The sequence below is a fragment of the Mustela erminea genome, chromosome 17 (genome assembly GCF_009829155.1).
Source record: "Mustela erminea isolate mMusErm1 chromosome 17, mMusErm1.Pri, whole genome shotgun sequence".
Lineage (NCBI taxonomy): Eukaryota > Metazoa > Chordata > Mammalia > Carnivora > Mustelidae > Mustela > Mustela erminea.
The window spans coordinates 57,890,849-57,962,937 of NC_045630.1; the positions used below are offsets into that span (position 1 = coordinate 57,890,849).

The 72,089-nt window shown below is 37.5% G+C and overlaps 1 long non-coding RNA gene across 1 annotated transcript; it reads right to left on the minus strand.

The window, feature by feature from the left end:
* Positions 1-15,957: 15,957 nt before the first annotated feature.
* Positions 15,958-58,462, minus strand: LOC116576107. Its single transcript, XR_004280048.1, has 4 exons — positions 58,424-58,462; positions 35,647-35,741; positions 34,390-34,508; positions 15,958-16,032 (listed from the first exon to the last, which is right to left on the minus strand). It is a non-coding gene; the product is annotated as an uncharacterized LOC116576107 (long non-coding RNA).
* Between the last annotated feature and the right edge of the window lie 13,627 nt (positions 58,463-72,089).

The window sequence follows — 72,089 nt, forward strand, 5'->3', positions numbered from 1 at the left end:
TGAATATCTCATATAGATAGATGTAAAATACCAGGACACTTTACAAATCAAGTTTAATAGGATGAATGCGGTACCAGAAATGGGACAACGTAAAATGAAATATTCTGTTTACTATTCTTGTGGCAACTACTTAAATAAGCATCTGGTGTGTGTATGTGTGTGTTTTTCAGCAAATTTCAGATCACAGTCTCATGCCTCTTTCGTTTGACCAACAGCAACCATGTGAGGTGAGCAGGAAAGTTGATGTAGTCACCACCTTGTATGCGAAAATACCATGGTTCTGAGGGTCTGCGTGATGTAGCTGAGCACAGTAATACCAGGGCTATAGTTAGAGTATTAAAAGTGCCATGGGGAAAGCTATGTCAAGAACAGATATTTATCCTGAGGAATATTCTTGAAGAATCTACCTGGCATTTCACTCTCAGGTGTGGATCTGAAAGGCAGCCAGAGCAAAGAGTCTCATTTTAGAATGGCTCCTGGTTCCTTGCAGTGCTTATCAGATTGTACATGTCTGCAAACATGGATTATATAAGGGCATTGACTGAAAAAGTACTGCAGCAACATAAATTAAAAAGCTAAGGTTAATGTTTTATGTAAATCATCAAGACACTAAGTGTTTCCTCTAGCAGAGTTGAGATAAGGGGACAATGAACACAGAAAGTTAAGGAGAAATATTTTCCCATTGAAGGCATTATTTTTCCTTGGCCTTGGTCTCTCCACTCCAATATTTTACTTTGAAATAATTTTCCAATGTATAGAGAAGTTGAAAGATGAGCATTATGATTGTCACTACTCATTCATTGAACTATTTGTAAGTTTGTGCAGATAATTACAAGGTTTTACTTTGAAACATGTCAGCTTGTCTCTCCAAAAGAGAAGACACTTTGCTATGCAACTGCCATACCCTTTTCACACCCCTAAGAAAATTAACCATATTTCCTTGATATCATCCAATGTTTACTTCATATTCAAAATTCTCAAATTGTCAACACAATATTATTTGTAGTTTTCTTTTCCTTTTCTGAAACATAATCCAGTCAAACCTCACACACTGGATTTGGATATTATGCTTCTTTAGCCCTTTTTTTTAAAAATAAAGATTTTATTTATTTATTAGGGAGTGAAAGAGATAGCGCATGTGTGCACACAAGTGGGGGGACAGGCAAAGGGAGAGGGAGAGAGAGAATCTCAAGCACACTCCATGCTGAGCATAGAGCCCCATGCAGTGCTCAGACTCATGAGCCTGAGATCAAGACTGGAGCCAAACTCAGGAGTTCAACACTAAACCAACTGGGACCCCTGCAGGTGCCCCTTTTTATCTCTTTTATATTAGAACAGTTCCCCTACCTTTTCTTCCCCTTCACTTCAACTTTTTGAAGAGACAACATTAGTGTTCTTGTAGACTGTCCCACATTCTAGATTTTTCTGCTTATTCCCTGTGGGGAGGTTTAACTTGTGACTATCCCATTTCCATTACCTGGATGGTAGGCACACTGACGTATTAAAGCTTTTGGCAAAAATACTCCACACATGCTGCTGTGTATTTTAGAGCATATAATGCCAAGGGGTCCTGCTATTAATGATGCTAAATTTGATCACATGATCTAACAGGACCATGAGATATTCCTTTAATAAGGACATACTTTTCCTTTTGGATTGGCAAGTCACGTGTGGGATGACATTGGGACCCATGGGGATGCTTTGCTCCCCAGTAATACTCAGTGAAATACTTTTTGTAGCCTCACCCTTGCACAGTGGTGATTTTCTAATTCTATCGTTCCACTCGCATTTATAAGCTCACATTCTTCTTTTTTCCCATATTATTCTTTATAAAGAAACACTTTCTTCCATCCACTGTAAATAAACTTCATGTTATAAAAACAGAACAGAACAAATGCTTAATTCTTTCCTTTAATTGTTGATTTTCAGGAAGTGGTATACAGCATAATAACAAAATGTTGGAAGTTAAAAAACACCCTTTTAAAGTGTTCATAAATCCTGAGTTTTTTAGTAATCTGCAATTAGGTCAAGCCAGCAGTATCACTAGAAGCATAATCTGCTCTGTTGCAAATTTATAAGAGCTACGGAGAGGATGCTAGTAACTATTATCTACTTGCTTTAGAGTCTGTTTGGATATAGATGATCAAACAGTTTATCTTCTTGTCAGGAAGATATGAAGGCAAGGGGAGGTCCAAGATTATGGTTAAGAATCGTGAGGATAAGACTGTTTAGATGTTGTAGGGAAGTTTGGCCAAAAGTCACTGAGAGGAGTTTAACTGTATCAAATGGCCCGGAAGCTTACTATGCATCTGGTTATTGGGGAAGGGACTGGAGAAATATTACTCTGATGGGAGAAGAAGGAAAGTGACTTGAGAACCTTTTGACTCTGTCCACTAGACTCAGTCCTCACCATCTCCTCTGTACTATTTAAGTCATTTGGACTCATGAGAACAAAAGTCCCAGAAGTTCCATTCAAGTTCCTGAAGAAGGAAATAATTACAGACTTATTCTCCCTCCTTTCCATTTATTTATTTTGCCATAGAACATAAAAGGCATTTATTCCGATGCAGACCATAATCCAGTGATTCCCATGCCAAGACAAAGTCCCTGAGAGTTCTGAGATGCCGTAGAAGATGATCAGGGCTTTCCTTGTCCTTCTCTGCCCATCCCATTCCCTGCGACCTCCTCCCCCTCAAGAAGTGTACTAAAAGCACTGAGAACTCATAAAACCTATTGAACATTCTGTCTTCCTTTTTGAGGTTCCAGGCATTGATATTGTTCAAAACACCATAGGTGGTGGCTACTCATTCCAAGCTCTTTGCCAGTCATTGGAATGGAAAATAGTGTGAGAAGTGGAGAACCCAGGAGACTACAGTGGAGGGAAGAAGGGGGGAGGGAGGGACAGAGGAGGTGGGAGTCGGTTCTTTGACTAGAATCTCATCTGCTCCATTACAAAAAAAGGCAGCCAGAACAGTGGTTTCCAAATTAACTGTTAGAAAACAAACACAAACACAAACAAACAAACAAAGCATACTATGGAGAGAGTGCCCTAACGTTCTCTCCCTGTCTTGTTTATTTTGCTTTGTCTCCCTAAAGAAATATCATACTTGAAAATGTCAGTTGAAAATATCACACTATGTTGGCCCAAAGGGTCAGACCAAACCCAGGTCCCATGTATGGGGGGATGAGGCAAGGAAGGGGCAGTCTAGGACAAGCTGAAGGGGGACAGTCTGACCAAGAAGAGACCACCTCCAAGTCTCACTGTGGCAACCCCACTCTGGAGAGCAAGCAGAAAATGAATGCCAGCGCAAATGTTAATGTAACAGGATAAGTGGGGGGAAGCTGCCCTTGGCAAGAGAAGTAAGCCTGTTCATTTTTAGAATATAAGAGGGAGTGTGAGACGGAGACTATGTACGTGCTCACCAGGTGCATTTTGCAAGCCTTCCAGTTTCATTTTCATTAGTTCCTCTAATATTATTGCAAGAAGCTTCAAAGCCATATATAAAGAGGCTTGCCATCTTGTTGAATTCATTTTGACTTCTGTTTGCATTTCATGGTTTGCCTACTAAAAAATACATATATATATTTTTTTAGGTCAGTGGAAAATAAAAAGCATCTTAGAAATTAGTGAGTTTCAGTCTGCGGGGGTTAGAGCCATAAGCAAAGTTCTGGTGACAGGTTTTTAAAACCTCTTGGTCATGAACTTGCCCAACTTATGATCAAGAGCAACATATTGAATTTGTGGCATTTCTGTGATGTCATAGCTTTTATTTGCTATTGTTCTAAGAATTAAATAAGTTTCTTGGCAGAAGGCTTAGGAAGACATCGTAAGTTCTTTTCATTTCGTAGTAGTGAGATAATACTTTTCTGTCTTATAATTTTATTTTTTTGTCTTTTTCCTAAAGAATGTGATTTTCCTCCAGTATTTTCTAACACCTCTCCCTCACTCCATTTACTGGCTGGCCCCTGCCCCACTCTCAACTCCATCCCAAGTCAGGCAAATAATCATCCTGCTTTTGGTTTTCTCAGGGAAGACAGGACATGAAACAATGCAGAAAGAAAGTCCCATGACTTTTCAGTTTCAAAATAAAAATTTCAAACTCATGGCAAATGTAGAGTTTGAAAGTTCTTAAAGTTTGGGCTTGGGAGGAGGAGTATCTTAAGCATTTGCCCAAAGAGTCAGTATGTAGAATGACCAGATTTAAAAGATAAGCTTTTTTTCTGGCTCTTGACGTATATAAAGATTCCATGTACTACGAACAGAAAGGAAGAAATCAGAGGGTCTATCATAAAGTTGGAAGTTGAGCTGGGTCCCTGAGAAGTAGCTTGTTCCCTGCTTTTCCCTCTTCTCCAGCAGTTTCCACTTTGAGAGAAATGAGGATAGAGGTGTGGTTTTGCCCCATCTTGAGGTAAACATACATCCAGACTCTAGGATCCTCCCACACAATGGTTCAGGAGGCGTGAATATCTGTGGTAGGTCTGAGAGGACTCAGACAGTATTAGTCTCTTCAAAAGAGTGTGGCCTAGAGACAAATATTTTCTACACACTCATATGAACATACAATCCACTAAGATAGTTAAGACCAAGAACCCAGTACTGAACTCTGTAGACCCATGACTAGATTTAGACAAAGCCTGATTATATCAGCAACCTTTGAAGATTGATGATATGTAGAAATGTTATGGATCTCATTAAGAATTTCATCTATGAGATTTAAAAATCAGATGAATCACAAAGAAAAAAACCTAAAATACTCTCAAATTTCAAAAGCTCTAAAAGTGCTTTATTTGGATAAACATGCATTTGCACAAATTGGTATGAGGAGCTAATAAAAAGGTAAACATGATAAGAAATTTTTATCCAGACTTTCATTACTTTTATCTACCCTGTTTTCATTTTTAAGACAAGTGGCTTTTGTGGCCAGCAATTGTACAACTGATATTTACATGTACTTGGAGTACCTAGTTCAGTACTTTTTTCAAGGTAGACTTCATTGCTTCTAAACCAAGAAACAAAGACTCATGTCTGGGGTTCACAGAAGCAGGCCAACAAGAGAGCAATGAAAACATTTCTTCTGGAAGAAGAAAATTTTGTGGGAGGACAGTTTAGGAGAAGACATAGTCAACCTTCTAGTGAAGGCATCCAGGCATTGATTTTCATGCTGCATTTTCATTCAAAATTCAACAAGTTATCTATCTATCTATCTATCTATCCATCTACTGTCTCTCTATCACTTATTTAATAGAGCATTAAATCAGATTACATTCCCTTGTCAATCTGTAAAACTTGGAGCTGGCTTTCTCCACTGTTAGTTGGTGAACACACAGGAAAACTTGTTTCCCATTAACCCAACAAATTTGGAATATAAAACCACCACCAAAGGAGGGGGGAAACATTCAAAGCACTCCAAGAAAAAGTAGAGTTTTTTGTTTTTTAAAATCATCCCCTCTATCAGATTATCTGGATGACCACTTCATTTTAATAGAGAACAGGATGTCAACTTATAATCATGTTTATATTACTTCAACCCCGAGTGTACAGGGTGATATAATGTGAGCGACAAAATGTTATTTTTCCAACTGCGCTGTGAACCAGGAATATGGGAATGAGATTAGATGATAGCAGGATGGTTTTAGGATAAACTCTAGGACAATCTGTAAAAACCTGGAATGCATTTTCAAACAAGGTCATGGGAATTACCAAGAAGGTAAATCTTTGAGGTGGTAATGCAGATACTAAAATTTAAACAATACTGAGAAAATGTTAGATATACAACCTTTGGGGTGATTGGAAAGCCATTATTCCTGGAATAAGAGAATTGAACAAATAATACCTCAAGGCTCAAAGACTTTGGAATTTCCCAGAACTAAGATCTAGTCTCTGATGTGCTAGACCAGCCTTAGTGGACAGAAGCCAATGACCGGCTGAACCTGCAAAATCTTTTCTGTCTTCAACATCTGTGATTTATAGAACAATGCCAAATATTCTCAAAATGTTTGCAATATTTGGCTATTTTTCCATCAGTGAAACTTAAGTGTCGATCTTTTCACTAAATGAATGTCAAATAAGTTTAAGATAATTGAGAAGTTCATGTTTTTACTCACTACCATCATAAAACTATGAATCTGAGTTCTAAAACTTCCTTATTCTTTGATTATAGAAAAATAGGATAGAGTGAAAATTTGGAAAGGTAATATTCATTTCCCTGAGAGAGTGAAATGCTTGTCCAAAGAACATTTCCTTTGTTTTTTTTCTTTTCTTTTTTTTCTTTTTTTCTTTGTTTGTTTGTTTTTTGTTTCTGCAAATATTGCTAAAAATGAGGAGGTTCTAAGGGGTTGGAATTTATCACCAGACACAAATGTCAAATCTTGGTATTTCTAACTTCTGTATAAGAATCACCTGAAAATCTTTTTAAAAAATTTAGGTTCCTGGGCATCAGTAAAGACCTTCAATCAGAATCTCTAGAAGGCTCAAGGCTCCAGCATCTGCATTTTTAAACAGATTGCCAGACGGGTCTTCATATACTAAATTTATGAATGAAATGTCTAATTAAAAATCAGGTTGGAAAATTTTTAATCAGTTTCAGATTACATTTTAAATAAAACAGAGAGGTGATAAAATTTAGTGTTTAATGTTTCAAAGCACCTCAAAAATACTGGGTTGATTATATATCGTGGCTATTATAAATAAAACTGGAAAGAACATAGAAGTGCATATATCTTTTCAAATTAGTGTTTTTGTTTTCTTTGGATAAATACCCAGTAGTGGAACTGCTGGATCAAATGATGTTTCTATTTTTAAATTTTTGAGGAAATGCCATACAGTTTTCCACAGTGGTTGCACCAATTTACACACCCACCAACCATGCACAAGGATTCCTTTTCTTCACATCTTCACCAAAAATTGCTATTTCTTGTCTTTTTTATACTAGTCATTCTGACTGGTGTGAGGTGTTAGCTCATTGTGGATTTAATGTGCATATTCCTGATGATTAGTGATGTTAACTAGCTTTTCATTTTTCTGTTGGTTTGAAAGTCTTCTTTGGAAAAATGTTTGTTCAGGTATATATATATATATATATATATATATATATAGTCTTCTGTATCTATTTATATATATATATATATATAATGAAATATTATCAATCATAAAAAAGAATGACTTCTTGCCATTTGCAACAACATGGATGGACCTAGAGGCATTATGCTAAGTGAAATAAGTCAGGCAGAAACACCATATGACTTCATTTATATGTGGAAGCTAATAAAGAAAGCAAACAAATAAACAACAACAACAAATAAGCAAAACAAAAAAGAAACAAACTCAAACACAGAAAACAAACTGATGGTAGCCAGAGGGGTGGGGATGGAGGGATAGGCCAAACAGGTGAAGGGAATTAAGAGGTACAAGCTTCCAGTTATAAAATAAGTAAGTCATGAGGAGGAAAAGCAGAGCATAGGGAGTAGAGTCAATGATAATGTAATAATATTATATGGTGACATATGGTAGCTACACTTGGCATGGTGAGCATTGTGTAATGTATAGAATTGTTGAATCACTACATTGTGCAACTGAAAGTAATATAACAATGCATGTCAACTCTAGTTCAATAATAAAAATTAAGAATAATATTAAGAAATGGTATCATAGGTATTTGTATAAATGCAAAGTTGTTTCCAAACTATGTCTATTGTGTAAGAGTTTTATATTTGATGCCCCAATCTTTATAATTACTATGCCCACATTTAATCTGACAGATTTCTCTTCTTTTTTTTTCACTCTGTTTTTCTTACTGACTCACCTTAATGAAGCCAAAGTATTTGATTTAAATTTTAAAAATGTACAATCCTTACTTGTACTTATATTTTACTGGTTTATGTAATATTTAAAGTACATAAATACCTTAAAAACACACTGGCTTAGGGGTACCTGGCTTTCCAACAATAGAGGAGAGGTTGTTAGAAGATAAACCAAGGCACAGTAAAGATTTTACGAGTTAACTTGGGTAAATATCAATTCCGATCAGGTAGCACCAAACCAGAAGTCATTAGGAACATTCCTTGACAGGAACCAAGGCAAAGACTTAGATAGGAAAGGTGTGGAAACAAAGAAAGGATATTATTTTTTTTTAAAGGATATTATTGGTTGGCCTTAGCTTAAAATCTAGTTGGCTGTTTGTGACTGTTTGCCTTAGTGTTTTGATTTCGTAACCTTGAGGCATTCACAGGCTTAGATTTTGGTCTGCTAAGGTACGCCATCATTGTCATCTCAGTCTAATGGAGCCACCTCAATCTAATGGCCTCCTTTTTTAATTAATTTAACAGAGTACATAAACGATGATTCACCTATGCAATTAGAAACCAGGCAGTCATAAAGTAATGTGGTGAAAGTGTTGTTCTTGACATGGAAAGACAAAAGCAAGTTTCAAAGTCATAGGACAATATGCATCAATCTTTTTAAAAAGGACACATACAATTGTGTAAAATATATATTTAAGTGAAAATATGGAGGTAGAACCAATGTATAAATACTATCTAGGAGGACATATATAAAAATGTTAACAGCAATTATATGTGGATGATAGGAAAATGGGTGCTTTTTTTTTCCTTTTGGTTTAAATGTTATTTCCCATTTTTACTGTATTAATCACAAAGTGTTCAAAAAGTTATATAAGCTAAAAATAAAGAAGAGTCTCTAAAAATAAGTGGTTTTATATTAAAAATGGAGTTCTTTTGTGTTCTGGTGACAGAAAATTTATATTCCAGACTTGCAATCTAGCAACCATACGGAAAAATACGCTTTGGATGCCCATGGGAAAGCCTAGAGAAAGGCCCAGGAGTTGGGTGATATCCCTAGTTACAACTGAATTTCACAGACTTGCTGGGCCCTGGTATCACATTGAGGCATTCACTTTCCTAGACATCATATCTTATAAGAGATGGAAACAATCGTTCTAAATTTAACTGATTGGAAAACAGGAAGAAACTTAGACAAGTCCATTGTATAAAGAACTGTAATCTATGAAAGGCACAAAAGCCCATTTCTTACAGAATGCCCACAATGGTATTTTTTTTCAGGGCACAAAAAGTATCCTTGTCACTGACCCTTTACAATACTCTGGAAAAAGTTTTTAATTTTCTCAACCTTAAAAGAATACAATCAGCGCTTTTTATCTCGGTATTTAAAGAGGGAAAAGAAACTAATTAAGAAACATGAAAGAGATCTTCAATGATTAAAAAAAAATAAAGAAGCATGGAAGAGAAAAGACATTCATGTTTGTTGTATATGAAGAGACTGTGGTTCCTTGGTTATGGTCATGATGTGGTTGGTCTTTGCCTTCATGAAAAAAACGTGGTCATCCATAAAGTAAAGAAATCCTCACCTGAGAGAAGAACAATGAGTAAAGCATCTCAACCGAGTTTGACTCTAATCCCAGTTCTATTTATAAAACCTTCCTTGGAAATGCTCGTCCCCTTTGGTTTTCCAGACAGGGCCCCATCCTGGCCATCCGTTCTTTGCTGTTTTACTTTCTTTTTTGCCTCATCCTGGGTGGCATTTCCCAAGACCGTCTCCTCAGAACCTCTTTATTCCTTTACTACTCTTTTACCTTCCTAACTGCTCAAGTAATTGTCAAGTTAATGTTCTTAGTCCTGGGACAGTCAGGGGAGGCTTCATGGAGGAGGCAAAAGTTTTAGAGCTAGGATAGATTTCAGTTGGGAAGATGTATACAGGAGAAAGGGTATGAACTAAAGTACAGAAGGAAAGAAGTCACAGATGTGTGAGGGAGACTGCTATGTTGATAAGAAACTCTTTGAGCCATTAAGACAAATCTTGATCTTTCTCTGCTGATTACTCAGACAAGAGCTTATTTCATCCTCTCCTTGTTCTTTATTAGCTATTACAGTTTATTCTGATGCTCAGTGTTCTGAGTGGGTTGCTCATATAACTTGTTTTATTTATAAAATGGTCTTTTACCCACAATTGAAAAAACCTAAAGGTAGCAATGCGCCAGTGATGTGTCCTAGATGGCTTCACACTCTACTTATCTTATTTTAGTCCATACTTGAACCAGCAAGATGCGAACATATCTATTCTACTGTGTCGTTGTAGAATATAATAGTCAAAGACTGAGTCAACTTTATTTGTTTGGAATGGTATTCTGTACGACACACTGCAAAGTAGATACTTCATAGCTGCTTTTTGACAGTTTTTATAATGCATGATACAATCTTCATAAAGAACATTCAATTCCATGGTGAACATTTTTTATTTGACCTAGGAATCTCACACTCGGGACACACGACACACAGCAAGAGCGAGAAAGAGAGAGAGAGAGAGAGAGAGAGAGAGAGAGAAGTTTCCTGAATGAAGATGTTCACTAAAGAAGTTTTAAATATCCAATAAAAACAGTTTTTAAAAACTAATACATAATGAGTTCTTCTTAAGTGCCAGACACTGTATTAAATGCTATATACACATTAGCTCATTTAGTCTTTCACAATAACCCCATGATGTAAGTGGTATTACTACCATTTTACAGATGACGTAACTGGGCATGTAAAGTTAATGTCACATGCTCAAGGTCATACAGCTGGGAAATGTTCAACAATAGCTAAGTGAATTTTGCTACATCAGCTCAATGGAAATACTTTCAAGATCATTATAAAGACTAAAGAAAGATTTAAAAATTCTTGCAAGTTTAGTGGAAAATACAGTATTATATGTACACACACACACACACACACACACACAATTAGCAATGTTTTAAAATTGTAGACCTAAACAATGTTAGTCTAGGAAGGAGAAAAAAAGTGTTTGGTATATGGATAATGTATTTGGTGTTTTTAGTTCTTTTAGTCCAGATTATCTTTCATGTAATTTTATGTGCTTTTAAGAAAAGTAATTATCATGCTTAGCGAAATAAGTCAAGCAGAGAAAGACAACTATCATATGATCTCCCTGATATGAGGAAGTGGTGATGCAACATGGGGGCTTAAGTGGGTAGGAGAAGAATCAATGAAACAAGATGGGATTGGGAGGGAGACAAACCATAAGTGACTCTTAATCTCACAAAACAAACTGAGGGTTGCTGGGGGGGGGGGATGGGAGAAGGGGGGTGGGGTTATGGACATTGGGGAGGGTATGTGCTTTGGTGAGTGCTGTGAAGTGTGTAAACCTGGCGATTCACAGACCTGTACCCCTGGGGATAAAAATATATGTTTATAAAAAATCAAAAAAAAAAAAAGAAAGAAAAAAAAAAGAAAAGTAATTATATAAAATAGGATAAATATAAATGGCCATTAACATATTCTTGTGCTTCTGTAAGAGTTCTTGAGAATGATATGGTAGCATTCTAGATCTTTCTCTTCTTAATCACTATTTATCCACTACCAATCTTCTAGGTACCCATGCTGTCTTGGAAATTGGAAAAAGCAACCAAGAGGGCAAAGGTTAGATCCTAAATTTATATTTAATTTTTCTAATGTCTCTCAAAGCTGCTTTGTTTACATAGGCTAAGAGAGTAGGGACATTGAGATATATTACCCAAGAGGCCAGGATGAGGTTGATGCCCATAGGTCTCTATCTGAAATGGACAGAAATGCTGCTTTAATCAGCATTTTCATTTTGCTCTGTAGATATATTGTTTGTTGTAATCAAGCAGAGAGAAACAACTTAGCTGTTAGAGCTCTGTTGTATGCTTGTTGGCAAGTGCTATGTAATATATTTGACATTCTTTGGGGTAGAGATAATTATGGCTTTAGTTCCCCGGTCCACCCCCTACACACACACACACACACACACACACACACAGCTTGAAGGGAAATATACCAACAAACAACAGTATGGAAATCAATTTTATGTGGTCTCTGAAGTAAAGTCTTCACTTATTTGTATCAGGTTGAGGCAAAATCCGAAATAGCAGAAAAGCAACACCGAGAAACTAAAAAAACTCTTGAAAAGATAACAGCCAGTATATTAACCTTTAAAATAATTTAGAGGAACTGCTGTGCAAATGCAAACCCTACACCCACAGCAGCAAATCTCTGGTTCTGCAGGAGAGGCAGGCACATCTGTTTCTGCACACATCTGGGCCTCGACTACCTGGCCCTCCATCCTAAGACTGACAGTCACAAAACCCATGGGAATAACCTACCCATCTAATAGGGTGCTTTCGTACTTGCATGTAATATGAAATCATAAATCCTACATCATTTCAGATGAGCAATGAAAACGGAAAACTTTAAAAGTTTGTACTTTCCACAGGAAGTCTCAGTCCCCCCTGAACAGATGATTTTGATTTTGGAGTACACAGTGGGCCTTTAAGTTCTTCAGGTTTGGGGAGATGTTAAATTCCAAGACTCCTTCACTATCCTAAAGAAACAGCAATAAAACGTGTTTCAGGATTCAATTCTTTCAGCTTCAGAAGCTGAGACGGATGAACTAGTTTGGGGGAAATGAGACATGACCAAACCCCTCACCTAAACAAAAATGACTCCAAACTGAACTTTTCCCAAAGTTCACTGTACTCAGTAATAGAAATTTTCTTAAAAGGAAATCCTGATTCTATGTTACGTATTATCCTCTTCCAATTGTGTCTTGAAGTAGGAGGCCTGAATCGAAGTCGAAGGAACAGGTAGATCCCTTTTCTCCTTCCAGGGCCAGTGCACAGCCCTGAAGACCAGCAAGGTGTCAGAGCGGATGTTTTCCTTCTGAGCCATTGCTGAAGCCATGACCTCCAGAAACTTTAATCAGCATTAATGTGGTTAAAAGCAAATCTTTTAAAGAAGTTTATGAGCCCTTGTCTCAATGGATCAAAGATATGCTCTGAATCAAACTATCCTAACATCAATTCATCCTAAAATTTCTTTTAATCAATAAAATAAGGGGCACCTGGATGGCTCAGTCAGTTGAGCATCTACCTTCTGCTCAGGTCATGAACCCAGGGTTCTGGGATCGAGCCCCACATGAGGCTCTCTGCTCTGTGCGGAGTCTGTTTCTCCCTCTTCCTCTTCACCCCTGACCCTACTCATGCTCCCTCTCTCTCTCTCAAATAAATAAATAAAATCTTTAAAACAATAAAATAAAATACTTTACCAAGCCTTTGAAATTGACCATCTACAAATTTTAATTGACAATGTATGATCATACAGGAATTGCCGCTGTCACAAGAAAGAAATTAAACATTACATAGATTATGTCCCACAAGCTTTTCAAAGAGCGAGTGATCATTTTTATCATCTGTGCAGTCTGGCCAGTGAAATAAAAGACAACTGGTGTGTGTGGTATTATCTTGTGGCTGTGGAAGAGGGAATAGGTTACTGGCTCTTACCAGGAGAGAAGCTATATATTCAATCCTTTCATTGAAACAAGACCACAGGACTGCCAGCTCTTTAGGAGTGAATGTCCCACAGCAGAAAGAACACTCAGAGGCAGCTAGAATGGCTACATCTATGGGAATCTGAACAAACTCATTAATTTTTTTTTTAAGATTTTATTTATTTATTTGACAGAGATCACAAGTAGGAAGAGAGGCAGGCAGAGAGAGAGGAGGAAACAGGCTCCCTGCTAAGGAGAGAGCCTGATGTGGGGCTCGATCCCAGGACCCTGGAATCATGACCTGAGCCGAAGGCAGAGGCTTTAACTCACTGAGCCACCCAGGTGCCCCAAACTCATTAATTTTTGACACCTGCTCTACCATTGACAGAATCAGGCAACCATTCCTGAACAGTAGTGTGCGTTTTGAAGAGGATACTCGAGCTTAATTTTAAAAGGCCTTCCTTCCCTTTGTTGTTTTGAAAGATTTTTCTTGTATGTTCTTTGGCAACAAAGAATTCAAGTATGCTTAGAAATATCAGAGATGAGAAGAAAAATGGGACCAGGGAGTGGAAGGAGACACTCTTCAGGAAAAGGTGGGTTCGCTGACAACAAGAATCTGTCTGTGGGTGACAGTCTGAAGGAGGAGAGGAGGATTGAGGGCCTGTAATGGGGACACAGCAAGGGATAGCTAGAGAGGCCAGGCTTAGGGAGGCGGCAGAATGGGTGGGGATGTATTACAACTCTTAGTAGTCTGAGCGGTGACTATCTCATTACGGTGGGAGGAGGGTGTGGGAGAAGATGAGTGACTCATTTTAAGTAAAAGGAGATAGCGTTTGATGTAGGGAGGACCAAGGAGACTAAAGATGTAGTACTAAGTATCGAATTAAAAAAAAAAAAAAAAACCATTATACAGAAATCCCCAGTAAAGCTATCCTTCCTTTCCATTTAGAAAACAGAATGAACAGAATAAACTCACATTGACTGCTTTGGAAAGAGGAAATCACAGAGAGGGCAAAAGCAGGACTGAAATATATATACAAAAAGGCACCTTTTCAGGGTCTGGCACCAATCAGACACCTTCAGCAAGTCTTATGTTAGATGATCTGATTATGAATTTGACCAAAAGAAAGTAATTTTTAATAAAGCTGCATAGTAATTACAATGCGGTTCAATAAATTATTCTCTGCACTTTTCTAAAAGTTTGAACTATTTCAGATGTTCTTAAATAAAAAGAAGAAAGAAATTGTAAGTATAAAAGACACACATGGTCTTGCAAATTCAGATAATCCCACTGGGGAAGTGTTTAAGTAATTGATTTTGAGTAACTTTGGCCTGAAAGTGAAGTCTTACTGCTTTCCCAAGTAATCTGGGGACTGAATGGGAATGCAGATGGTGTGATGGAAAATTTTAAAGACTTGACCCAAAATGCTCTATTCTTTTATTTCACCTTGTTGACTTGAACAAAATAAATCTCCATGTCCATAGTTTCAAGAAGCATCTGTTTCTTGTGGATATACAAGGTCTAAAAATGAATAGCATATGTGTAAGTTGCACCAAGAAATATGGCCACAATGAACTCAGGTAAACCTCAGACATATCTACCTCAAAGGGCTTGTGCCTACAGGTTTGTGTGAAATGGGTTTGGGAAAGACCACACCAGGTACCTGGTTCACACCAGGTATCATTAGTGCCATCATTTCTACTCAATTTGATTTCTGTTCTATTGTATTCTCTAGCTTTTACAAGAAACTTAGGGAAGAGGAACTCAAAGCCTGCACTCAGTCAAGGTTCCTTACCCACATGCCTCCCTTCAGCTTCAACCAAGAGTTTCAATGGTTTCAAGTAGTTGTTTTGCTACTTTGCTGACAATATATAGTAACTTGTTTACAGTAACTCATACCTTCTTTTCCCTAACAAGTGACTTTTTGGTTCACCCATTTCTGCACCTCATAAGAGATGACTCATATTCTCCACTAGCCACATCATCAAAAAGTCTTAATCAAAACCATGTTATTGCAATGTGAGTTTTCTGGGTTAGTTAACTTTCTCAGATTTATATATTCCCATTGGATGTAATTCTTACATAAGTCACCTACTGTTTGCTTATGTAGGGTTAACTATTCCTTTGCCCTAATGTCTATATTCAACTTCCTTTAACCACAATTATATTTTACCTTTCCAGAAAACATATTTCCTTTCACTATCCAAATGATGAAAATATCTCTGTATTATTTTTTTCAGAGGAAATTCTTATCTCCCCAAAGTGTTGGATGACCCATTTGAAGAAAGGATTGGAAATGTATTCTAGTAGAATCTTCATTGACATCAGATAAGTTCAGGCTTACAATTCAACTGAAAGACAGTTTGCATATTTTAGGTCTCAAGTCATTATTTAAATCTTTAACAATAGTCATCCTTCATAATGTAGAACCAAACGAATAACATTATTTATTTCATCAGTCCTAGTGTTATTTAACAATTTCAAAGCAGGTTTTTAGGAATTCTTTTTTCTTCTTATGTATTGATGCTTGTGCTATCCTTAATGAGCAATCCTTGCTTGAGAGAGTTTTGAGTGAGAGGTGGACGCACGTAGCATGCCTTTTCTCCTTCTTCTCTCCACTTCTCACTTCTAAAAGAAGATTTGCCGAGATTTCAGTTCCCAAAAGAACTGAATTTTCCAAAGGCACAAGCGTTTGATCACTTTATTTGTGCCACTTTCTGGAAAGAAGAAAGTGTCTAATAAACATATTAATCTAATGCTTCGATCACGAATTATCATAATTTCACAACTTAAAACAATACAAATTTAGTGTTTCATAGTTTTATGGGTCAGAAGTCTGAGTGGTCTTGACTGGATTCCCTGCTCAAAATCTCACAAGCCCAGAGTCAAAATGTCACCTGGCTGGGCTCTGATGAGGAAGTTCTGGGAAGAATCCCACTTGCAAGATCATTCATGTAACTGGCAGATTTAAGTGCTTTGTGGTTGTTGGACTGAGGTCCCTAACTCCTTGTGGACTGTCAGGCAGCAATCTTTCTAGAGAGCAACCATATTCCTTGGTTTATGGGAGATCTTCCATTTTCAAACTCAGCAGCTGTGGATGAAGACCTCCTCACGTTGTGAACCTCTGTGACCGCCTCTCTGCCTCATCTTCCCTGCATCCCTCTGACTCTAGCAGCTTTGAAGAGCTCATGTGATTGTTTAGGCCTGCCTGGAGAATCCAGTGTAATCTCCCTATTTTAAGGTCCACAGTCCTAATGACACTGGCAAGTTTCCTTTAGACATTAAACACAACACAGGGAGGGCGTATTTCGAAAGGGGGTGTTATTGTGCTCAACACATTGAGAGATGTTATGTGTTTTGTTTTGTTTTGCTTTCACTGCTTTTGTTTTGTTATTGTTTTCTTTCTGTGAACAGAATGGGCATCAGGAGATGAGAACTTGAGAAAAACAGAGTATTTTCTTCTGCTAGTTTAGCTGCCAAGAAAACAAACAAACAAATAAAAGAAACAAAAAAAACCCCAAACTCTAAAACAACCAAAAACATCAGGTAAATTTGTAAATTAGTAAATTTGAGGAGCCCTGTCTCCTTATGACATTTTAAGAGACAGAAGTTCACTTAGCATGTGCATTCCTGAAATCCAGATCATTTTGGTAGTGCTTTCTCTTAATGATACATCTTTGTATAATACTGCGTTAAGACCTATCAGCGTTATTTTCCAACTTTTTAGGAGAGATTTGAAGCAATAGAAGTATGTGAGACTATAGTAAAAAACTCATTCTTTTTGGTTGAGGGGGTATTTTTGATTGAAGAAAAGTCATTTTTACGTGCCATATGTGGTACTGTATAGGTGTGCACACTGTATATGTGTGCTGTAAGCTAATGTCTGGGAAAGTTCAGACTGGCTTTGAAGATGGTAGAAAGGAAGTTTGTGCATATTGAGCATTCCTACCTCAGCTCTTGTCAAGCGTCCAAGGATCTGAGTGTGGCTTAGGGGAAAGAGGAAACTGAGTAAATCCTTGCCTACTGTCCCTCATGGGGATGTGTCCATGGTGGAGAGATTGGTCAGAAGCCCCGAGGGGCAGGAATTTGCTAGGTTAGGGAAGGAGTCTGGAACTAGGAGCTCCCTGGCATTTAACTTCCCCTCACCCTCCTCCCTGTTGGGTATACCCACGCAGCATGGGCTCAGGTTCAGCCTCCAGATCCTGTGAACAGAATGGGCATCAGGAGATGAGAACTTGAGAAAAACAGAGTATTTTCTTCTGCTAGTTTAGCTGCCAAGAAAACAAACAAACAAATAAAAGAAACAAAAAAACCCCCAGATTGTTCATACTATGGAACTCCCCTTTATCTGCAGCACCTCCAACTCTTCTATTTATGTTCGTGGGCTTCCCATGGCATGGCTTACTATAAGTACTATTAGGAAATGGAACTAGCAATTATGTGGAACCTACTAGATGCCATGTACTGTTAACATACATTACAGAACTACATTCAGTCTTTAAAACCATCTCATAAGGCTACGAGAAAGGTATTTTTAATTTCCTCACAATGAAATTGAGATTCAGAGGATCAGCAATCTGTTCAAGTCACATAAATGTCAAATAGAATTAGTATGATTTGAACCCAGAAATATAAATGGTATGAGATTGCCTGGCATCTTAGACATCCGTGATACTAGGATAAACTGTAAGCTTTAGGTAAAAGAAGCCATTAAAAACATTCCTTATCTCACGCATTACAGTCATTCTTGTCAAATGGGCAGCTTACAGCAGATCTCTTCTACTTAACTGGTTCCTCAGACTTTGGTTTTTGAGGCATTTCTGAGATTTTGAACTTATATTTTCCTCATGAATTTTAAAACATTGACTATTTGCAATAATGGGGACTTCCACTACTGTAGTTGAGTTTTTTTTCTGGGCAACTTTGGAACACAAGGGGTTAATCTGCTCCTCAATTTGCCTATAGGCTGCCTTTCTGCACAGCAGGGAGTCTGCACCCCCTTCCCCACAGGAGACAGGCTCAGCAGCATTGAGATTAACTGGGAGCTAGATGCAGGCAAGTAGCCACACCAGACTGATAAGCATCCTGGTTCTGACGGAACACTTAGAAATCATTTTAACTTTTCCAGACCTAATGCAGTTAAAGATGTGGGGGTGGGAGGTCTTCTCGTGGGTTATACAAATAGCTTCACTCCAGGAACTCCTCTTCATCTAAGATTAGAAACAGTCGCACTAACTGGGGAGAGGGGTCCCGGTCATATCAAACTGACTATCACATGATCTGCATTTACTCTTAAACACGGGGTTTTTTATTTGTTTGTTTTGATGACTGCATGGCTTGGCTTATGGTTGTCAGTCTGTTAGAAAATACTGTCTCTAACAGAAAGGCTCTGTAGGTACGGTCTGCCCTGCGGACTGCACAGTCTTTGGCTACTTAGTTAGGAACCATCTAGCATCGGTCTATCTGTTTACATGGGGCCATGATAAGAAGTGAGGCTGACAGACTCCAGTCCATTTCTGCAGATGAGGATGCTGAGCACATTTTAGAGACCTTTATGACAGTCTGTGGTATTCCCAAGCCTCGAGAGTGCCCAGCAGTACAGGTATTTCTAAGAGAATGCGTAAAGCAGGGAGGAAGGTAGAAATGATGTTTAGCTGCTACATACTAGGACAGCCACAGGCTTGTTAAAACACCAAAATGCTCTTGTAACAGCTGGAACATAGTTTCCAGGATGGATCCTCCAACTACCTTCCCTGGGCACCCTGGTTCCTCTGCGGCTCAGCCATTAGCCAGCTCTGGTGTTAACTATTTTAAATATTGTCACTGGAGAAGGGGAAAGCCTTTTAAGGTTTTCCCTGGTTGTGGGCAGGAATTTGGGAAGCAGAGCCTCAACCTATTTCATCCAAAGGAAAAAGCCTGGGTCTGGGCCCTGCAGAAAACCACCACAGGGTGCCTTTCCAATCGTCCACTGAGCCACTCCCATGATAATTCCTGAATGTGTATTCACTGTGTTAGAAAGAATTTAAGGGGAACCGGGCATCTCCATGAAGTGTTTTAAACCTCTGCGACTTCTCATCACCCAGAGGTGGTTGCAGAATTCTGAGTCCTTTTATTTTATCAGCAGTTGGGAAGGCCCTAGTAGGTGGATAAAGCAGGTTTCAAGGAAAATTCCATTATGAAATTCAACCAGGTGGCCCAATATTAGGCCAACAATTCACACGTGGGCTTCTGAAGTCACATGCCTGGTTCAAATGTCCAGGTGACTGCATAGGGTTGTTCTCTTGAGTTTAACAAGAATATGCTTCAGAATCAGGCATACTTCAGAAGAAATTTTGTTCTCTCCATCACTAGCTCTGTGATCTCTGTCAAATTATGTAATTTGTCTGAGTCTCAGCCTTAGAATATGGACAATGAGAATAATATATCACTCTTAGGGTTGTTCTGAAAATGCTGGTTTTTCCTTCTGTTCATAAGTTAAGAATCCCCTGAAAATTGGGCCGTGCAGCACTCTGGTACTTTATCATTGTACAGGACAAGTGACAGTACCCAAAGGTAAGGTAACTGGTCTGTCTAACTCTCCTGCATCTTAGAGCCTTGCTCATTTTAGACCAGTCCTACCTGGATCATGTCACTCTCTCACCCCTACTTTCTTCTTGGCACATATATGTTTAGACTTACAGTGAGCTGGTGGCTATACTTGATTACATGTCTATTTAGGGCTTCTTTAATCTTTCATGTGTTTGAGCTTTCTTGCCTTTTATGTCAGAAACTACTTAAGGCTAGGAGCACGAGGCTTCTAGAGAAGACCAAGAGCCCTTGGCCATCAGTGTTGGTGACTAATAGAACGACCCATGTGCTATGGTATGATCATTTGTGTCCTCCTCCGAATTCATATGTTTAAATCCTAACCTCTCACAGGATGGTATGAGGGGTGAAAGCGTGGGAGAGTCCTAGGTGCTTTGAGGCCTCTGCCTTTATAAAGAGTTTCTAGAGAGCTCCCTTGCCTCTTCCGCCACATGAGAACAAAGCAAGAGGTCAGGAGTCTGTAACCCAGAAGGTGGTCTTCACCAGACTCAACCGTGCTGGTTCCCTGATCTCCAGAACTGTGTGAAATAAATTTCTGCTGTTTATAAATTATCCAATCTATGGTATTTCTATTAGAGCAGTCCAAATGGATTAAAGGTTCTGTCCAGCCTAGATGTAGCTCACCATTCTCTTCCCAGAGATCACTGGATTGAGAACTACAATTGATCAGAGCCCACGGCACTTATGGATCCCTCCCAGGGCTAGATCTCTGCTGCCTCATTTACTCCCACGCCACACTTGGAAATGGAGGGTGCCATTATCTTCACTTTGCTGTTGAAGAAATGCCACTCATCCAAGGTCAGATGGCAGAGACTTGGACCTAGTTTAGCTTGTCTCTAGACACCAGACTTATTTAAGTTTTTATCTTGCCATCTCTATAACCCCCGACATGCCCTTCTTCTAAAGCTGTTCAAATGGCAGCTTGTTACTGGGGTGAAACTCTGATGGGTGAAATGATATCAATTATGAGGGCAGCTCATGGTTTGAGAGGCTAATCCTGGTCATCCAGAGTATTGCAAAAGAGACGTTTGAGAAGGTCATGACTAATGCACAAGGAGTATCAGTCTAATGACACTCAGCAGGAATGGTTGGGAAATGAAAGTGACATCCAGGAAACCTTCAAATCACACTATATGTTACCATATGATGGCCTTACAGGTGGAATCTGATTGAGACCTGAGAGTAACAGATTTTTGTGAACTGATCTTTAAACTCCCTGCTGAGTGTCCTGTGTGTACAATGCACAAGTTGAATACAGACACACAGGGTTCAGAGAAGTGAGAGAAGCAGACAAAGAAAAGCCATGCTTTTTTCTTTGTAAGTGTCTATGAAATCCCTGGATCTGAAGCAACATAGTCTGAGGGAGGAGGCAACCTGGCACCGAATCCCAACCAGGTCATTCTTTAGATGTCGGACCTTGACAGAATCACTTAAACCATCTGGGCCTCAGGCTTACTCATCTGTAAAATGAGACTAATAATAGCCAGCACCTCCCTGAGCTACTGTGTATACCAAAGGAGGTACTATTTCTAGAATGAGCAATGTCCATGCTCTGTACTCGGCAGGTGGTTCCCCTCTCTTACTCCCCATTCACATGTGGAAATAGAAGTAGACTGACCAGATCCTATATGGGAGATGAATGGGAACCAAACTCAAGACGACTGGTATCATTTTCTTAAACGTGCATACGGACAAATACACATAAGGAGTGTGTGACAGGATAGGAAGCTAAGAATTGCATCCAAGGACAACAAGCCCTGGGGTGGTTTCAATAAAAAAAAAAAAGAAAAGAAAAGAAAAGAAAAAAAAACCTACATTGTTTATTTTGGAAAGTCACTTAGGGCTAAAGTGTTACCCCTATGGTCATAATTTTGCGTTGGGTCACGGAGATCTATGCATGCATCTGAGGGATCGAATTTTCCCTAGCAGTGTTGAAAAAAGATGCACAAATAAACTTGTGTCTCTATCGCAGGCTGTTGCCTTCCGTATTCATCAAAGCAAGAATGGTGAGTGTTAAATCTCTATGTGTTTGACAGCTATTTCTCAGGAACAACTGGTGAGGAGTTTGGGCCCAGAGCTGGCCTGCCTTCCAGACTTAGATACCGCTCCCATTATAGGATTTCGCTGGAGCTAATCATTTACATAAAAGAAGAGGAAAACTAAGGCTTGGCCAAAAACAGCCCCCAAGTCCACCCCCACCCCTGCTGCCATAAAGCTGATATAGCAACTGGGATTAACATGTAACCTGAACCAAGGGAGTTTTTGCAAATAAGATGAAAGCTGCCATTTAAGGTTTTTCAATGGCACCAACTGGATTAGATTTGCTCCTGAGCCAGGCGTCTTTTGACAATCCCTGGGAACTGTGTCTACTTACTGGAAGGCAGAGTTGATGCATGCAAAGTCAATTAAAAAGCTAAATGCATAAAAGACAGTGGCTCGACACGTTTCATGGTAAGCATTTTCCAAACAACCCTGGCTTTATTGATTGGAACTTTTTATGCAGAGAAGTGGCAGCGTGAGCAGTGATTTAAAACTGAAATCTGCAAATCAAGGACTAAAAACAACTGAATGTAGAGGATCAGAGAAATCCTACACCAGCAGAAATGTTTCTGTGAATCATACCTCAATCTTATGCAGGACTTTTGTATTTTTAATGAGATCCTTTATATTGATATTTGAGTATGAGTGTAGTGTGTGATGTTTAAATCTTAGCTTCCCATACTTTGTGTCATTTCTTGCCAACTGTATCCCCTTTTCGCAAGTGCCGCATGAGTAATACCTTTGTTGTCAGGGGAAACGCTGGTTGAGCTGCGGTTTCTATCCACGATGCTGGTTATTTTTGTCTTGGAGGATCTGTTGCCTGCCGGTAGTATCCTCATGGACTAAGCCCTTGGACCATATGTCCCTCTGTATTCTATACATTAGAGATTCCTAATAGGTAAAGTTTGTTCGGTGGGAGCTGTAACAAATGCCCTTGAAAAGATTCCATTAGGTTTCAGGAGAAAAGAAGGTCTGAAAGGAGTAAATGATTTACTGAGTGCCTTTTAAATATCACAGACATAGGCATACTGCTAGGTCTTCTTCACGGATATTTCATAAAGGTCCTAAGAATAAAACATCAACTCTGTGTGTCTAGGAACTTATAATGATCTCAATTCGTCATGTTGCTTTCAAAATACGACTTGGCGATATTTTAGTTAACACATTTCTTTCTTTGAATTTATAATCTTCTACCTTTTATAATGTTGCATATCCATCTTAAGTAAATGATAAAATGTGTTTCTTATAAAGTCAGACTGTTAATACCAAATTCAAATTATGTTCATTGCAACATTGTATGAAAAACTCTGATAAATCCTTGGACTGGTGTTTTAGGCTACTCCTGGTCAGCCCTGATTTTCTGTAAATTAGTTCTCTTATCTCAAAGCCTGTGGCTTACCTTTGTATCTCTAAACCTGGAACAATATAGAGTCCTGGAGAAAGATGATATTTCACTCAGTTCCTTTTTCTCTCAGTTCGAGTAAGTTCAGACTTTCTGGTCCTTTTCCTATCACTCAACACGGTTAGCAAATCTGAGATTACAGAGCAATGTAGAACTAAATTATTCTGAAAGCTTTTAAGAACTCCTGCAGCAGACTCAACTTCATATATCCTTTGTCCAACTTTTACCATATGCTCATATCTTAGCCAATACCTGGCAAGGAGGGTGAGATTACCATCAGGTACAATTACAGGTGAGGTGGACATTCATCAGACTCGGCTTTCTTTTAACAAGGAGGAAGGTGACAGATGTGAGTTGTGTGAGTAACCAACAGTGTCTGTTACAGTCTGCCTATGACTCAGGTCCAGCCAATTGAAATCTTATATTCAGGGATGTTTATCAGGTCTCTTAGCACCAGAAAAGACCATGTGATGTTGCTTAGAGTTCTGGAACTCACGTGACCGTTCCTTCTCTTTAGGCATGAATCCGAAAGGGTCTAAGTTCTGAAGCTACTGCCATCATCTTGCCTCAGGTGGAAATAAACCCGTTAAGTATTCTGTACGGAGCACAAATTCCTAAGGCAGAGTTCTAAGTGCTTTCTGGGCCTTCACTTATTTAATCTTCATGATAACCTATCAACTATGTTCATATTGCTGGAACACTAACTTGCCTGCGGCTCTTGGCTCTACTGGCTTTCTGAACCTACGTGATGAAAGGAAGAACCGAGAAATAGAAACCAAATTCTAACTCTATCATTTGAGCTCTGACATTTGTCATGCTTAGAAATTTCCATTACATGAGGCAATAACACATTCTACATTTAGGCAGGGTTTGGTTGACTTTTCTGTCACTTGCAACTAAAAGAGTGCTAAATGACACAGAAACCACTCACCGAAGCCTTTCAATGTGACACTAGGAAACTGAGGCCCATGGTTTAATGTACTTGCTGAAAATGACACAGCTAATTTGTGAAGTGGGAATATGTGTCCTAGACTTCTGGTCAAATGTTCTTTTCTCATTAACAGTGATAATTGATGGGGCACCTGGGTGGCTCAGGGGGTTGGGCCTCTGGCTTGGGCTCAGGTCATGATCCGAGGGTCCTGGGACCAAGCCCTGCATTGGGCTCTCTGCTCAGTGGGGAGCCTGCTTCCCTCTTTCTCTCTATCTGCCTCTCTGCCTACTTGAGATCTCTGTCTGTCAAATAAATAAATAAAATCTTTAAAAAAATGATAATTGACATTTGTTGTATGCTTCTTATGGGCTGCACTCTTGGACACACTATTCCCAATTCCCTTCTCACGATCCCCAGAGGCAGCCATTCTCATTTGACAGAGAAGGAATCTGAGACATAGAAAGATACACGACTTGCCTAAGGTTGCTCAAATCCTGAGCGGGGATTCGGACTTAGCTGTGTGACCTGAGGGCCTGAGAACTTACTGCTGGGGCCTCTCCTGCTTCTGATGTTGAGTAGCTCACAGCTGTTATTTATACTCTGAGTATAAAGCAATGACCCTGACACTGATTTCATGGGGTACCTGTAGAAGCCCTTATGGGTCCTTTATTTTGCATTTCTCAGAAAGGGCTATATACATTCTAACCTGAAGGTTTTTTATTGTTTTGTTTTAAATTACAGTTCCTCTAAATCAGCATTGCTTTTTGTTGATACCCCATAATAAGTATTCATGTATCCTTTCCTGCAAAGCTTTCACTTAATTTTTTTTTAAAGGCTTTATTTATTTATTTGGCAGAGATCACAAGTAGTCAGAGAGGCAGGCAGAGAGAGAGAGAGGAGGAAGCAGGCCCCCAGCTGAGCAGAGAACCTGACACAGGGCTCAATCCCAGGACCCTGGGATCATGATCCGAGTTGAAGGCAGAGGCTTTAACACACGGAGCCACCCAAGTGCCCCACACTTAATTTTTATTCATATTGTGCAGGGAGACATATGGTTCAGAAAAAAGGTGATGATGCTTTTAGCCAGAATATATGGGCTTTCGTCTTGGTTTTCTCAATTAACATCATTTTGATTTGATTTGATTTTTTAAAAAGATTTTATTTATTTATTTGACAGACAGAGATCACAAGTAGGCAGAGAGGCAGGCAGAGAGAGAGAGGAGGAAGCAGGCTCCCTGCTGAGCAGAGAGCCTGATAAGAGCGTCGATCCCAGCACCCTGGGATCATGACCTGAGGCGAAGGCAGAGGCTTTAACCCACTGAACCACCCAGGTGCCTCCATCATTTTGATTTTAAGTTGCTACTTAAATACTAAGACTTCGATTTTTCTCCCTGAAAAAATGCAAATAATATGTACATCTTATCTACTTCAGAGTTGTTGTGATTTGTAAATAGTGATTTAATATAAGAGGTTATATTTTAGGGGCACCTGGGTAGCTTGGTTGGTTGAGTGTTCTACTCTGGATTTTGGCTCAGGTCATGATCTCAGGGTCATGAGACTGAGCCCCATGTCGGGCTCTGCGCTGGGTGTGGGGCCTACTTGAGATTCTCTTTCTCCCTCTCTATCTCCCTTGCCTCTCACAAGCATGCTCTCTCTCTTACTGTTGTTTATGTAATTGCTAGGAGTTGGGAAGTAGAGGCATTTGCATAAAAGGAAAAGGAGAAAAAAGAAACCCTATTTTTCCTAGTTGAGTGAATTGCTAGAGCTCAGAGCTTAGCATGTAATCCTACTCATGCCAAGTTGGAGGAAAAGAGAATAAACATAATCATTTGACATTTCCCATTGGCACCAACTGGATTAAGCAGCTCATCCAACAGTAGATATTTTCTCCCAGGAGTGGCAACCACCTCTTCCAAATATAATATGCAAATATGGAAAGTTTCAAATGTCAGGAGGAAAAACAAATGGGGAGATAAATCCAAACGTCTTGATTGGCAATCTTGGAAACTCTAGTTTTCTCTTCGTTCACAAAGGAAAACCAGTTATCAGCGGGCAAGTACCTTCCGCAGGTCTCCGGGCCAGGCCTGGTATCCTGGCACAGCTTCTTGTTCATGATCACTTTGGCAGAGACCCAGTTGTGGAAATGGTGGTAATATCAGGGCTGGTGTAGGTGGATGTATTCTCTCTCTCCCGACTCCGTTTCACTACCCCTTCACCTTCACCCCCACATGCCCATATCCTTTCCCTTACGCGTACCCACTGGCTACCATATCCAGGACTCACAGTCAGTTGTGACCATCTTTAAAACACTACCATCAATGTCCGTGTCAAGCTCATTGTCTTCACGCTCCCCACCAGCCCCTTCATCGTGATCATCATTCCTGACACTTCCATGGAAGTGCTCCCTAGTTTACAAAGTGCTTTCCTATGAAATCTTTATAATAAACTTGCACAGTGAGTAATGTTAGGATGTCTGGCTTAATGCAAAGAGGGAACAATCTCTAGTTGAAAGACCTTTCCCCAAGCTCTGGCTCAGCTCAGGGAAGTTCAACACACACAGGTTAAGCACCACTTCACAACAGGAGCTGTGCCTGGAGCCCGGAGTTCTCTGACCTGCAAAACAGCTCACATCCCCAGGGAGCCTGTGAGTTACCTCTTCTGCCCCTCACGATGCTGACCACTTTGTGTTAAACCAGTGATTCTCACCCTTGAGTTCTAGGGCTTCGAGGTATTCACAAAGGTGGAACCAGGGTCCTGAAATTATGGTCAGTATTTCAAGATTATAACCTTTACCATGGAAATGGAACCTTCACTCTGGAAAAGACTGAGCAGGCTAAGTCAAATATAAAAAAGATTGCCCTCCCCACCAAAAAAAAAAAAAAAAAAAAAAAAAAGAAGATTGCCCAGGCAAATTCCCACGTGGGATAGATGTTTCTGAGGTCTGGCTCTGCAGGGAGGCTTTCCATCTGACCAGAATAAAGAGAGTTCACTTATCACAGAACATAAATTCAGAGCTTTCCTGAATGTGTCTGTCCAATCTGCTGCTGCTGTTTTCTCCGGCTCATTCGGTCCATACTGCTGAAAATTCCCCAAACTGCCTAAAATCGTGGTGCTCTCAGAAGTCTGTTTGCTGCACTAAGACACATCATTCCCAATTTTGTTCTGAATTTGCAACACAAATGTGTTTGCAGATCTGAATACTAGCTCTCTAGAGGCTGCCAGGGATTTCTGTTTAGGGAAACTAAGAAGCTTTGAAAACTGAAGGGTCCGTTGAAAACTTTGTTTCAGAAGTCCACCAATATCCATGCTACAAATCCTCTTTAAGTGAACAGTGTTGATGATTGGTGGTGGTGGTGGGGGGGGCTAAAGGTGGAGGTTTTTACCCAGGTTCAAATATCAGAGCCAAATACCAGCTCTGGGTGGAAAATGGTGCCACTGCACCCCAGGTCCTAGCCCCGGCACAGACCTAAGCAAGCACCAGCCCTGGAACACATACCCATTGAAGACTCTCCCCTGCCCTCCTACTGGCTACCAGGCCTTGGGTCTCACTTACAGATGGAGGGAAGCTGCTTCTGTGGGGCCCAGTCCAATGTGCTGCTTGTTGGAGTAAAAAGAATTATTCCAGCCGTAAAGTAAATTCCTTGTCAACTTTTAATGAGCAGTTCATAGAACTTGCAATAAAATGCATCATGGAAAAAGAAGGAGAGTCACCCTGAGGGTGGCACTGTCATGCCAACCCCCGACTGCTTATAAGGCAATGACAGTCAAGCTGGCTCACACAGCACCTAAGAAGAGGCTTTCTTTGCCTTGGCATTGCCTGGGTGAGCAGGCAGCAGGAGCCCCTCGGTGGCCGCCCAGTCTTCGGAGCCTAGTACCTTTCTCGGACTCTGTTACTCCAATGGTCACTGCAGAATAAGATCCTAAGAAAACTTGTCCATGAGGGCTGCCCAATATAGACAGCCATAATAAGCCCTTTAATATTAAATGGACTCTATTGTTGGACTAAATGAGAAACACTTAGCCGGGGCGCACTGGGTCCCTGGTCCATATCTATATATCTATGTATCTCTCTCTCTATATGTATATATATCTCCAAAAAAACCTGTTCTCTCTGGTAAGTAGAATGTTTTTGCCTCTATTTTGAAAAAAATATTAGAAAATTCCCAATTCCATGAAAAACAGAAGCATTTACTGCAAGCAAAAGTCATGCCTATGAGAGCTTTTCCCCTTCCTCCTCCCACATTTCAACGGCATACTGATATTTTCCAAGTGGTTAAATGGATAATAGAGCAATGCATCTAATTTTTAAAGTTAAGATCAAATTTAAACAGAGAAAAAGGCATAGGCTGTAAGTAAAATGCTGAGGATTATGACATGTATACATAAACATGTAACTAACACCCCAATCAAGATCCAGAACATTTTCATCATTTCAGGAAGATCCTCATGTCTCACACCTGCAATTTCAGTGCCATAGTTAATCACTGTTCTGCTATCAGTGTTTTCAGGCTTGTCCACCATCTTAGTGGGGTAAGTGGTACCTTACTTTTATTTTAATTTGCATTTCCTCAAAGTTAAATGATACTGTTCTTTCATGTTGCTTATTGAGCATTTGAGTATCTTCCTTTACAACGACTCTGCTCAATCTTCCCCTGGGTATTTAAGAAATTGGGTTGTCTTTTTATTTTATTTTATTATTTTTTTTAAAGATTTTATTTATTTGTTTCAGAGACAGAGACACAAGTAGACAGAGAGGCAGGCAGAGAGAGAGGAGGAAGCAGGCTTCCCACTGAGCAGAGAGCCCGATGCAGGGCTCGATCCCAGGACCCTGAGACCATGACCTAAGCCGAAGGCAGAGACTTTAACCCACTGAACAACCCAGATGCCTTGAATTGTCTTTTTAATAACTGAATATGTAGGAGCTCTATATATACCATGCCTATAAGTTAATAGCTCAGATATAGGTATTGCAAACTTTTTCTCTCATGGGGGGGTTTGCATTTCTATCTTTTCAAAGACTTTTTTTTTTTTGGATAAGCAGATTATTTCATAGATTTTTGTGGAGCTCAATTTATTATTTGTCCTATAGATATCTTTGCTCAGAAAAGGTTTCAATGATACTCTATTTTTTGTTTGTTTGTTTTCCTAGAATTTTCCAGAAGGAATTAAGCGGCACAACTCACCTCCAAAATGCACGTGTCCAGAATACAGCCTCTTCTAAAGGCTGAGATGCCAAGTGGAGCCTTAATGTACAAAGCAAATGTTGAGGGTTCAGTAGCTTCGTGGGTCCTGACCATCAGGGTATCATCATTCCCAGCAGGACCAGCCTGAGGAGTTTCAAGGCCCTAATTTTGGTGTTATTTTTGGAGATGACTTGGTTTTCTGTAGCTTTGGCTTTCTCTAGGATCAGAGTCATGCTTTGCAGCAAAGGCTGCCAAGCTAAACTTTTCTCTGGGTGAGAAAGCACGTGTTTACCCACGTGCAAACCTGAGCTTTAGTGTCTTTTGCTATAATTGCATCTGTAAAACCTCTTCCTCAAATATTACTCTTTGCCTCCGTGGAAAAACAGCATCTTTAGCAACAAAGGACAAGCGAGCAAAGGTTTCCCCCAACACCACGAGAGAGGTAGCATTTAAACATGGACGTGGCTTGTGTAACCTCCTTTTCTTCGGTTTTAAAATAACAGCTCATAGATTTGCATTTGTTTTTCCTTCTTGACCCTGCGGCCCCTGCCCCTGTTTTACTTGAAAAATGCCATCTCATCTTCCACAGGCCACCACTCAGTCCTGAGCTTCTCCTTCCCGTTCCGCCAGAGGGGTTTTAGGCAAGTTACCAGTTCTCCAGACTGGTAATTGTTAGATTGAGAAGAAGAAAAGGATTTGTCAGTAATACGTGATTGCTTGGATTTCTCAGTTTCAATTATTTTTATAGCTGTCTAATATTAATTACTACCCACAGTTAGATAGTATGTAGACTATAACACCTAACAGAGGCCCTGGCAATTCTCTAAAAAAAAGGGGCTTGTTTTGATTTTTTGTTGTTCTTGTTTCATAGCCAACTCTGAGTTAAAATACAATAAAAAATAAATCTTGTAGACTACCTATTTATCCACCTAAACACTGTGTGTACACATGTGTGTGTCTATGCACACATCTTGGGGGGAAAAAAATCACTGTTTGAAAACAAAGGCGTAATTATATACATTGAGAATTATTGCCAGGAACACAAGAAGAGACATGGTTATGTTACTTGCACTAATAAGAAAAGAACAGTTCCATTAGAAAGATTTTAGGATCCCTGACAAAGTCTTGTTGGACACATGACATGTAGATGGAAATCAATATGAGTATGTATATACCACACAAACACTAATTAAACATATTTTGTGTTGTTTCCCAAATGATGTTTTCATTAATATTATTTTCTTTTTTTAAGGGTTTTATTATTTATTTAAGAGAGAGAAAGCAAGGATGAGGGGCGCCTGGGTGGCTCAGTGGGTTAAGCCGCTGCCTTCGGCTCGGGTCATGATCTCAGGGTCCTGGGATCGAGCCCCGCATCGGGCTCTCTGCTCAGCAGGGAGCCTGATTCCTCCTCTCTCTCTGCCTGCCTCTCTGCCTGCTTGTCAACTCTCTCTGTCAAATAAATAAATAAAATCTTAAAAAAAAAAAAAAAAAAGCAAGGATGAGCAGAGTGAGGACCAGAGGGAGAAGCAGACTCCCCATGGAGCAGGGAGTCCAAGGCAGGGCTTGATCCCACAACCACTGGATCACGACCTGAGCTGAAGGCAGACTCTTACCCAATTGAGCCACCCAGGTGCCCCCCCCTTTTTTTCTTAATTGCAAAAGTATGCATGTTTACTGTAACACTTTAAACAATACAGAAATGTATTAAAAAATTGTGACCTCTTTTCCCTAATAGTTCCATCGCTGAGGAAACCAATCTGGTATGTATCTCTTTCTACAAACACATGAAAAGATATGCACACAGAATTTATTACGTTTTGTTGTCTTTTTCTTTGAAACAGAAATTGAATCATACTACATGTGTATTATCTTAAAATTTGTTTTTGTCATTTATTGATGTATCGAAGATACTTTCTAGGTCTGTATTTGAATTACTCTTTGCAATGGCAGCGTAAAGATGAATTTACTCACTGTATTAGTCTGTTAGGGCCGCCATGACAAAGTGCCACCAACTGGGCAGCTTAAAGAGTACAACTATTTTCTCACAGTCATGGAGTCTGGATCTAAGTACTGGCAGGACTGGTTTCCAGAGAGGTCTCTCATCGGTGTCCTCACATGGCTTTTCCTCTGTACCTTCACATTCTTAGTGCCTCTTCCTCTTTAAAAGGGTGGTAATCCTAGTGGATTAAGGCGCCACCTTATGAGCTCATTTAATCTTAATTACCTCCTTAAAGTCCCTATCTTCAACTACAGTCACATTGGGAGTTAGGGCTTCAACCTATGAATTCTGAGGGACACATTTCAGCTCATAATATTCGTCAATTCTTCCACTGGTTGACATATCTGAATTATTGATCAGTTTAGCTGTACCTTACAAAATAATCTTAATTTTTAAAAATACGGTTCACATTCATCATATAAATATATAACATTTAAAAATGCAAAAGATGGTGGGGCACCATTTAAAGCCTCTGCCTTCGGCTCAGGCCCTGATCCCAGGGTCCTGGGATCAAGCCCCACATCGGGCTTTCTGCTCAGCAGCGAGTCTGCTTCCTCCTCTCTCTCTGCCTGCCTCTCTGCCTACTTGTGATCTCTCTCTTTCTATCTAATTAATAAGTAAACATCTTTAAAAAAAATGCAAGGGATGGGCGCCTGGGTGGCTCAGTTGGTTGAGCTGCCAACTCTTGATTTCAGCTCAGGTCACGACCTTGGTGTCCTGAGATTGAGCCCCGCCTCGGGCTCTGTGCTCAGGGGGGTGTCTTCTTGAGATTCTCTCTCTTTCTTCCTCTGCCCCCGACCACAACTTGTACCCACATTCTCTCTCTCTACTTCAAATACATACATACATATGTCTTTTTAAAAATGCAAAGGATCGGGACGCCTGGGTGGCTCAGTTGGTTAAGCAGCTGTCTTCAGCTCAGGTCATGATCCCAGCGTCCTGGGATCGAGTCCCACGTCGGGCTCCTTGCTCAGCAGGGAGCCTGCTTCTCCCTCTGCCTGCCATTCTGTCTGCCTGTGCTCTCTCTCTCACCCTCTCTCTCTCTGATAAATAAATGAAATCTTAAAAAAAAATAAAAAAATAAAAAAATAAAAATGCAAAGGATAGAGAGGAAATAAAATTACCCAAATTTCTCCAAACCAAAATAATCAGTCAACATCTGGCAAACATCATTCTAGATGTATATGTCCAAATAGAGAGGATAGGTAGGTAATTAATTAGATGGATGGATGGATGGATAGATAGAATATGATAGATAGGCAATTCTATAAAAAAGTGCATGGATACTATTTTTACTGAAAATGCTAAATTTATCATTACTAAACTTGCCGATAAAAGAAACATGAAAACAAAGGAAGTGCTGAGCTTTTGAATGTTGTTCCTCCAAGCCATGAGTTAAAAGTTTCAAAAAGATCACTCAGATTTTTAAAACAGTTTGAAAAACCCTAAAGAGCTATAATCACTATGTATAATTACATATTGTAACTGTATGTAATATTTATCAATCTCTTATGAACAAAAAGGAGAAAGTTCTGTGCTCTCAGTCTTCCAGTGCCCCTGTCATGTTCATTCAGTTCTATCACATTTTTCCATTGTCAAAATGTATAACGTCTCCATCCGATTCTGAAACCACATTCCCCATATTCATTTAGGTCCAATATTTAAAAAAAAAAAAAAAGACATTCATTCACTGCTCACTAACAATACTTTTGTTAGAGTTTCTCCAGTCCTGAATTACCTTGATGAATCTTTGGGGACAGGAATTTATCAAGACATGCCCAGCATTCACAGAGTTCCTGCATGTCTGAGGATCTATGCCTTTTGAAGAGAATTTGTCTTGCTGTAAACTTTCTGGGTCCCATTGTCTATTCTTTATAAATTTGTAAATATTGTTCAAGTATCTTTTGGCATCTGTAAGTCTGGTGTGGACTTTTTTCTCACTTTTATGTAAACAGTTTTCTCTAACTTGTTACCCACATGCTTCTGTTTACTCTTAAAATTTGGTAACTACACCAGCTGTGTATCAGTGTTGAGTAAAACTCATTTTTCCCAGATCACACTCCTCTCATAGGTAACCATCACATTTTTTAAGAGGTTATCTTTCCATTTATTTTTCCTGAAGTGTATGTGTATAAATACACACGCACTCACTTTATACATATATACTTTATGTATGGATATATTAGCATATATATGTATATATGATCTTTATGTGTCTTCTTAACCCTTTATCCCTTTATTAAAGAGAAGCATATTACATATATGTTCTCCAACCTTGATTTTTTTTAACTTAACAATATTCTCTGGAAATCCTTTTATAATAGCATGAATATATGTATATCTGTGTATATATACGCATATATGCACATATGTATATATGATTTTTATGTCTCTTCTTATCGCCCTTCTTAGAGAAGCATATTATATATGTGTTCTCAAGCCTTGATTTTTTTTAACTTAACAATATTCCCTGGAAATCCCTTTATAATAGCTTGAAGAGATACCCTTCAAACCTTAAGCAATTAAACAAAACAAAAGAGTTTAGTGACATATTATAGACATGGTAAACCACACATATATAAAGAATTCATATTCTACAGATGTATATACATAGGATCTTATATCGTGCATACTTTTCCCCTTTTCAGAATAATTATTTTGAGAGTCATTGTGTAGCTATGTTCATCAGTAGTCAGATCAGTTTTATTGTTGGGTATCCATTCCACTGTACGGATACACCACCATTCATTTCTAAATCCACTTTTTCGTACACGACTGGGTTGCTTTCAGTTTTTAACTATCACAAATAAACATTTCTGGGTAAGTGTTTGTATGGATATATGCTTCCCTTTCTCTTGAGTAAATCCTGTGAGTAGAAATGGTAGGAGCAGGGTAGGTGTATTATTTCACATTTAAAGAAATTACTTAACTGTTTTTCAAAGCAGTTGTGTGGTTGTACATCCCCACCAGCAACATGTGAGAGATCCATCCAGGTTCTTTACATTCTCACCAACATGTGGTATAGGCAGTCTTTTCAGTTTTAGCCTTTCTAGATAGGAGTGTAATGGTTATTCGTTATGGTTTCAATTTGCATTTCCCTCCCCATCAATGATGCTGAGCATTTTCATGTGCTTATTTTCCATCTATAGATCCTCCTTGAGGAAGTGTCTATTCAAGTTGTTTGCCCATTTTTAAAAAATTGAGCTTTATTTTTCTTGTTACTGAGTTTTGGAAGCTCTTCACATATTCCAGATATAAGCCCTTTAACAGATGTAGTCTCTACAAATATTTTCTCTATCTGTGGCTTGTTTCTTCATACTCTTAGGAGTATTTTTCAAAGAGCAAAAGTTTTACATTTTGATCAAGTGCAATTTATCATTTTTAAAAATCTTATGGATTATACTTTAGCTGTCATATCTAAGAAATGTGCCTAACACAAGGCTACAAAGAATTTTTTTTCCATTTTCAATGAGAAATTGTATAGATTTAGTCTACACATTTATATCTATTACCCATTTTGAGTACATTTTTGTGTGTAGTGTGGTGTAGATTGGAGTTAATTTTTTGCTTATGTATATATCTAATTGTTCTAGCCTCACTTTTGGAAAAGATAATGTGTTCTTCACTGAATTGCTTTTGCACCTTTGTAAAAACTCTCTTTTCTATATGTGTTTGGGTCTATTTCTAAATTATATGCCATGTCATTGATTTAGTTCCCCATCTCTCTATCTTTACACCTATGCCACACTATCTTAATTACTATAACCTTATATTAAGTTTTGCAATCTTGTGGTGTTAGTCCTCTAATTGATCTTTTTAACCCTGTTTTGACAATTTTTTTTTTTAAGAGAGAGAGTATATTTTCATATACTAGAGGGGGAGGAGCAGAGGCATGGGATGAGAACACGCTGACCAGAAATCAAGAGCCAGATGCTTAACTGACTGAGTCACCTAAGCGCCCCTAGGTTTTTGTGTTTTTATATGAATTGTATAATGAACTGATTACTTTCTACCCCCCAAAAAATGCCTGCTGGCATTTTCATTGGGATTTCATTAAGTCTACAGATCACTTTCGGGACATCTGACATCTTAAGTCTTCTGACCTAAAACCAAAGTGTGTCTCTCAGAGAAACAGAACCAATAGAGTGTTTATATGGAAAGATATTTATTATAAGGAATTGGCTTACCTGAGTATGAAAACTGGCAAATCAAATTTGCAGGGTGGGCTGGCAGACTGAAGACCCAGAAAGAGCCCATGTTGCAGTTCTAGTCTGAAGGCAGTCTGTGGTAAAATCAGATAATATCACACATGAAGGCAGCCTTTCAAGTAACTATAAGTCTGAGACATTTAATTTTTCAAAAACTTGTTTCTAAATGGCTTGCTTAGAAATTGCACAAACAGTAATCATACAAAACGTTAAAAATAGCTGTAATATGTACATAATCCATTCAGTAGGTTTATTTAAGGTATAGTTAATGGGAATAAATTTGTTGCAGTAATTGTCCCATTTAAACAACCACAAACTATATCATATTTTTATGAGAAAATTCATTTTGATCACCAAATTAAATGATCCCTTTAAATTCAACAAATACTTACGAAGTTCCAACTTAGTCTCAGAAATAATTTTAGATGATTTGTTTACATTCTCTAATTTAATCTTTATAATAACCATATAAGATGTAAATGGAGGATAATTATCCTTATTTCACATATAAAATATGGAAGGTTGGAGAGTTTAAATAACTTCTCCATAGTTATTCAGATTATGGCAGAGCTATGATTCAACCCCAAGCCCCATTTTTTCCCCATTTTACTTTGTGGTCTCTTTCTGAAAACATACACACACACGGCCCTAAGAGCTATACAAAGAACTCTTTTTTGCTTCAGACCCTTGCATTTCTGTAGGATAACATATATTCAAGTGACAGTACTTAGTAGAATTGTTTGTGTTTTAGCATAAGGGCCCATCTCTCTAAGTAGACCATGAGTGTCTTTAAAGTGGGTTCTATGTCCTATTCACCTTTGTAAAAGTCCATGGCAAAAATTGCCTGTCGCATATAGATGTTTTGTAAAGGTTTCTTGTATTTCCCTCTTAAATGGTTTTTGTTATTTTCTTGTTCGGTCTCTGAGAGAGTGTGTTGGGAGACTTTCTCCTCTCTTCTTCTCCCCTCACATTCTGAAATCTGATGGGGAAAGATGAAGGTCTAATTTGTCTTACAGTGAGACTTATAGCACAAGAAGAATAAAGGTAGATTGACCTTAATTTCCAAAGCATTTGGGTTGGGAGAAAGGAGCCTAAGACCAGAAACATTACTTGAGAGACCAGTTCACAGGCTGGGGAATGAGATGAAGAATGACCACATGGAACATTTCACTCTCTTTCTTCCCATTTGTTTTTCTTCACTTCTGCCTGCACTGTTATTACAGATCACATCTTATTACAGATCACATCTACCTGTACTGTTATCACAGAACCAAGGTTGCGAGTGTGTGTATGTATGGGTGGCTGAACTTATATCAGCTAAAAAAGAAATGCAATCAGTGCCTATGACCATTTTGTTACTAGGGTTGTTCCTGGAAATCTTTTTTATGTGGGTAACATTATGATGAAGGAAAAATATGATGGGGCAAAGTCTGATGTATTAGTATGAAGAGTGATAATTAGATTAAATGAAAAGGGAACTTGAGAGTTGATTGTGCCCACAAGGCTTGGACAGGCTGGGATATGGGGGGCTTGAAGAGAGATGCTCCCGGCCAATTTTGATGGCCAGGACGATCTGGAAACCTTATCCTTACAGTAGTCCCTAAAGATTCTATCAGTGGAGGATACAGTAATTGGCAAGATACGAGTCAGAAGCTTAATTATAGAGATGAGGACATGTCCTGAGTGGAGAAGAAAGGTATGATGCTATACGTGGCCATCCGGGAAGGCCACCAGGAACAGGAGGCATGGCGCCTCAGGCACTGTACTGCCTTCTAATAATATGTCCACTTCCCTGGTGGAGGAATTAAGATTCCTCTTCTGCTAGAATTAAGGTAATAAGCCCTAATGAGCCCAGATATTCTACAAGGATTAAATAAATAAATTCAGTTATAAATTGAGCAGTAACAAGGGATTAGTTTAACTCTTGACAGTTTTTTTTTTTTTCTAGTAACCAGGCAGATAACCATACACATCAACACAATGTGAATCACTGAAGAACGAATACCAAGAGTATCTTATTTCAAGGGCAAAAGAACTCTAATCCTATGCCATTAGAAACCTAAAAATGTCTTTATATTGTGTATTTCTTATACATACAGAAAAAGCCAGAATACTGGGTGTAAATGGAGAACACGAAATCATTAAAAGACATAGCAAAATTCAAAAATGAATCACTCATAAGAAACAGTAAAATTAGAATACCAAGTAGTCAGGTTTGTTTTCATATTTGAAGCAATAAAGTCCAAGGAGACAAATAATAATTTTTTGCAAGGTATCCAGATAAATATCAAGTCCTTCAGCTTCATCAGCTCCTAGGATTTTCTCTTAGGATAAAATGCTGCTTACTGGGTTGTTCAATTTTTTCTCTTTGAGTCATATGTAAGCTATTACTTTCTAGAAAGGAAAAGGTGTTTTCAACCTGAATGATGTAGGTCTTAAAGGCAGAGAAGCTAGTTAATCTAAAATGCACAGTAACAACCTAAAATATAAATGTGCATGAGTCTATATTGATTCAAAGAAATGATTAAATAAATAAATAGGGAGAATGGACAAATTTCCCATACAAAGGGATTCAAAATATTTAATGCAGATACTCTGCCCTCAAGAAGGGGGAGCTTAACTCCTTATCCCTTAAGTGTGGGCTGCACTAGTGACTTCCTTCCAAAGAAGACAGTAGGAGAAGACGAGCAAGAGGAACTTTACTTGGAGAAATCTGGCAAATACCACTTCAGCTGAGTGGTCAAGTTGATACCAACACTGAGGACTCCTGTTAATAGTACATGCCCTTGATGAAAATGAAACTTTTTCTCTGTGATTTTAATCCCAGTCTCATCATGAGAAAAACAACAGAGAAATCCCTATTGAGGACATTCTACAAAATACCTGACCAGTATTTCTCAAAACTCTCAGGGTCATCAAAAATAAGGAAAGTTTGAGAAATGGTCACAGCCAGGAGGAACCCAAGGAGACAAAGTAATATCGTATCCTTGATGGAGTCCTCAAACAGAAAAAGTACAAAAAAGAAAAAAAAAATCAGAATCAGGCATAGACTTTCATTAACAATAATGTATCACTATTGATTCATTAGTTGTGACAAATGTGCCATATTAATGTTAGGTGCTAATAACAGGTGAAACTGGGTGTGGGTGTTTTATAAGAATTCTTATGATAGTTTCAATTTTTTTCTGTAAGTCTAAAACAGTTTTAAAATAAAAAGTTTATTTTAAAAATATGCAGAAGATGATTAGGGAAAAATGCACATTAACTAAACTGTAAAGGGCCCTGTGAAATAATAGAGAGGATATATGTTGGTCTTTACCCTTGATTCAGAGCCTAACAGCACTGTTACCTCTTTTTTTAAAAAGTTTTTCTTATATTTTATTAGACTTATTCTTATGTTATATTATTTGTTGCTATTATAAATTATATTTTGCTATAATGGAGTATTAATGCCTCCATCAGAAAGAATGAATACCCAACTTTTGTATCAACATGGACGGGACTGGAGGAGATTATGCTGAGTGAAATAAGTCAAGCAGAGAGAGTCAATTATCATATGGTTTCACTTACTTGTGGAGCATAAGGAATAACATGGAGGACATTGGGAGATGGAGAGGAGAAGTGTGTTGGGGGAAATTGGAGGGGGAGACAAACCATGAGAGACTATGGACTCTGAGAAATACACTGAGGGTTTTGGAGGGGAGGGGTTTGGGGGATTGGGTGAACCTGGTGGTGGGTATTATGGAGGCCACGTATTGCATGGAGCACTGGGTGTGGTGCATAAACAATGATTGCTGGAACACTGAAAATAAATAAAATACAATGGAAAAAGATTAAAAAATATATATATATTATGTATATATCTATTGCACTGATCTCAAAAAGACACTACAGGCCTAAATGCTATTTTATAAAAAAATAATAATAATAAACATTATAGAAGAGAATATATGTGGTACATCAAAAGTGTGAATTTTTTTTAATCTTTAGTGATATGCATAACTCAAAATGTTTAGATGAGGTGGATTTTTAATTAGCATATATGTAGTAAAATCTTTTCACTTAAATATAGTAGTTGAAGTCCTAAAAAATATATTTTTTTGAATTAAATTTTCTAATTTCTTATAGTAGTATATATATATATATTTTATTATGACCATTGTAATCTCTTAAGTGATGAGAGCACTGGGAGCATCTTTTGTTCTGATATTTGGGAGTTCCTAATACAGAGCTCCCAATTTCCTTGGAATTCCCTAACTGTTAACAGTGTCTTCTGTTGTAATGACGTGATCATTGGTATGCTCCTTGATGGAGCACATCACCAGAAAGACCAAGCCACAGTTAAAAGCTTGGAATATTCAGCCATGCCCCTCATTCTCCAGAGAGGGGGGAGGAGCTGGAAATAGGGTTAATGATCCATCACACCTACATGATGAAGCCTCCATAAAAATCTCAGAAATAGGAGCGCCTGGGTGGCTCAGTGGGTTAAGCCTCTGCTTCAGCTCAGGTCATGATCTCAGGGTCTTGGGATCGAGCCCCACATCAGGCTCTCTGCTCACCCACTCCCCTCTCTCTCTGCCAGCCTCTCTGCCTACTTGTGATCTCTCTCTGTAGAATAAATAAATAAAATCTTTTAAAAAAATCTCAGAAATATGGGGTTCAGAGAGCTTCCAGGTTGGCAAATATGTGGACATGTTGGGAGAGTGGTGTCCTCAGGGAGAGCACAGAAGCTCTGAGCCTCTTGCTACATACCTGCTATATGCATCTCTTCCATCTGTTTATGAATAATATATTTCATCTATTATACACAATAATATAAACAGTAAGCTAACGGTTTTTCTTAGTTCCATGAGTTGCTCTTGCACATGAATCATATCAGAGGAGTAGGAATCTCCGATTTATAGCACATGGGCTATAGGTGGCAACCTGGACCTGAGCTTGACATATGAGGAGGGATGGTCTTATAGGACTGAGGCTTTAACCCAGGTAGATAGGGTCAGAACTGAGTTAAACTCTAGGACACATGACTGGTGTCACAGAATTGCTCAGTGTGGGGAGAAAACTCCACATCTGGTGTCAGAAGTATGAGTGTGGCCCTCGTGTGAGAGTAAAATAGAAGCTCAGGAGAAGGAGTGAGAGATTCTTTACAGATTTCACTTGAATAGAGCACACAGCAACATTCTGAGGGAATGTTTCCAGAATGTAATGAAAGAGGAACAAGGGACCAGGGGACATATGGCTGAGGAAAACCTGAAAATTTTATAATGCAGATATTTAGAGAATCTGTCTCTTAAGTTAACTATTGATTTAAATATTATATAATGCCACATGTATTCATTTAAATTACTATATGTGATTTTGACAAGATTTGAAATGTAATTCTCCTTTTGTGATATATTATCTTATGTCGCCTTCCCTTCCCCCTACAATACATACAATATTTATGCTCAGTCTCTCCCTCCCTTCTCCCATTCTGTTTCTCTGTTTCACCATCTCCATTATCTTTGTGTCTCTGTTCCTCTGTTCCTCTCTCTTTCTGCCTCTCTCTTTCTCTCTCTCTCACATGTACACACATGCACATATACACACACACATTTTTGGAGACAAGAAGGCAAGAGAACATGCTGTACCTTTGAGAAAAGTATAATGAAGACAATAAATGTAACTGGTCCCTCTCCTTTAATAGCAAACTCATTCTTATTTATGGAAGATTAGTACTTGATTTTTAAAATAATTTTATCAGAGAAATATCGGGTGGAGGATCTATTTGAAGAATATGAAATAAAGTGAGCCATGTAACAGAAAAAAGTTTTAAAACCCTTTCAAAAATGTAAGTATATATCTCTAGAAAATCCTTTGGTTAGATTCTCTCTCTCTCTCTCTCTTTTTTTTTTTTTTTTGTTACGATTTATTTATATGACACAGAGAGAGCAGGAGCATGCAAACAGGGGGAGCATCAGAAGGAGAGAGAGAAGCAAGGTCTCCACTGAGCAAGGAGCCTCATGTGGCTCAGTCCCAGGAACCTGGGATCCCAACCTGAGCAGAGGGCAGACCACTTAGCCGACTGAGCCACCCAGGTGTCCCCTTTAATTAGAGTCTTAAAAGTTATCTCAGAGACAAGAAAATAGTAATTTATTCCCAAGATTGTTTCTCCTTCCTTTCCATGTCTATTATTATTATGGAATGTTGATTGTTCTCATGTATAATAACATAGAAGATGCCTGATCAATCTTCCTTGTCTGCCTTTTCCTCCAGTTCACTTATATCTAACAGAAAAATTTATATTCCACACATTTTTTTTAACCATTTCTTTCTCAAGAATAAAATTGTCAACACTTAAAAGACACAATTCTAACTCCAGTGCTCAACCAACCTTTCCAACTGTATCCCTCATTTTCCGCCAGCATGGTATGGATCATACAAACAGATTTGCTTATTTGTTCTTTTCCCCTTGGCCTTGCCTTGGGTTTTCTTGCATCTCATCCTTGCTTATTCCAGGGCTTAGTCTCATTATGCCCATTGCTTAGCAAATCCTAATCTTACATCCCTTTCAGATGCCTCTGACGTTTGCCGTTAGGAACTGTTTTCTTAAAATATAACTCTCATTTCGTTGTAACTATGACAGGTCCAGAACATAGTTGAAGAGTTTGTTATTCTCCTGCTATTGTAAAGGCTTTCTTTTATAGAACAATGATGTTTTACTGCATTATATGTCTACCTTGTCATTGGTGTTACTTAAGATTTAGCACCAGGAGGCACAGGAAGGGAGGCTAAAGCTATTCTAGGCACATTTTAAACTTGAGGTGATGACTGCATAGAGACAAGTTTTGCATTCTCCCCAAATTCTCTTCCAGCATTAAATAGGCAGGCATGGCCTGCTCCAATGGAGCATTCCCAAAACTCCATGACCCTATGCCCCCATTTATAAAAGAAAAAATCATTAACTGCCTCCTAAATGCAAAGACAGAGCATTAGACTTTCCTTTCTCCCCCAGTCAGGCTATCAGTATTGATTCAGTATGTGAGCAAATTAAGATATCATTTCATTCCTATCTGTATTTCATTGTCACACAAGCCTCCAGTTTTGGACACAGCGATGGTACTCTATGCCTGAATGAATGAATGGATAGGTTTTATCTGAATGCTATAAAACAAATAGTTTGTTATTTTGACAGATAAATAATTACCCTTTCGTGGATTTTTAACCTTTCTCTTTTGTCCCCTACACAATTCATTGTAATCTTCCATATCATTAAAAAATCCTTCTTTATCTTATAGTTTGCCACTTAGATATTCTGTCCTCCTATGGCAGGGGCCCAACCCACCGAGCCACCCTGGGACCCCAAGCCCCTACCTTTCTTATAAAAATTAATAATAATTAAATACCTATGTACCTGAGTCTTCATTTCCAAACATTCTGTATTGTATTTCAATACTTTGCAAAAGAGCTGATTAGAAACCATGTGTGAAAGCAAAGGCTTTTGTCAAGGGCTGAACCTAACTATAAGATAATTAGGCAGTGTTATTATTAATGGAGGGACATCCAAGTGTCACTAGTGTTGGTCTAATCTCTCAGACCACACTTTATCCCAGAGAAATTGTCTAATTTTCTACAAGGGGATCTAAGCTAAGCATTACCAGCTGAGTGGGGAGACAGGCTAGACTTTTGTCATTTTTATATACCCCTTTATTTTTGGAGTGACTCCCCAGTAAGAACACTTTCTGGATACCCTGAGTTTAGTTTCTCTCATTCGTTCAACCATTCTGGACAACCACTTAATCTCCCGCCTCACTGGGAAAGGAGTAAGCCTCTTAGCTGCATAGAACTGAGAAAGGATATGATTGGTGAAGACAGTTTTATAATTTCTTTTTTTCAGTATCAAAACAAGTCCTCCTGCATTCAGACTCACTGACACTTTTACCTTCAAAGGTACCAGCCACCTCCAATTCTTGAGCGTTTTTAAAATAGTGTTGTGAAACCTGGCTCTATATTTTGGCATTGCCAACCATGTACTTAGCTTTTTTCATGATGTTAATTCAGGTACAACTTGTTGCCCTGCTTTTCAGTTTTCAAAATGTTGATACATCTCCTTTGTGATTCTCTTTTTAACTGTTACTCTTTGCTTTGGGGGGTTTTGAGGTTTCTTTGTTATCCCTTTATTGTTTTTTTGAGATGTTTCAGGAGAGCTCAGGAATAACATTGCATCTTTTCAATTTGCTCTGCCTGACTAAAAGTATCAATTCTTTATCTTATTATACCCACTCTCATTTTGAGCTCACACTTTTCCCAAACTTCTATGACTACATTCATGATGATGTCCTGATTCTGGTCCTACAGCCTTGATCTTTACAGAGTTTCTGAGTTGATGCTTCAACTTCCTTCATCAAGGCTCCATGCTGAGTGAACTTCAGGTGCCTCAAGTTCATCTTCACCAAAATAAGACAAATTTTACTTTCCCAATGAGAAAGATCTTTCACTCTTTCAGTTTCCTCATTACTTCCCATTTCAATCCATTACAAATCGTATAAATTCTCCCTTTATGATTTCCGGCAAATTTGACTTCTTTCTTTCCATTCCTATTGTTCTGCCTTAGGTCTGGGAAATCAAAATGCCCTCCTAACCTTCCGACTATTCTAAAACAAATCCACCACGTTTTGACTACTTTGACTTTACCATTATGAGTGGAATCAAGTCCAAATTTCTAAGCCTGGCAATTTGAGATCCTTTATGATTTCACTCTACTATACTTTTCTGGCCTTATATTTTATAATACCTCTCTTAATTAACTAACAAGCTCCTTCCCACCACAAAACCTCTGTACAGACTGTCCTGAGTGCAACAGTTACCTGTTTCCCTAATCAACTTTTATTTTGTTTGTTTTCTTCAGAGCGTACTTCAATTGTCTAGGTCAGTTTTTGTTTTTGTTTTTATATAGGCTTTCCTAGAGATGGTTTTTTCCCTTCTTTGAGAGTATTTGTTTCATTTTTTTGTTTGTTTGCTTGTTTTTGTTTTTAGACTTTAGTTTGTCTGCTGGGGGTTAAGGATTGAAGAGACAGTGGTTACTGTAAACTAGTGACAACATTCTTCTGGCAATAAATTTTTCTTCAGAGAACCAAGATTCACTGAACAAGAAACAGATATCTTAAATTTAAGCTTCAGATGTAGCAGAATCAGTGACAAAAGAAGAGTGGTTAAAGAGCATGGCAGGTAACTAACAAATGCTGTGATTAGAAATCCCCGGCTGTATTAGAAATCCCCCAGCTGCTTTAAAGCGTGTAAGAACCCAGCATCTAGACCTTACGGCTAAGAAATTACCATGAGTGATCTTCTGACATGAAATTGAAAGCACTCATACCTGAGTGGGATGAAAGTTTCTGAGAGAATAATCAAAACAGGACTGGAAAATACCATACCACGAACCTGGTGTCATGATGACTTTACAATTCTTTATAGCTATAAACCATTTAACGTCCTTCAATAAAAGCTCAGAAAAGACCGAATAGCATGCAATTTTCTTTGGCAAAAAAAGCCTGGTTTAAACACAGTGAAAAGGTTTGTATGGGTTCAAAAGGGGTGACAAAGACACTATTTTTTGCTATCATTGGCCTGTGATCAACTTTTGTGTCCAAAACAAATGAATCTGGATGGAAGTAGTTAAAAGACTGAAGTGAACTAGTCCAATTCTTTTTAAGATATTACTGCTGCACTATCCTCCCTCATTTGAAATCTGTGTTGGGAGATAGAGACCACTTCAACTCAATGAGTCACTTCTACTTCCTAGCCAGAACAATTAAACTTCTTGTATAAAACATGACCTGAAGCCTGCCCTTCACCACATCATCCCACCTCAAAAACTCCCAGGGGTCAGCTCTGACATTTAACAGCTCGCAAATTCAATTTCTTTGCTGATGAAGCCAACTTCATGCTTTTACAAATGAATATTAGGTTATTGCGAATTTTCTTCTTCAACATTTTGGGTAATATATAAAATGTGTTGTCAGTTCAACTGCCAGCCTGAATAACGTTATGCATGCCGCTTCATTATGATGAAGATAGTTTTTATAGGTCAGCTTCAGGGAGAATGAGAAAAAGATGAACAAATTTTCCATCTTCCACTTCCTGTTCTCCACCCACTGACTCCCCAAGGGAAGGAAGGAAGGAAGGAAGGAAGGAAGGAAGGAAGGAAGGAAGGAAGGAAGGGAAAAAATCCCATAATTATAACTATATGGTCAAACTAGTCAGTATTCCTACATTATGCTATCAGTTACTGAAACAGTTAATGCATTTTTGCTGCTTTTTTATTGTTAGCAGCTGAGCAGCTTTTCTCCTCCTCCTCTTTTCAATTGTTATTGATCTCTTGCCATAGTTTGCATACAATCCCCTAACAGCATTAGCTCATTTTTTACTCCAGTTTTGCAGATTAGCTCATCTGGGTTATGTTCTTTGGTGCGTAGGTGTTGAGTGTTGAATACATCTTAATTTTCATCCTTAAAGGCGTTCACAACCATAGCAGGTACTTAATGAGTTTGATCTTCTTTTACATCATGTGTTTGACCTTCTTGGTGGAAGGAACTCCCAGATTTTTTATTTATTCTCTTGTTCGTATCTATAGCAGGTGGATTTATGTGGAAAGGGAGAGGGAGTTTTAGATTACTTTCCTTTATTTCTCAATTATTTCTGAAGGCCCTCCTCTTCCTGGAAGTTATATTTGACATTATTGTAATTCAGGCTCTATTTTCATCCAGTTTAACGTAACAAAAGACTCTACCACTTCATTTGAAAACAAACAGCTTTTCCTCTGTTTAAGACAATCCACTTTTATTTACACTTATTCAAATGCACTCTATACTTCCTACCCTGGAGTCAGAACTTAGTGAAGGACAAGTTAAATAAAATAAATCTACCTTAAGTCCATGGGAATATTGCTGCTTCCTACCCCCAACCTTTACAATGTACATAGTGTTCATGCAGTCTAACTCCACATACAGTTACTCCATTTTTTCCCCTACTTATCCCAACTTTGGATCTCAGAGAAATTGTAAGATCTAGTCCCATCCTGTTTCTGAACTTCTTCCCTTAGGTACTTAAGCCACGATCTCTACATCTTTATCCCTATTGCTAGATCTGTCTTTGTCCTATTCTCTGTTTCCATCTGTGTCTACATGTACATCACCTCAAGTATGGATGGAGAAGTCTCTATGTACTTGCTCTCTAAGGGACTGGGCCTAAAGGATGAGCAGGGCTCAGTTCCCTTCCTTCAGAAGAAGCTGAGTGTAAGAGACAGAGATGTTAAGACAGGTTTCGATTAAATGGAGTAAGAGTAGGAATAAATAAAGTAGTGTGGAGCCTGATAGGAGAGACTGTTTGTCTCTGCTTTTGAACTGGGGAAAGTTTCATGGAGTGGGTGAAATTTCCTGACAGATGAGTAGGAGTTTGCAAAACAGAAATGAGGGTGGTAGTATTAGAGAGAACAGTGTGTGCAAAGGTGCACTTAACTAAATGTTTGGTCTGTTTGGGGAACAGCAAGAGAGCTGGGTGGCTGGAGTCTGGGTTGTGTGGGATGGAAGGGCAGAAGCCCAGACTACAGGGATGGAAAGGACCTATGAGCTCATCGTCCCTTTTCTCCATTTCTTCCTTCTCTGTCTCAAAGCCAAAGTGTCCATGGTGTTCTCATCCATGGCTGGCCCAGGCAAATGGATTTAATCTCTTTGAACTAAAAGAAAGGAGGTCAAGAATGGAGACAGGCTAGAAGCCAGGTCACAACCTGTCTTTTCAAGGCCAAAAACACTTTGGTTTTACATGTGAAGGCCTGTGTGCTTTTTAAAGTGGAGTTACTCAGCGTTTAGGTAATGTGCTATTTTTAATCTGTTTGCTAAAGTCAGCCATTCCTCATCCTTAAATTCATTTCTCTAGATCTAAAAAAGGATAAAATGTCATTTGATGTACCTTCATGAAATTGCACTTGATTTACTATTTGGATTCAGAGCTGCATTAAGATGAGTGATGAAAAACAAATTATTTATGTAGTCTTTCCTGTTTCCCCATGCACACAGTGAAAACATTTTTCCCTCCCCCAGAGCAACCAAGCAAGGCCTACTATACCTCCACTAGGGGACAATTTAATCTCCTATTCCATTTTGCCCAGCATGACTGCATGCCTTTTAATTATAAGGGGTATTCTATTGCAGTCATGGCAGTGGAAGTTACAGAATTGTAATTCCAGATAATATGCACTAGATTTGTTATTGAGGAAAACTTTAAAACTGCACTTCAAGAGATAACAACAGTTTAGTACATGAGAGTCTTTTACCAAAAGTCCTAGAAATCGTAAAGAGCTGAATGCATTTTTTTCTCCATTTGTAAATACTAAGTTAAGCGTTACATAGGATTGTGTTTCACGAAATATCAAAAAGTGAAGCCCAAGCTATCCTTGGGAATTAAGTCAAAGGCTACAGCTGGAGTTTGAAGGTATGACAGTGTTCCAGAAATAATCTAGTAGTCTGTAATGAAATAAGAAATCCAAAATGAAAGCTGACACTCATTTCATTTTTTAGACTTTTAGAATGGGTAAGCCAGTTGAAACATCAAACATAGATCAAAATACACTAAATAAATCTCATGCGTGTAGCATGAAGCAAACTTCCTACTATAAAGCATATATAACAAAATATGATAATTAAAATTTTGCAGAAAATTAGAAATATGAATCAGAATATAGCTTTTTAAAAAATAAAACTTACAAAGTGTTTTCATTCACAATCTTCTATATGACTTGAGATTCAATTACTTTTCACATCAAAATGATACTATATATCTCAAAAGTATTTTTCATGATATATAATTGCCTATGTTAAAGTTTTATAACGTTGAAATATACACAGTGTAATTCATCATTGTTAATGCTCATATGCAAATTATACTCTACTCTGGGACTATGTTTTAGTTATTCCTGTGTTCATTCATTAGAGATTTTGTGTAATTATATAAGAAAAGAGGAAGAAAGAGGAGGATGAGGAGAAGGGAGGGTGAGGAGGGGGGGGAGAAGAAGAAGCAAAACATAATAGACTCATACATTGTTAGCTTCTCATCGAGAGTGTGAGGTTTAATATACATATACAAATATATGTGTGTGCATGTGTATGTATGAACATAGCAATTTATAATTTATATAACAATCACTTACTGAGTTACCACATTGTACTAGGCACTTTGTCAAGTGTATAGACCCATATATTCAATATAAGCCTTGAAACAACTTTAAGCGATAGGAAGCACTAATCTTATTTACAGAAGAGAGAAGAAAATGAGCCAGAGGAAGTTTTAAGTAATCAGCTGAAGTTCAAAGCAACAAAGCTTGGACCTGAACATCTCTGTAAAGGCTTACTTATGCCCAGACTCTTAATCACTACCATGTATTACCTCGCTGCCACTGAGGGAGTGGGTATTTTAACTTCCAGTTGACACACATAATAGACTTGATTTACTTTTCACTTTAAAATAAAAATGGCCATTCATTAAATGAGTTATCATGAGTAGAAACCAGTATAGTAAGGAACTGAGACACATTTAAATAGGGTACAAATACAGTAATTTTCTTTCATGATTATTTTCTTTGAAAAAGAGAAAAGACTACCATCTTTATTGCTTGTTCTAAAAAATTGTCAATCCAGAACTCTTTATTTTTATGTCGTAATCAACGTCACTCTTGCTGTCATTTAAATATCTTTCCTTTCCCCTCCATCTTTTTTCGGAAGGAAACCAGGAATAACTGATATCTACCTTTTATTCTGCACAGCTTCATTTTAATTCTGGAGTCCTTCTTTAATAGGGGTGGTGAAATTCTGAATTATATCATCATTTTTTAAAAGGAAGAGGTCATGAGATACAGAGTTTGATAGCTCTTCAAACTATACATTGGAAAACTAGGTGTTTCAACTGGTTAGCCATCTAGTTCATACATCAAAATGTAAAAACAGTAATTATTTGTCTGGAAGCCCTTTTTAAGTGAACGACATATTTCTCTGTCTTCAGGAAGAGAGTATTTTGGACATAAATCAACACTTTTTTTATTCAGACCCATTACAATGACATTATAACAACATGATATCATCAGAAATAAGGCTATTCCTTATGTTCTGATAGTCCTAGATTTTTTTCACTTTTTACATTTTCGCATTTCTTCATTGTTCTCATGCCATGGGCGTTCTGTCCTGCTGTCACTGACTATCTACTAAAGAGATGAACACTCCCACTTCCAAAAGCCCTCTTAACCTACTTTATCTACTTATTCATCAACAGATTGTGAGGAAAAAAAATCCTTAAAAGTACTTCTGATTTCCTACCTACCACATTAGCCGAATGACGTGTTATTCCATATGGCCCTAATTACTATCTAGGAGATAGGCGTTATTAGCTCTAATTATCCAGTGAGCAAACAGAGGCTCTGGTAGCTAAGTCATCTTCATATACTCATTTATGACCCTGTTAGGGTGGTATCTAAAGTAAATAAATGCATTTGTGGTTTTCCTCTGTATAAAGCGTATGAGTGCTACTAATGTTCTCAAGACCTTTACTTTGCATTCTTCATGCTTCTCCCACTATGATCTGGATGGACGATGTTGCTGGACATGCAAATATTTCTCCCATAATGTGGCATACACAGTTTAGAAAACTACCTCTGGTCTTATAAAATTGCCCCCTTTTTGAGAAAATAGGGATGCACTGTCAAAACCCATGTACTCTTCTAACAGATTACTAACAAAAACCATCATGATGTGAATAAAATAGAAGCAGTTTTTAAATAAATATTAATTAAGTAAATATCATGGGAAATACTGAGCTTCAGAAATAAGGTAAAAGGGAGGGAGCTTGATGGAGGGAAGATGAAGGAGAAGTTAAGGAAGAGGGGTGTCGAGCTATAGAGACAAGGGTGAAATGCATGAAAAGCAGGAAGAACCACCCAGTGGGCATTTCTTAGACAGAACATGGCCAAAGTGAGTCAGGAGGAATTCTATGTGATGACTGGGCATTACAAATCATGCTATACTCCTTCATGCTTTGCTACACCCCGCTGGTGTAGAGTGCTTTGCATTCTGTTGATGTGACTCTACGGCATGAAACATTAACACACTGGGAAAATATTATATATGGCAGCAATTCTTCCACAGTATCCTGACACCATTCCCTTATCCCCCAATACTCTATCACTAATGTACACATTGGAAACATTTATGGTAATACAGAAGACTGCATTGCCTTCATAAGTGAATGGCATGACATTATTTTTTTAAAAATTTTTAAATCAGATATCTGATAGTATGACTGTGTGGCCATCCCAAAACATAAAAGGCAACAAATGCACTGGGAGAGTAAATCAGTAAGTCCTATTACTTGATAAAATATCTATTTTTCAAACAATGATATTGGTACACTTTTGCCCCAAAGGGTTAGATTATTAAGAATATTTCTAAAGTGCTAGAAACAAAAATCCTATGTGTACATCATGCTGATTCCTTGGGCTTTCCAGAGGATGTAGGCATCAGTGCACACATAACATGGGCTCCCAGGAAGGGACTTCATTCAAATCCTGCCATAAGTGGAGAAACTCCATTCTGTGTTCCATCATTTACTAAACACTTGGTGAATATTCATTGCATCGTAGGCCCTTCTTCCCTGACTCCTAGTCTTGCTCTTGCCCTATGGTCTAATCATACCAGTACCATATTTTAGTGAAGAACAGATGTAGTGGATAGAGCAGAACTCATTTATATCCTACCATGGGGATGATAAGAGCATGGCTGGTTTTTTCAGTCTGTGTGGTTTTAGGCAAATTATTACATAGTTCTACCCCAGTTGCAACATGGGAACAAATAATTCCCTGTAATCTCTCATAATTGTGTCCAAGTTAATTTGTGAAAATTAATATAAAGTGTCCAGTGAAAAAAAAAATTCATGACTTCCACTTACACAATGCAAAGTGACAATGTTGATTGCTACTAGAAGAATTGCTGGTTGTTATATGGATTCTATACGCCTGTTGTGCAACCATGTGCCCTCTCTAATTCCCCCACAGCCTAACAAATCACACTTAGCCAAAGCAGAGTTTTTCAACCTGTTTGTGACTCCAAGATCATAAACTTATTTCAACAAACTTCTCAAACATCTATCAGGTGCTAGTCATTTAAACACTGCATAGAGAATAATGAAACCTGTTTTTCATTCTGAAGGAGCTGAGCCATGAGTGGAAAACATAATGTAGAAATTGGTGCTATGTACCCACAGAAGTGAAAGTGGCAGAAAGAACTCTCATTGGGGCGCCTGGATGCCTCAGTGGATTAAGTGTCCACTCTTGGTTCAGGTCATGATCTGACCTGAATCTGTCCTGGGATTGAACCCCACATGGCACTCCCTGCTCGGCTGGAAGCCTGCTTCTCCCTCTCCCTCTGCCACTCCCCCTGCTTGTGCTCTAGCAAATAAATAAATAAAATCTTAAAAAAAAATAAAATTAGGGATGCCTGGGTGGCTCAGTTGGCCAAGCCGCTGCTTTCAGCTCAGGTCATGATCCCAGGGTCCTGGGATGGAGTCCCACATGGGACTCCTTCTTGCTTGGCGGGGAGCCTGTTTCTCTCTCCACCTCTGCCTGCTTGTGCATGCTCTCTCTCTCTCTCTCTCTCTCTCTCTCTGACAAATAAATAAATAAAATCTTTTTAAAAAATTAAATAAAATTTAAAAAATAAAAGAAAAAACACCAGTTATAGAAGTTGACAAATCTAGGTTCGAAATCTCCTTGACTGTTAACCAACGGAGGAGTTAATTCAGCTCTAGGTTTCAGTTTCTTTGACATCAGATAACAAGGATGACCTACCTTTGAAGAACCGAAAGTAATATTTTACCTACAGAAAAGGTAGGCACTTTCGTGCTACCTAGCATGCAGCATCATTCAATGAACGTAACGATTACATAGAAGATGATGCAGGTCGTTTTGATGGGAACTGACTCAGGAAGGATTTCTGTGCAGAAGACTGGGTCTGAACCAGGCCTTTAGTTATAAACCATTCTTGGGTCATCTGCCTGTTATACTTTTTTTTTTTTTAAATTGCAGTGATTGCTTTTACATCATTCTAGATTAATTAAAAGGTCACAGGTAAGTTCATCAAGGTTCAAAAAATTTAGGTTGAAAATTTAAGGTAATAACTTTTTTAAAAAAGAATCAAATAAATAGGAGATGTATAAAGAGGCAATTTAGATACTTGTAAATTCTCAAGTGCACTTCAGGAGGCCTTAGCTCATACATGGGGGGAGTTACTTCCTTAGCTCCCTGGGAACCACATGCTTGCCCAGCTCCCTCTGGCTGTGTTCAGAGCGGTTGGCCACGGGCAGACCACAGCACTGCCTCTGTGGCAAAGAGACAACAGGACAGGAGTTAACAGGAATTCTGTGATTGATTTCTCCCTTTTTCCCCCCTTGCTTTTAGGGAGGAAAAAAAAAAAGTGTTCTAAGAGAGACACGAGGCTCAACAAGTTGAATTTGGGATTTATTCCCGGTATTACTTGGATTTTCAAGAATTTTTGGACATCTTGCCTTTCGGCCACAGTACTCCCAGCAATATGAGTTATTTGCCAACTTCATTTCAAGCTCTTGAATTTACAGTTAAAAGAGAAATAAAAAAGTCTTTCATTTGTTCCTAAGCTGTTTATTTTGCTTGTAAAACCAATCATAATGTCTACCCAATAAAAAGAGAAATGTATGAAAGTTCTAACTCCAGAAAAGTTAACTGTTGAGCCTGAACTTCTCCGAGGCAAAGCCAGAAGACATTTTAATGAGACAGAGTTTTCTCTTTGAACTTGGGAGGGCACAAGCAACAAACTTGCTAAGAAAATTCTCCCTTTATCCTCTATAATTCTCCCCTTTAATACAAACTGTGTGGCTCAGCTTGGGACTGGAAATTGCGAGCCTTTTAAGGCCTGAGCAGCAGAAAGCTGGTAGTGGTCCTATACTCCTTTGTGGCACTGGGAAACCGCTCAGTGTCGTGACTCGTTGTAGTGTGTGTGGCATTAACTGTGGGTGTGCCGGGACCTCCCCTACCCACCCCTGCCCTGTCCTATGGTTATGACCTCTCACTGTTGCTCGCACACACACACACACACACACACACACACACACACACGACCCTGCACAGCAGACTTCAGTGATAGCCAGCCTGACTATCTGTGAGTTTGGAACCACAGATACTAAAAGTGTTATGAAACAGACACCCCCCACCTCCACTGCCCCAAGATGCTTGGAGCAAGGCTGATATGCATACTGAGCAGCATAATCCTAACAGAAATGGGGGGAAACACAAAAGCCAAACCTAAAAAGGGCATCACCCTATTGATTTCAGACCTACTAAGACCAGCACTGGCCATGTGGGATCCTGTTTTGCAGAAAACCTGGACATGAATCAAGGGTTTTGTTTCTTTGGGTTTAGAAACTTTTCATCACTTTTTCCTTCTAGCATGAAAATACAACACTAACTACTTTACCAGGAGAAGCAAAAGTGTTTGAAAAATAATTTCACCCCCTCCCCGCCAGTGCCTGCTATTGAGATCAGTGTCATTTCCAATTTGTCCCTGACTCTCCAAAAAAAAAAAAAAAAATATATATATATATATATATATATATTTTGAGAGTATATATATATATATATATTTTTCCTCATTGGGAGTTTTCTTAGAAAAAAATATATTTTTTTGAGATATATATATATATATATATATATTTTTTTTTGTTTGTTTGTTTGTTTTTCTCATTGGGAGTTTTCTGCTTAGCTGAATACCAAAGTGTAACAGCTGTGGCACAAATAAATAATAAATTCACTTTATATGCAGAAGCTATGCTCTTGAAGACTCTTTCCCTCTGGGCTTCTAATATCCTCCTTGGGGTGATTCAGTGTGGTCAGAGAGAGCCCCCATAGAAAGCAGCTGGCAGTCAGTGGCTGGGCTTTCCCCAGATGGGGGAAACCAGACTTTGGCTCTATCATGAAATAACACACATGAAATACATTCTTTTCATCTTCAAAACACAAATGTAAGTCTTCAGCCCTTCATTCTTCTTGGAGGGCAGGGTTATCGTCATTACCGGTCCCCTCTTTTCTCTTTGTATTTCTTTTTCCAACCTACTGGTCACTTGTCTCCTCACCCCTTTTACTGAAATTGAGGCATCAAGTTCCAAAACAAAAACAGAAACAAAATAAAACCAAAACCCAAAACCGAAGCCAAGAAGGGAATGCCATCAATGCCCTGACATATTCTTCCAGACCTTCTGTGTTGTGGAGGCCCCTGAGCCCCTCAAATGCTGTCCCACAGGTAGAAAGCACATTGGTTGCTCACACTGAAACAGAAAAGAGAAAAGTTTTTGGAATAAGGAGGATGTCGTCCTTCAGATAACAATTTGGGGAAATATTTAAGAACAGTACTGTGACTCAAGTGTGGCAGAGGGTATAGAATTCCAGGCTTTGGTATTTTTTCAGATCTGAGTCAACCTCTTGTTAAGTGTGTCTTTGAGAAAAGGTGGTTCACTACTCTAGACCACACTTTCCTTATGCGAAAATGGCACAATAACACCTGCTATTTCACAGGCTGGTTGAGAAAACTGTGAGATCAACAATGCAGAATGCTTAGCACCATGCCTGGAGCATAGAGTCCAGTAGACATGAGCTGAAATTGGACTATGAATTCACCTACTGGGTGGTGTCTTTTTGCAAAATAACCCTGAAGTTCTTGAAGATTAGTTTGCACTTTAAAACAAGGCAGCGGGATAGTGTGCCCAGGGCATGAATTTCACAGAACTGGATTTAATATTATTCCTTCACTTATAAGCTTGACCAGCAGCACATATAAGCTTTGTCTACCTCCAGCAAGAAATATGGCTTTGTGGGCCTTGTATTTCCTTCTAGGGTTATTTGGGGACTGGTTGTGATAATAATTAAATTGCTCAGCTCATAATAGATCCACAGTTAAGTGTGGTTTTCGTCCCTACACTTTTTATTCTTATAAGCAAAGATCATTTAGAAAATCCATGACTCAAAAAGTTCTTTTATATGTTTGCTTTGTGTCATCTTTTAATGACCCCTTTCAAGAAACCAGAGTATCATATGGTAGAAAGTGTCTTCAGACTACAATCACTTGGTCAACAATAGATGCATAAGCTATCTTGTCAATGTGTTTTGCAAGGTGGGGACAAGACTTATACAATCAGGTTGCCATGAGAATTAAATGGGATAGTACATGACAGATGCTTAGAACACTGCCTGATACATATAAAATGTTATCATAAGTGCTATTGTTCTTATGATTAAACTATATTGTTAAAATTTTAAAAACTTTGTTACATTGCCTTATTCAACATATCACTCTTTTAGAGAAGTATTTTGGCCCCTATTAGATATAGTTTGTGATATGTAATTATATGATTTCTCTGTCTGTACTTACTATACCACATATGCTTTGATAGTTAATTTTATGTGTTACCTTGCCTAGGCTATGACCCCCAGTAGTTTGGCCAGACACTAGTCTAGATACTGCTGTGATGGTATGTTTTTCTTAGATCTGATTAACATTTGCCATTAGTTGACTTTAAATAAAGTGGATTCTCCTCCATATGGGGGATGGGGAGCTAATCCAACCCACAGAAGGCCTTAAGAACAAAAACTGAGATTTCTCAGAGAAGAAGAAATTTGACCTCAAGGTTGCAGTTTAACTTCCTGCTTGAATTTCCAGCCTCCAGGCCTGTTATATGAATTTTGGATTCAAGACCAAGACCTCAACCATTACCTGAGTTTCTAGTTTGCCAGCCCATCCACATTTATAAAACCCTACTGTCACATGAGCTGATTCCTTAAAGTTTCTTTCTCTATTTCTATATCTATCATCTATCTATCTATCTATCTATCTATCTATCCACCATCAGTTCTGATTCTCTGGAAAACTTTAACTAATACATACACATTCCCCATTTCTTTGTTTCTTCAATTACATCAGGGTTGGCTAACTATGGCCCATCTACCAAATCCACCTGCTACCTATATTTATAAATAAGGTTTTATTGGAACATAGCCATGTTCCTTTACTTATGAAATGTCTGTGGCTGCTTCTGTGCTGTAATTGAGCACCAGAATTAAATAGTTGCAACAGATCATAATACCTAAAATATTTATTATCTGGACCTTTACAGAAAAAGCATAGACACCTGAATTAGAGTAAATTTTCATGACACCAAGGGGTATGTAATCCTTTTGTAAGGTAAACTTTGTAGGCCTCAAGGATTGATAAAATGCTTCTACAGCAACTGAGAAAGGGTTTTGTTTAAAGGGTCTTGTTTCTGGAGAGAAATGGAATGAAATATTTTATCTTTTTTTTTTTAAGATTTATTTATTTTAGAGAGAGAAAGGGAGAGAGCATCAACAGGGGGAGGGGCAGAGGAAGAGGGAGAGAGAGAATTTCAAGCAGACTCCCCCTGAACATGAAGCCTGATGTGGTGCTTGATCTCATGATCCTGAGTCCATGACCTTAGCTGAAACCAAGAGTCAGACACTCAACCTACTGAGCCACCCAGGTGCCCCATATTCCATTTCTTCTTAATACTTCTCAAGATGTTTACCTGCCTGTGGATAAGGCAACTAAAGAAAATGTTCTGTTGAATGAATGATCTTATTATTTTTATTGACATATGTCTTCCTTTGGAACCTATAGCAATATCCTAGACTACTAAAAATATAATTACCATTTGACCATATGTTTCACTCCTAGAAAGTAATCCTAAGGCAATAAGCCTAAAATAAATTGTAATAGTTCTCATCAGTATGACAGGCTGAGATGATATAAAGATTTGTTGGATAAACTGCAACAAAAATTATATATATATATAATTTTATATGTGATATAATATTATAGATAATTATAGATGTACATAGATAGAGGTATCCCCAAGCTTTAAAACCAGAAAGAAAAACCCCCAAACATAGAAAGAAAGATCTCAAAATCAGAACACTGAATTAAAGAAGAGCACTGAATTAAAGCTGAGTGATCCTCAGGATCTCAAACCTAGGCTGGGTTTTAACTCCCACTTGCAGGAAGGTACAGAGTTGAATCTCTGAACCAATATTCTTTGAGGAACTCCAGCTGAGTCCCCTCTATAAAGCTGAATTGGAAGTGTCCATTAAAGCTCCACAGAAAGTCTCTAAAAAGTATTTGAGAACTGGCCACTGGCCTTTGGTCATGGGTTGAAAAAAAAAATTACTCCAGATTAGTCAGAATTTTAACCCTAAAGTGTGCAAATGTCTCAAATTCCAGTAACCAAGTAAAAGTAGGAATGGCCTGAAGTAAGAAATTAACATTCACATTCTTTTGTAACAGGAGCAGGTTCCTGGTGGGAACCATTAAGAATCTTCACAGAGATTTTTTTCAAAGATTATTTCAAAAGGATAGATGTACAAAAGTGAAAACACTGGAATTTCAATGGCAAGCTCTCCTCTCTGCCTAGGAAAAATTATATTTATCCTTCAAAGTCCAATTCAAATATCATTCTATGATTTTTTGTCATATGAAAACCCCCCTTCCACTCCCAATATCCCTTACCTACGTTAACTTTCGTTCTCACCCACCTTTCTTCATCCCTTTAGACTAGAACTTTCATACCGCATTATATTTACTATTGTACTTTTTCATCTTCCTTCTAGAGGTAAATGGTTTGAAGGCAGGAGTCATGTCTTATTTACCTTTGTGTCATCTGTAGGGAACTTTAAGATGTTTCCTGAAAGAAATAATCATTTCTATTAATCCTTGTGTGGGATACAAGGAAGCAAACAACATTGATATTAATTATTTTATGAATAATCAATTTAATGACAAACACTTAAGGTATTTGGGCATTTAGCTTAAGGCCTGGGATGACAACTGAAGGCTGAATGTTCGATTAATGATAAGAAGAAATTGTATAGATAATAAATTCTGTAGAAGTTCAGGGAACTAGTTTGGCTGGCTCACAGATGAAGAGTGTTTAAAGGTAAAACTAGAGAGTTTGGAAGATTGGTGAGGCCAGATTATGGATAACTCAGGAATCTGGACTTTATCCTGTAGTTAGTTAATGGGAAACCATGGATGCTTTCTGTGCACAATCAAAGATCTGGTTTAGGATTATTAGTAATCCAATGGCTGCAATGTGTAGAACGAATTGGATATGTAAAGCAACCGAAGGCCGGAGAATGGCTTATGAGACTATCGCAATAATTTAAGGATGAGTGATAAGAGGCTGGACCAGCAGTGAGAATAAAAAGGAAGAGGCACAAAGAATTTTAACAAAGTCCTCAAATATACTCTTTTTTAAAAAAAAAGGGAATTAAAATATTAAATGTATTATTGGGAAATCGGGATATTAATATTTGAATTCTTCACTGGGCAAAAACACTGTCAGAGTTCAGACATAATAAGAAATTGAAGATATACTATATGATGAAATTACAATTTTCCTTACATTCTGAATTCTTTAATAAGTGAGGAAATAGACAGTTGCTCAGTTAAAGTTAAAGTTTTTCATAAACATCTGTGCAACATGATTTACTCAATTATTCTTAGCAGGTATTAGAAAGGATTATTTCAGTGGGATAGGGTTCTGAAAATGGGGAAAGTATGGAGGTTACATATGGTTCCATTTCATAAATTCTAGGTTATAGAAAGTTCACATATTGCAAAAGAAAGACTTAGAAGCTCTGAACAGAGCGACTACATTGATTTGTGATGTTATTGTAATTGGTGTTGGATTAGCAACTGCCACAGTTAAGCAAAACTATCATATCATTATGAAGGAATTAAAAAATACTGAATCTATATAAGAAATATGAGAGAGTTTATAAGACCCCCCAGGCTTAGCCTGAGGTTTAAGTTAATACCTAATTTAGCTATTGCCTTTCTTCTTTTAGCTCATTGCAAAGCTTTGTATCAGTGTTCTTTTTTCTCTCTTTTCAACAGCTGGGCAATCAATGAATACCATCCTTAGCCTTTGAACAAGTTCTCAGTCATCTATGGAAGAGTTCAAACACTTTACACATTGCCATGAATTTCCATTTTTTCCTCCCTTAATATAGTATAACAATTTTAAGCCTTTCTACTCTAATAATTGCCATGATAAATTAAGAGGTCATAATCAGTCTAGAGTAGCAATTCATCTACTGGAGGGAAAGGTCGTCAGCATTACACATACAGTTAGAGTGGGAATGGTATTGATCCAGCCATTCCCCTCTTGGAGCAGGCGGTGAAGACGGGCTCAGATGAAGCACAGATTTTGAAGTCAGACTGGAGTCAGACTCCCCATTCTGAATCATACCTCTTAAAGTTCAGTTGTTGAACACCACATTGCTGTGAGTTTCCCCATCATTCCAGATGAACCTTTGCCAGAAACTCCCAGGGAGTGTCTGGGATGGGAAGGAGTAGAATTAAATGAAAGAAAATAGATTAAATAAAAAGGAAGTAGATAAAATGAAAGAAAAAGTAAACTAAATGAAAGAAAGAGAAGTAGAATTAATGAAAGAAATGTTCTAAAACGTCAAGGAAGAAGGGGTGAGAAATCAAGGGGAAAATGAGAAAGAAGGGACAAAGATAAAGAGGAAAAAGAACAGAAGAAAAAGGCAAGAAGGAGAGATAGGAAATTCAACCATTTCACAGAGTGAGTTTGCTATTCTTTGCCTGCAAATTGTGATATTGTTTGTTCTTTTATTTCTATTTGAATTATTCACTGAAATCCCATTTAACAGAAAAGCAGAGAAACTATCCCTTAAATGTCCCGTAAGAATGGCTTTAGTTTGACACTCTGTAGAGAAATCACATACTTGTGACTCAAGGGAACTTGACTAAAATTGTTCCAGACAAAAATTATTATGATAAAGCTCTTGGCTATGGAAACGACAAATGAGTTTAGTCCAGAGAGTGGCTTACTGAGAAAACCACACCTTTCTAATGACTGGGACTGATAGGACAGAGAAACTCTGATGATAAGACAGGCCACACAACTCTCCATGGAGGTGGTGCCCAAAAACTTAACAAATAACAACAGTCTAGGACTGCCAGTCATGCTGGTATTTCATATATATATATATATATTTTAGATATATTGCCAGTTCTTTAGCCGTGGGTCAGAGTATTCAGATGACCACGCAATGATTAGAGTTCATATTTTCTGCTAAAATTCTTAGGAGGAAATCAAAAGAAATTTTTCTTAATGATCTGGATAAACATCTACCTTCCCCAATGCATCTCCCATTTAGTATACTTATTTTCCCCACTTAATGTAGACCTGACTGAACAGGAGTCTTTATTTATAAGGAAAGTAACCTGAACTTTAAAAGCTCCAACAAATTAGATTTTGTTAATATTCTAAGGATAGCGTTTTAGTGACAGTTTCAGCAAATGTGTCATTACACATTTTCAGCACAAATCATGTAAAAAGCCCTAGAGGGAGAGGAAGAGAAGCAGTCCTCTTTGATAAAGGTAGAATAAAGTTAGAAAGTGTTGTCATTATTACTTTTATATTATTTTAAGAACTTGAAGTATTTGTAATGAAGATCAGCTTCACATTTAAGAGGGGCAAATATTCTTGAATGCTACTTAGCAAATATTTTCTCTAAGTCAAGTGCATGATTGCCTAGTTGACATGGATTTTTCTTCATTAGGACTGTCCAATGTTGCAGATGCAACTTGATAACCATTTAAGGAATCTGCAGACTGCCACAGCAAGTGTAAGATGCTTCTGGTCACACTCAATCATGCTTTGAGGGCGACTAGTTCTTTGCCTCCTACTACAGAAGTTCTCTTAGTTGAGCTCTATTTTAAAAACCCACCAGGTTAGTGATTTCTCATCATTCACTTTATAAATCATATGGACTGATAACCGTAGTTCACAGTTTTGGGTTCCCCAAAACATTTCTGTTTGTGTCATTGCTTTGCATGCTTATTCAAAGTCAGTCATGCTTGCTCCCAACTATGTTTGTGCCAACTATGTTTCTGTAACTAAGTGGTGTATAACACAATAAAATACAATCCCCAAGGAGAGTTACAGTTTCTCTGAAAACTGCACTGAATACTTTGGAAAGCCTTGAAAAGGAGGGTCTCCAAATATTTCTGATAAATTATGTGTGGGCAAGATCATTGTCAAAGATTGGGAGAAATGTTAAACATGTAGAAGAACTCTGGGTTCAGAATACTTCGCATGTCTCTATAATTTTGGCCTCACTTTAAAGGAACCAAAATTGAGAAATCACAGATGATGAATTATGGGTGTGAGTTTATGAGAAAGACTACATGGAATTTTAGTCAGGTGGCCCATACACAAAGAAAAGGCATGGTGTACATGAAAAAAATTAGAGAATAAATGCACATTTATTAGAATGAAATAAACAGCTCAAGGTGTGCACACATCACTTTTGTAATTCTCTTTTTAATAAAGCTCTTACATTTAGCCAAAGAACAACAGACCCAATTACTTTCACAGTAAGATATAGAAATGCCTGAAGGAAGTCTATGGTATATACAGCAAAAACCACACTGGTTTATATTCTCATGTCAGCTGCTTTGAACAAGATACCTGTTCTCTCAAAATTTTGATTTCTTGTTTATGAAAAAAGAAAAAAAAAACTTATCAGGTTTACTTCACAGTTTTTTTTTTTTTTTAAGAATCAGGTGAAATAACAAATGAAAATATTTTATAAATTTCAAAATGTTAAAAAGAAATGCAGATCTACCTTAACTAAAGTCCTAATAGTAAGAGTTATGTTTTGTATAACTCTGTATTCTGAAAGAGCCCTTAGAATGCTATTTGCAGAGAGTAAGACAATAAGTCTTTAATGAATGAGTTAATGGATAAATGAACCTGTTCCTCTGCCCCAGTGATGAGCGTCATGTAAATACTACTTCCTGGTCTAGTCTTTTTGACATGGTGTCAGTTTGACCTAATGGACATCGTAGGTTCTGTCCTCATTGTGGCCATTTTTGGCAATGACTTTAGAGGAGATATGCCAGCCCTCTTGTATAGGTTTATGTGCATGATAGATATTTGTAAAATAGTATTTATTGTATGAGTCAACAAATGAATGAGTGAATGACTGCAAATATTCAGACTCTTATGTAACTCTTTTTTATTCCTCACAACTTCCTGTCAAAGCAATAGGAACTGGTGGTTGTTCAGTTAACTGGGTAAGCATTCAGTAAATATTTATTACATGAATAAACTAATATGTAAATGCAATGAATGGACATGGAGTTAAACTTGTTCCTTATTTTTCAGCTTCACTGAGATTTAAATGACATACAAAATCATGTAAATTTAAGGTGTAAACATGTTGATTTGATACACATATACATATAACTATATACTTACATGCATTTGATACATTTGCATATTGCAATATGATTACCAGCATAGCATTAGCTAACTCCACGAGGCATCGTGTCATATAATTATCATTTATATTTTTTGGCGAGAACATTTAAGATCTGCTTTCTTAGCAACTTTCAAGTGTATGAAACAGTACTGTTAACTACAATCATGCCATTGTGCATTAGATCCATGGAACTTACTCTTTCTAAGTTTGTACTCTTTAACTGACATCTCCCCATTTCTACCACCCCCAAGCTTTAGTAAACCATCATTCTTATCTATTTCTATGAGTCTGGCTTTTGTAGGTTCCACATTTAAGTGATACACAGTGTTTGTCTCTCTCTGCCTGATATACTTCATTTAGCATAATGCCCTTAGTGTCAATCCAAGTTTTGGCAAATGGCAGGATTTTCTTCTTAATACATCTATGTATATGTTTAACAGTGCACAAGCCTTCCCCTTTCTCTACATCCCTACCAACACTTTTTATCTTTTGTCTTTTTGGTGACAGCCATTCTAACAGGTGATATATCATTGTGGTTTTGACTTGCATTTCCCTAATGATTAGTGATGCTGAGCATTTTTACATGACCTATTGGTCACCCTTATGTCTTATTTTGGGAAAATGTCTATTCGGTTCCTCTGCTTATTTTAAATTGTGTGTGTGTGGAGTGTGTGTGTGTGTGTGTTACTGGATTATGTGAATTCTCTATGTATTGTGGGTATTAACTCCTCATGAGATACATGGTTCACAAACATTTTCTCCCATTTTGTAGATCGCCTTTTCATTTTGTTGATGGTTTCCTTTGCTGTGCAGCAGCTTTTTAGTTTGATGTCTCCCACTTGCTTATTTTTGCCTTTATTGCTTGTTGTGCTTTTGGTGTCATATCCAAAATATTGTTGTCAAGACCAATGTCAAGGAGCTGTTCTCCAATGTTTACTTTTTGGAGTTTTATAATTTTGGTCTTCATTTAAGTCTTTAATCTATTTCAAGTTATTTTTTTTGTAATGGTTTAAGATACGGGTCCAGTTTCATTTTTATGCAAGTAGTTTCCTAGTTTTCCCATTGTTATTTATTGAAGAGATTATCCTTTTTCCATTGAATATTCTTGGCTCCCTTGTCAAAAAGTAGTTGACCATATATATGGGAGTTTATTTTTGAGCTCTTGACTCTGTTCTATTGGTTCATGTATCTATTCTTATACTTGTACCATACTGTTTTGATTTCTACAGCTGTAATCAAGAATGTCTTGCCTTTAGCTTTGTCTTTTTCTCAGGATTGGTTTAACTATTTAGGGTGTTCTGTTACTCCATATAGATTTGAGGATTTTTTTTCCCTTCCTGTGAAGAATGCCATTGGAATTTCGATAGGGATTACAATGTATCTATAAACAGTTTGGATCATATGGCTACTTTAACAACATTAATTTTTCTGATCCATGAACATGAAATATATTTTCATTAGTCTCTTTTTTGGATTATTTTCATCAGAGTCTTGTAGTTTTTATTGAATATTTTTCAAAGATAAACCTGTCTTAAAGTCACTAAGGTGACTTAAAGCTACTTGTTATTAATTATAATAAAATGTCTTTTATTAAATTAAATTAATTTAATTAATTAAAATTAAGACTTGCATCATGAATAAGATTAAAAAAATCTCAAAATAGTTCAAAAAGATACATAAAGAAAAGCAAGTATCTGCTACATACAATAGCTTAGACTTGTGCCTTATAGAAAATTTTCTAAAAGTTACTAGTTTTAGTTAACAAAAAAGATTAACTTTTTGTATACTCTTGCAGAAATCACACACATATATAGACAGAGATACATATATACATAAGTATGCATGTATGTGTGTTTATATATAGAGAGAGAGAGAGACAGACAGACAGACAGACATGCCCAAAGACTGAGTCAGGAGTATACTGACACTTCTTTCCTTTTAAACTTAACATATCTTAGAAATTTTTCTTTATCAGCAAACATGAATCTATGTCATTTTGTTTAATAGTTTTACTACCATCCATTTAACTGTTTTCCCAAAATGATGGATAGTTTGTTTTATTTTCTTTGCTATTCTGAATACCGTTGCAATGAATTCATTTGTGTATATGCACACATGCACATATCTGTGCACTTGCACACGTGCACACGTGCATGTGCATGTGTGCACACATACACACAAACACACACATTTATATGCCTGAGTGCATCTGTAATAATGAATTCTTAAAAGTAGAATTTCTAAAAAAGATTTAGCCCCAGAAGGCAGGGAAACTGGCTTATTAAATTTATTTTTCTGTTTTAATAATTTTGAGACTATCAGCTCTACCCAGAAAGATAATCAATAGATTTCTTTTCCCCTTAAAGTTAAAATTGGACGTTGAAGACACTTGGCACCGAAGGTGGGATAAACAACTAGGCTCAGTCTGTACATGTGAACCTTCTGATTTTCAGCATAGGAAAGGCTTTACGGAAAATCTAATAGACTTTCTAGAATAAGAATGTTAGGGGACCATCTTACTTTCTTTGGAAAATTCATCTCAAACATGATAGAATTAATAAAAATGTGCTTCTTTCAGACTTGTTTCATGTGTGGATGGTTTTCTCTCAGTTTTTTTTTCCAAAGAAAATGTAATAATTATTGACTTTCTTCAACTTTCCCTCTCTCCTTGAGTTAATTTTGTATTGCTTTAGCATAATAGGAAGCATGAGAAAATTTAAATGCATTTACTTATTCAACAGAGAAGAAATATTCATACATGGAAAATGTTGTATTTGTATTGACAAATACAACTAATCAGCAACTAATAGTATGATTTTCACTTTGAATAAAAATAGTTTAAAATACATCAACAATTTGAGTTAAAATTGGTACAGAAACTAATCATTCTATAAATATAATAAGTTCTTGGGAGATACTCCCTTGGGAGAAATATTTGAAATTAATTTATTATTAGGAATACTTTTTAGAGTCATTAGCCTAGAGTTGTGTCCAAAAACATAACAGGAAAAAAAAAATGCAGATCTATTCCATCCAAAACCATTAGTAGAAAACATAATTTGTTATTTCCTTATATGTGTTGTTTTCAGCCTGGGCTGCACATTAAAACTATCAATAACATTTTAAAAAATGGGGAACATTTTAAAAAATTAGGGAGGGCAGTGGCAGGCATCCACATTTTTTGTTTTAAAGCTTTGCTGGTAATTCTAATATGCATTCAGGTTTAGAACTACTGGTTACAGAAAGATAAGAAGTAGGAGTTTGGAATTAAATACTTCATGATAACTATCAGGACACCAAAGTGAGTGTGAGACAGGCCACTTCTTTCACTGCATGCAAATTTGCAAAGGAAATTACTCCAAGAGTTTAATAATTTTCTGGAACCTTCAACAAATTCAAGGATATATAGGTGGGAGACAGAGAAGATTAAAGGATAATATTAATGAGAGAGCTGATTCTATGCTGGAATCTTCATCTTCCTTCTGTGAAAGAGCCATGGTGGATGCTACCTTTTTCTTCAAACATAGAGAAAAGTACTTTAATGGATACACTGAGAGAGCCATGAATTGATTTCCTTCCACTGAGAGACACAAGACTGTTATCTGATCCATGAGCAAGAAAACTTTATCAAGTATAGACGGGAGTCTATTTTTCATCAGCCAATTGCTCTCTCAGTGGAATGAACAGTGCTATAGTATGGGAACCAGCCTGCCTCTCAGAGTCCGTCAGGGCAAGAAAGCCATTAGTATTTTCCCTTACAGAATAGCAGTGACATGGGAGAGGGATCCTGAATGGTTCCTGACCAGCATGATTAACAGGAGAGATGAACAAAACTTACCAGAAAGAGGTTGGAGGTGTATTCTCAGACAGAAAGTGTGAGTTGCAGGTGATCACCTGGAATAAAGATATATCTTCTTGGGTGAGCAGAAAAGCAGAACCCTCAAAGCCCACAAAAGCCACCAATGAGAGAGTCAGGCCAAATTATCTTCCAGGACTGTATTTTAACCAGCTACCAAATAGAAAGCATGAAGCCATCCAGGTCAGGTAAAAATGAGTCTATTCCTTGTCTTCATTTCCCTCTGCTACAGTAATACTGTATAAAGAAGAACTAGCAGATATGGAAGGGAGTGGGAGAGTTTTCCTATTGTAGGCTGCCATCTTTAAGCCTGTCCAAGCTGAAGTAGAAGAATATAATGTTAAGTGGACGTTAGGGTTCAGTTAGCATACTTTCCCTATGATTCCTGAACTTGAAAAGCACAGCAGAAAGAAAAGATTGAGCTTTAGCCAATTGATATTGTAATTTATGATTTTAGTCTTGAGATGACTTTCTCCTCTTTTTACCTATCATATGAGTTGTACACTTGATCCCAAATGTCTTCTTTCTTCTTAATCTGTTGCTTCCCTACCAGAGTTTATCTGCATCTTGCTTACTTATACTTGACATCTTGTACTTGACATATAGTTTCATCTCAACTCTTTCTTGAAAACACTGATTTCTCATTTGCTCTCCACTCTGAGGAGCAGTAATATTTCCCAATGATTCCCATGAATATCCAAGTTCTTACCCTCTGCCCTGCCAACACTCATCCACAATGAGGCATGTTTCATCATGGAATAAAACAGAACAGTCAATTAGCTATTTTACTTTCCAACTTGTTTTGTTAGCATTTGGGAGATGTAGGCAAACAACAAAGGGCAACACAGTATATAGAGCTCGTTAGCGAAGCATAACAGTGCCCACCAGAATGAAACCAAAGTAAACTGTGAGCTCATCCAAATTATAGAATTATGAACTTAGTTCTATATACATTTAATGAATTGTGTGCTACACTAATGCATTGGAAATCAAAGGACCTAATAAGAGAGGAATAATTCCTATTTAAGTCACACACAGAATTGAGTACCATCATTTATATGTTTACTTTGCTTTTACAATGATTCAAAAATCAGATTTCAGAATGATAGCAACACTCTTTGAACGGCTTGAATTCCGGCAAAGTGGGAACATCAGAAAACTATTACAAAGATGGTTTTTATATGTCTGAACAACGTAATTCTGTAGAATTAGAGATTGCTTCTGTTATGCTTGCTATGATCTTTCCTACTTTAACAAACTGCTTGGAGCTGGCTGCCAGTCTGGTACGAGACCTCTAGGGAAGGCTCAGCTGCAATATATAAAGCAACAATTTTGGTTCATTTGTGCATTTTCTCTTAATGTGTGCAAAGCTGATAGCAGAGACATAGGTTATCACAGGCCACCATGCTAATGAGAAAATTAGTAAGGGTGACATTTAGTTAATTCATACAATCTTTCTTAAAAGTACACACAATTTTAATTAATGAGGTGTAGTTTGTTGCTGTTAATTGCCTTTCTATGAGTAAGATGATCCTTGTATTTCTGCCTATCTATTCATTTATTTAACAGTCATTTATTGATTGTCTAGAAAGTGTCAGGCATTGTGCTTAGTACTAGAGATTTAAAGTAGGGCGAGATAAAATACTGTCCTTGCTCCACAATCTTAATGTATTTGCAGAGAAAAGTTTGTAAAATTTAACTTCAGTAGATAAGTGGTATGACAAGTGTGCATCAACTCCAGATATATTTAATTTATTGGAACAATTTGGGAGGAAAATGTTTCAAAGAGAACAAGATTTCCTATGATACAGTAGTTATTTTAAGGTAAATATGATAATGGTGAAGAGATATTTTATACTATATGATGAGCATGTGCAAAATACGAGGCATGGAGGAACTTAACACCTTCAAAAAGTTCAGTCATTTGATATGACAAGAGTGTGGTATAAAAATAAGGTCATAGGAGGTGCATTGATAAATGAAGGCAAGTCCTTGATCACAAAATATCTTCTATGTTACAGACTTTGTGTTCAGTCTGTAAGCAATGGAGAGTTACTGGAATTCATTTAGAAGGAGAATGACATTGTCAGATTTGTAGTTTTAGAGAAATCATTCTGACATCCACAAGGATTGGTTAAAAACTCAAATTTGAATCTTCAAATCCTGTGATCAGTTGAACTACAGATTCAGAAGATCTGTTAAACTCCTACAACTGAATGCAAAATTTGTGTGCTTCTGCACTACTTCTGGGGAGAACTTTCATAACATACATTTGACTTTCAATCACCGAAAGGGGATAATGGTGAAAACCAGGAAGTAGGGTGACCATTTCATCCCACTTTGCCTAAGACTTTCATGTTTTAGTACCAAGAGTATTGAATCCTGGGAAAACTTTCAAATTCCCAGGATTCAATACTGGAACAGTCAGTCATCCTACTTGAAAGTCGTAAGACTGGGGCAACAGACCCTGTGAAAGGAAATTAAGAACTTCAGCTAAAGAAGAAAGAATGACCTTGAGGGAAAATACATAGGACTGAATCGATAATGGAATTTAAGTGCAGTAAGGAAAAAATGAATTAAAGATAAAACCTGTGTTTCTAGTTCTAATTACTATACTTATGCAGTTGCCTTGAAGGAAAGTATGTGTGCACAAGTAAGAATGACTTCCACTTTGAGCATGTTGATATATTAAGTATTTCTGAGATTCTGATAGAAATATCCAATGGAAACTGAACATATAGGTTTAAAGTTGTAGGGAATATGTCTAGAAGAATTTGGATAAAATTATTCAAAGACGATATGTACGAACAGAAGTAGTGCTGAAAAAGAGTATTCTGGGAAGTTTATGCATTTGAGGATAAGCATAGAAAGAAGACCCTAAAAAGAATATGGAAAAAGTCTGCTCAGAATTATAAGCAGGTCACCAAGAGAAACTGTACTCTCAGAATTCAAGAGAAGAAAGATTGCAATTATTATTTATATATTTTAAAGTTTTGAATAATTTTCTGGAAGTATTAGCCAATGTAAACAGAAAAGAGAAAGAATTAGATTATAAGAATTATAAGAGGAAGGAATGAATTATCTCTTGAAACTTACATCATTATATACTTAGAAAATCATTTTGAAAATATAATTGCAAACATTAAATAGTTTGATAAGCTGGATAGATACTAAATATATACAGAAACCAAATAGTTTCTGTTTATATAAGCAATAAAAATTAGGAAGATTTAATGGACAAAGATATTCATATGTAATAGCAATAAGAGTTAATATCAAATGCTATAATTGGATGAATATTGAATGTTATTATGTACTAGGCACTTTTCAAATGCTTTCACAAGCTCAACTAATTTAATCCTTACAACAACTTCACTTTACAGATGAGAAAGTAGAGGCAAAGAGAGTTTAAGTAGCTTGCTTGTGTTTATACAGTTCATAAGTGGCAGACCTGGATTTTAAATGGAGGGAGTCTTAATCCATAGGCTATAGTTTTAACTGCCATGGTGTCATTATTCTCTTTAAGAAAAAATAGTAAGGTAGTACGCTAGAATGTACTTCACAAGAAACACCCTCCATATGAAGAAAATGTGAAAATGGTATCAATGGGGAAAGGAAGTCTTAGACAAATAGGAAAGGTATCATGTGTTTGGATGGGATAACAACATAAAAATATAAATTCTCCTTAACTTAATGTACAAATATAATTTGATCTCAATAAAAATAGTAAAAGATTTTTTCTGTGAAACTAGTTGTAGTTTATGTGCAAAAATTTTAATAGGAAAATTCGGGGAAAAAAGTATTGTTGAGGTGATAGAACATCAGATATTTTAAAAGTATTAAAATTTTCAACAATTAAAATAAGACAGCGCTAGTACATAACAGAGAGATAGATGAAAGCCCAGAAATAAATTGAAAAAATAAGGATTTGGTATATAATAAAGGTGGCGTTGTATCATTTATGTCATATACATCAATGGAGGAGAAAATTATGATTCAATAAATGATTCTTGGATAATGGAGAAGCCATCTGGACAAAAATGAATTCATATATCATCACTTAAAATAAATTTGAGAAAACTGAAGACTGCACTGTAAAAACTATCAAAGCATAAAAGTAACAGAGAGAAGTTATTTTATAATCTCAGTGTATTAAAGACTTTTATGTGTGTGACACAAATAAGAAGACCATAAGAAATCACATTGATAAACTCAATTACATAGAATTAAGATATTAAATTCTGACCAAACCAGTATAAGAAAAAATCAGAACATAAGTGATAAAAGTGTGAAAATATAATAACCACATCAAAAACGTGCTATTTCCTTTTATTGTAAATAACTCTTCCAAATCAAAGTAATCATCTGTCCAAAAATATGAGCAAATGATTCAAATGCAAGTTGCTTTTAAACAAATGAAAAATGTTCACTCTTACTCATAATACAAGAAGTATAGATTAAAACAACATAAAATTATTATTACATTTATAGCAGTGATATCAATTATTTCACAGATTATGAAAGATTCAAAAGTTGGATAACATACCATATAGATGAGGATGAGGCAAAGAGGCATTTTCATACATGGTTGGTAGGACTACAAATTGGTATAGCCTCTGTGCAGGGCAATTTGTCAATATTGATCAAATTTAGAACTTAGAAATAATTATATCACTTGTTCAAAAAAATTAAAAAGAATTGTAAACAGAAAAAAAAAGTTGTCAACAGTTAATGGTAGGTCATTTGGCTCATTCCTTCCACTGAGAACAACAAATGGGGGTTAAAGAACATCTTAGAATTCAAGAGGCCAAATAGGGAAATGACAAAACAGAGAAATGAGTACTTAAATTGTTTTCTTCTGAAAGCATTCACTGATTCTCACAATTTGAATTTGAATTAAGATAGGCTTGCAAAATAAATAAATAAATAAATAAGCTTGCAGGTGAGACGGGCATAAATAAGAGCAGAAGACCTCCCCTGTCCCCAAAAGCACTAAAGGGCCATCACCTTAAAGTGAGCAGAGGGTTGACTGAATATTCTCATAGGGAATACTAGACCATTTAATATCCTTTTGACCTTGGTTTAAAGTGATCCCAAAATATTAAAGATCTAGCAACCTGGCAGAATAATCTGAAATCATATATAGATAAGTTCACT